The sequence below is a fragment of the Spinacia oleracea genome, chromosome 1, assembly GCF_020520425.1.
Source record: "Spinacia oleracea cultivar Varoflay chromosome 1, BTI_SOV_V1, whole genome shotgun sequence".
Classification (NCBI taxonomy): domain Eukaryota; kingdom Viridiplantae; phylum Streptophyta; class Magnoliopsida; order Caryophyllales; family Amaranthaceae; genus Spinacia; species Spinacia oleracea.
The window spans coordinates 51,494,158-51,566,246 of record NC_079487.1 but is presented as its reverse complement, the minus strand read 5'-3'; the positions used below and the strand labels follow the sequence as shown (position 1 = coordinate 51,566,246).

General features: G+C 37.4%; 2 protein-coding genes and 1 long non-coding RNA gene across 4 annotated transcripts; 2 read left to right on the top strand and 1 right to left on the bottom strand.

Moving 5' to 3' along the window:
* Positions 1–5,289: 5,289 nt before the first annotated feature.
* LOC110791814 (uncharacterized) lies at positions 5,290–6,828 on the bottom strand. The gene is made up of 2 exons (XM_021996571.2): positions 5,781–6,828; positions 5,290–5,675 (listed from the first exon to the last, which is right to left on the bottom strand). The coding sequence occupies exons 1-2, from the start codon at positions 6,826–6,828 to the stop codon at positions 5,290–5,292; spliced, it is 1,434 nt and encodes a 477-aa protein (XP_021852263.2).
* Positions 6,829–14,673: 7,845 nt separating this feature from the next.
* Positions 14,674–15,140, top strand: LOC130465881 (uncharacterized). Its single transcript, XR_008925899.1, has 3 exons — positions 14,674–14,790; positions 14,874–14,933; positions 15,079–15,140. It is a non-coding gene; the product is annotated as an uncharacterized lncRNA (long non-coding RNA).
* A 13,434-nt stretch (positions 15,141–28,574) lies between these two features.
* LOC110791819 (uncharacterized) lies at positions 28,575–55,584 on the top strand. 2 transcript variants are annotated; one of them, XM_056837960.1, is made up of 12 exons: positions 28,575–28,759; positions 28,934–29,141; positions 30,125–30,588; positions 38,124–38,157; positions 43,879–44,456; positions 44,550–44,598; positions 44,711–44,836; positions 51,943–52,044; positions 52,189–52,280; positions 52,354–52,507; positions 54,704–54,774; positions 55,076–55,215. In XM_056837960.1, the coding sequence occupies exons 2-11, from the start codon at positions 29,004–29,006 to the stop codon at positions 54,758–54,760; spliced, it is 1,794 nt and encodes a 597-aa protein (XP_056693938.1). In that variant the 5' UTR covers positions 28,575–28,759; positions 28,934–29,003; the 3' UTR covers positions 54,761–54,774; positions 55,076–55,215. The 2 variants fall into 2 exon arrangements, with proteins under 2 accessions (XP_056693938.1, XP_021852268.1); XM_021996576.2 differs by lacking the exon at positions 54,704–54,774 and having other exon boundaries at positions 28,578–28,759; positions 55,076–55,584.
* The last annotated feature ends 16,505 nt before the right edge of the window (positions 55,585–72,089 follow it).

Here is a 72,089-nt window from a genome sequence, read left to right as displayed (position 1 = left end):
TAGTACGACAAGTTTCAAGTCCAAATTAACAAACCAAGTCACTTAGCAAACAAAACTAAATACAAGCTCTCTAATCCCGATCCCAATGATGCATCATCTTCAAACCAGTAGATGGCAACGCTTATTGATCCTTAGAGACTGCTCACCAAAATGGGTCATCACAGGATCAATAAGGCATAGCCATGATCAACACACACAAACAAAGCACGTAATCAGCAAAGTTGAGTACTACATACTAAATCAATAATAATCCTAACATGATTCTATTAAACGATCAATCCTAACATGATACTAATAAAACATAAATAAGGGCAGACAAAACATGTTAATTTGACAACCACACTTGACTAGACTAGGTTAGACTAGACTAGACTTTTATAATATTATTATTATTTTAATTGAAATAGTCAATGGACCGAATTTCTAGCTAGAGGCTTCACTAAGGAAGACGAGGTACGGGCGCGACTCCGTAACCTCAGTGACCTGCGATATCGAGGAATTTTGAATAAAATAGGACACAGTGATCAATCCGGTCCGAGAAAAGGCCATGGGCTACCACCATGAACCCCAACTCCTGTTTGTCCGTCACTTTAGACGTGCACAGTCTAAAGCTATTGCTACTCAGTTTCACTTTACATGATTTACAAATTGAAACTCTGTTATGACTCAACAATCACATAAGGCATACAATCCACATTATTCACAACTGTTTTTATCTTGGAACTAAGTAAGTGATCACAAAGGTATCAAACAAGACACATTCCAATTAAATCCAACTTTTCCTTTAATACTGATCAACCCCTCTATATGGGCATAAGGTTTCAACTTACTAAACAAGGTCCTCGGCCCTCATAAAGTAGTGAAAAGCTAAAAGGGAACAACAACCAATCGATTTGAATCAATATATATAAAATAATCTAGGGTTCCCAATCAAACATGTTTGCATCAATCATCTACTAACATGTTATAATCCTCATAACGAAATATATATGTTCAACATGTCCATCCAACAATATTAAACATGAAATTCCAACACAATCAAGTTCATCAACAAATTTCAACTTGGTTTCAACAGATAACACGCATTCCAAGCACACAGGTATGTACGTACCTTGTGTAAACAAACTGCAAGACCACTTTAATAATTCAAAAGTCGCCAACAGAGAATTCTCCGCCAAAAAACAACCAACAAGGATTCCCAATCAACTTCTAATCGTTCACATCTATAATAACACATTCTAACTACATCCTAAACATATTTAGAACTTTTCTCCAATAACAAAACTTGAATGTTTGATTTCCTAGCATAACAATTATTGAATTAGAGATTGGAATTTGTTGAAAACTCTTTGCAAACATCGTACTTTAAATTTCAGCAATGTAAACTTATTTAAAAACTTCACCAAGGCCAATCTACGTTCTTAGAACATCGAAACAATAAATTTAATAATCCACAATCATCCTACCATGATTTAAAACTTAAAATTCATGCTATAAATAATTAAAAATCATTATTTCAATGCATTTATATAATCTGAAAATTAAATATATTATTTAAACATAATATAAAATTCTGAAATTCTAATTAAATCATAAAATCATAAATTCAATTTAATTAAATTATAACTTAAATTAATAACATTTAAATTAATATACTTAATTCAATTGCTTAGAGTTCAAGAAATAACCAAGAAAGAGGGAGAGAGAAGGGTTGGCCGGCGGACAGATCACGGCGGCGGCAAGGCGGAGGCTTGCGGAGGTTGGTTGCGCGGCTCGACGGCTGTGGAGAACGACATGTTCGATAAGGGTCGAAGAATCAAGAACGAAGAGCAAGAAAATTAAAAACGAAAAAGAAGGAAAGAAAGAGGACTACCGTGCGGCGGTGGTCTTACCGCCGGCGACTGGTTGTCCGGTGGCTGTACGGTGGCTGGCGGCTGGGGAAAAGAGTGTACCAAGGTTTGAGGGTTTGCTGGTTAACGTAAGATTGAAGGAGAGAGTTTGGTTGATTCTTTTGTTTTTTGTTTTTACGTAATGCTGAAAGAGAAGGGAATAGGGTGGGTTTGGGTTATGGGTTTATAATATTGGGCTTTGCCCAATTGGGCTAGACTTAGGAATTTAGTTTTAGGATTTGAATCCAAAATCGAATAGGATCGTTTTCTAAATTCAATCATTTTTCGTAATTCGAATTCTTTTCCAAAATAAAATTCTAAAATTATTTTAGATTGCATAAATCGTTAAAATATTTCAAATGTAATAAAATAAATATACGTTAATTATATATTTATTTCTAAAATTCGTAACTTCTATTTAAATATTATTAACTATACATTAAAATATATTAATAAAATTTATAAAATTACGGGGGATTACACTATATGTGTCCAAAGTATAATCTATTCAGACAACCAAATTGTTAAATACTCTAGAATAGAGTTTTAAAATTAAAAAATATCTTACCAAAAATTAATGTCAGGTCTAACCTTCTAGGGCTAGGTTTGACACATGTGATGAGTGAGAATGAAAGTAAATTTTGTCTATGTACTTTTATTTGTTTTCTATTTTAAATAAATAACATCGTATGGGGAAATAACAAATTTATCCATCATTAGTTTTAATTATGAAAATATTTGTAAGTTATATGTGTCCAAAGTATAATGTAATCAGACAAACGAATTGTCAAATACTCTTAAAGTTTTAAAAGTCAAAACTCTCTTATCAAAAAATAATGTCGAGTTCAGTTGTCTAGGGCTTGGCTTGAGGCGGGTGTGGATACACGAACGAGTGATGAAGCAAGGTTAACATTATTTTCCGCCCTCGAGGCAGGGGTTAGGACGGGGATGAGTATCATACCTATCATGGTGACGAGCATGGGGATGAAAATTTTAGGCAGGTACAGGTGTTGAGGGACCAACCCACCCCCTTCGAATTTATCTTTAGCTGAATAAGGTATATGGTGGGGTGGGTGTTAAATGATCGGGTAATAATGTAGATGGTAGAGGAGTATTAAGTGGGTATGACTATAGAAGTAAAGAGCGGATGAGAATAAATTTATGTTTGACATGGGTTATGAAGGGGGAAGAACGTAAATTTATCTATGTACCTTATTCAGCTAAAGATAACTTAGAGAGAGAAACAAATAAACGTGAAAAGTGAAGGATGGGCTAGGTATATCTTGAACAAATTCACAAAAAATGCAATTAGTAATCCCTTGATTTTCAGCTGTTAGATTAGAAACAATCCAAAGGTCAAGATTTATTCTCTCATAACACCTCCTTATGTAAGAACACTTTTACACTCTCCATGTTCTAAATTTGTTCAACTATGATCTAAATTTGTTCAACCATGTTCTAAATTTATTCAACCATGTTCTAAATTTATTCAACTATATTCTAAATTTGTTCAACCATGTTCTAAATTTTTTTATTTTTTTTTTGGCAAATAATAAGGGGATATATTAATTACCAAAGAGAGTTAACCACAATACAACTCCACACCAGGAGCAACTGTCAACACACAAAGCAAAGGAAACACAGCTCAACCAATTCTACAGGCTACCCTAAACAATATTCTGTTTACAACTTCTTGAACCTGATCTAACTTGTTTAAGAAGATTTTCTGGTTTCTCTGTAGCCAAAGTGCATAAATCGTTTCCACAAACAGACTTCCACACAACTTGCCTCTTTTCTTACTACTCCTGCACTTCTTCTGAGCCCACTGAATTTCATCAGGCCAGGCAAAAATACTTCTATGAATCCCACTTCTAAGAAACACTTGAGACCAAACATCAGCAGTGTAACTGCAATTGAAAAACAAGTGAGGGAGGTCTTCATCACAACCTTGGCAGAAACTACACAAGCTATCAGTAATCATATTCCACTTGATCAACCTATCCTTTGTTGTAAGTCTATTCTGCAGAGCCAACCAGGTGACAAAGAGACTTTTTGGACTAGCTCTACTATTACAGATTATCCTTTTCCAAGCCACAGAATCACCTTGCTGCCTCAAGTGATTGTACATTTTCTGAATCTTGAATTTTCCAGAACCAATGAACTGCTGAATGTCTCCAGCCTGTCTTAGAATGTCTCTTTGCTGCCATATTTTCCTTAATGACCAAGAGAGACCATTAGGGACTGGCATGCTCCAAAAGTCTCTATGTTGCACATAGTAAGTGTGTATCCATCTTACCCACAATCTGTCCTCCTTCATAGATAAAGCCCAGCAGTGTTTAGTGGTTGCAGCTTTATTCCAAATGATGAGATCTTTTAAATTCCACCCCCCACAGCTCTTAGGTAGACACAAATTCTCCCAAGCTACAGGAGCTTTCCTAGAACCACCCTCAGCACCAGTCCATAAAAAGCATATGCAGATCCTTTGAATCTCTTTCATTACTTTTTTAGGCATCACAAATATTTGACACCAGTACAACTGGATGCCAAAAAGGACTGATCTGATAAGCTGTAATCTACCAGCATAAGATAACAATTTAGCTGCCCATCCTTTCACTCTAGCAACAGTTTTTTCAATGAGTGGCTTACAATCAGTGAAGCTTAATTTTCTGGTGGTGAGAGGCACACCAAGATATTTAAAGGGAAAAGACCCTCTAGACATACCAATTGTAGCAAGGAGATCATTAGCAACTATATCATTGATTCCATCCAAATACACTTCACTTTTCATCAAGTTAGCTTCCAACCCAGAAGCTGCATAAAACTTACTAAATGCATCAAACAGAAGGGATACAGAGGGGATATCACCCCTAGCAAACAACAGCAAATCATCAGCAAACATCATATGTGTAAGCCCAACTCTTTTACACCTAGGGTGGAACCTAAACAGCTGATTAGTAGAGAGAGTACTTAAGCATCTTGAGAGATATTCCATACCTAGTGCAAACAAGAAAGGAGACATAGGATCTCCTTGTCTAAGCCCTTTCTTTGCTGGAATAGGTTGAGAGGGGATTCCATTCACCAAAATAGAGTATGACACAGAAGACAGACAGGCCATCACCCACTTTACAAACTTATCAGGAAAGCCCAATTCATAAAGCATAGCCTGTAAAAAAGGCCATTCCAGAGAATCATAGGCCTTTTTGAGGTCCACTTTGATCATGCATCTGGGGGAAACATGAGTTCTTGAGTAGCACTTGATCAATTCAGTGGCCAAAAGAATGTTGTCAGAGATTGCTCTACTTGGAATAAAGCCAGTTTGAGCTGAATTAACAACATAGCCAATAACAGGTTGCATTCTGTTAGTCAAAATTTTTGAGATTAGCTTGTAAATGACAGTACATCATGCAATTGGCCTAAAGTCTTTCACATGAGTAGCATTCTGAACTTTTGGCACCAAAGTCACCACAGTGTTGTTTACTTGCTGCAGCATGGTCCTAGTAAGAAAAAAATGCTTGATAGCATCATAGACATCCTCCTTTACAATCCCCCATGTCTTTTTGAAGAACAGGCTGTTAAACCCATCAATACCAGGAGCTTTGTTATTATCTATCCCTTTTAAAGCAGCATCAATCTCCATGTTAGTTACAGGCTGAATCAGGTCCTCAGCAGCAGCAGCTGAAAGTTGATTTCCTTTTCTAACTAGGTCAATATCAATGGAGGTTAACAGGGGGGCAGCAGTACCAATAAGATTCACATAAAAGCCTTTGATCTCCTCCTTAATAGCATCTGTGGTATCCAATTTCTCTCATGTAACAGTGTACAGAACATCAATACTATTTCTTGCAATTCTCTCTTTCATAGCACTAAAGAAAAATTTAGTGTTAGCATCACCCTCCTTCAACCACTGGATTCTTGATTTCTGCTTGTAAGCACTTTCTTGCACTTTCAGAAATTTTTTCAACTTCAAACTACATTCTTTCTCTTGATCTTGAAGCTGCTGATCAGTATAAGAGGTAGCAAGCTGAGTTTGAATCCCATCCAACTCTTTTCTAAGAAGCTCAATCCTCTCTTCTAATCTGGAAAAGTCTCTATGGTGGAGATGTTTCAACCCTCCCTTAATTGCTTTCATTTTCTGCCATACAGTAAACATAGGAGTGCCATTAACACTAATATTCCATTTCTCCTGAACAACCTGCATGAACTCATCATGATCAGCCATATAGTTGAAGAATTTAAAGGGTCTACCCCCAGTCTTCACATTAATATTGCAGCTTAACAACAGAGGAGAATGATCTGAGATCCCAGGATTCAGGTAATCCACTACTGCATCAAGAAAGGTACTATGCCAGTCAGTGTTGCCAAAAACTCTATCAATTCTAGAACAAATCCTTGTCTGACCTTGCCCCTTATTACTCCAGGAATAAAAGTGTCCACGACTTTTAATCTCATTTAGGTCAGTAGCATCAATGCACCCTTCAAAATCTCTAGTTTCAGCATGGGTAACAGGGTTACCATTGATTCTATCACCAGAATACAGAACAGAATTAAAATCCCCCATGACAATCCACTCCCCTGTTGTAACTGAACTCAATTGAGTTAAATCATTCCACAATGTTTTCCTTGTTCCAATAGAGTGCAAGCCATACACTGCAGTAAAAGTGGTTCTGAATTTCCCATTTTTTGCTGAAATACACCCATGAATCAACTGGTCTGATTGGAAGATGGGCTGAAAGGTGATAACATCATGCTTCCACCCAACCCAGATTCTCCCCCTTGGAGAATTGGTGTAATTCATTATCCACCTCCAACCACTTCCAAACTTTTTCTGAACTTTCCCAGAATTAGCACATTTAACCTTAGTCTCAACTAAAGCAACAACACTAACATTATTATTCCCTAAGAATTTCTTTATTTCTACTACTTTTGAGGGATCATTCATCCTTCTAACATTCCAATAGCAAGTATTCATGTAGCATAGATAGGAATGATCCCATCTCCCCCTCCTCCACCACCATCAAACTTGCCCCTCTGCAATTCTTCATGAACCTGAGCCAACCCCACTATGGTTGGAGAATTCCTAGGTTCCCTATTCCTTCTTGTAACCACCCTCCACCCTTCATCTACAAGAGCAGAATCAGCAGTGGTAGCCTGATTAGTATCTAGATCGGTAACCTCTCCCTCCATATTGGTTTCAGTTTCATTCTCTTTCTCAACTGGCTGAGACACAATTTTCTTTGGTTGCCACACTTGCACAATCTTCTTCTGTTGCTGTCCTGCAGGCTGGAATCTAGTCATGCTGCCATTGTCTTTTCCACACACATGGCCAACAAGGTTGCATTTAGGGCAAAAGGGAGGCAACCATTCATAGATCACCTTATGAATTATTGCAATTCCTGCAGGGTCTTGTATGGTAACACTTTTAGGTAAATCCTTGGTAACATCAATTTCCACAAGTAATCGAGCAAAAGAGATTCTCATTTGTTTAGATGTACACTCATCTGCATAAAGAGGCACCCCAAGCAGGCTGCCAATTCTACTAAGTGAGTCACTCCCCCAACAGTTCAAAGGTAGATTAGGAAGTTTAATCCAGACAGGAATTACTCTCAACATTTCCTCCTGGAAATTGAAAGTTGTAGACCAAGGTTTTATCATCATGGGTCTCCCATAGAAAGTGTAAGGACCATCAATCATGATAGCATCCCTTTCACTCTTGCTCTTAAAACGAATGACAAAAATACCCCTCATCATGAAGAAAAACCTGTGGTTTGCTAGCCTTACCCCAATCTTTCTCAATAAATCGAATTACAGCCCCTATGGATGGTTTTTCCCCCACCACATACATAATCATAGCACTTTCCCAGTTCTTAGCCATTTTATCAATATCTACTCTATCCAATACAGCTACTGGCTTGCCATCAGAAATTGAAGGTGCAATAAAAGCCAGTGATGTACCTTTCGAGGTGAGGTTTGCCGCTGGAAATAGGCTTGCCCAAGGCTTTACATGTTCCACATTAAGTTGCCTCTGCACTGGCTTTGGGATTCCTGCTTCATCACCCTTATCACCATGGGCAGTTTGATGCTCTGTTTCAGTACCCTCCATGGGTGTTTGCTGCACCCTACCCACACCAGAATTGGTCGTCAAACCAAGCGAGGCATTCACACTCTGCATAATTTCTCTCATCCTAGATAATGCCCCTCCATCCATCGGCTGTCCACCCTGCAACTTCTCCAGTGCATCTTCTATCATCAATGGAGTTTTCGGCAAGTTTACGTGAGAATCTGCATTCTGGGGGATGGGTCGCCTAACAGAATCATGATAGGCCCTAATTGTAATCCCCCGTAAATTTATAAATTTTATTAATATATTTTAACGTATATTATTTATATTTAAATAGAATTTATGAATTTTTAGTAATAAAAATATAATTAACGTACATTTATTTTATTTTAAGTACGTTCTAAATATTTAACGATTTTGAACTTTATTATATTTATATATTAAATGTATATTTAGTTTTATTTAAATATATTCTAAATATTTTAACGGTTTGTACAATCAAAAATAATGTTTGAATTTTAAGTTGAAAAGAATTCGAATTACGAAAATCGATTGAATTTAGAAACCAATCCTAAGCTGTGTCGAATTCAAATACCAAACTTAATTCTAATCCTACCCCAAATTAGCAAAGCCCAAAATAAGTTAAACCCACATCCCTTACCCATATTCCAAATTCATGTAAAACTCTCAATCCTCTCCTCTCCTTCACGTGAAAAAGAAAAAAAACAAGAAACCTCAAAAAACCCTCATTCTCTCATTCAGCAACCACGTGAACCCATCCCTCCCCTGCTTCACGTTGCTGCAGCTGTCCACGCCGCCTCCATCGCCGGCGTTTCCTCCGTCGTAGTCCCTCTCCGTCGCCGCCGGTAACTCTCTCCCCCTCCTCTTCTCTTTCGTTTTTCTCTCTCTCTCTCTCTCCCGTTTCTTGCTCTCCTCCTCACATGTTTCTGTTGTGGCGCAGCCACGCACAACCACCGAGCACCGCCACCCACTCGTCGTTCCCCTTCGCTGCGCCGCCCACCTGCAGCGTCGCTGCCGCGCCTGTCCAGCCGGAAACCCTCCTTCTCCTCTTGGGTTTCGGTTTCTCTCTCTTCTTGCGTTTTTGGTTCGACCAACAACCACCAGCAACCACCCGTGCCGACACCTGACCCGACCAGCGCCACCTCTGCTAGCCGCTGCTGTCCCCGCCGTGCCCTAGTCACCGCCGGCCAGCACTCCTCCTATCCTTTTGGTTGACTTTCTTAAACCCTAAGTTATTTAAATGTTTTAATTAAGTTTATTGATTTTTGTTTATGTTTCTAGAATTAAATTATTAATCTTTATAATTAAATTATAATTTTCAGATTTGGTATTGATATTATAAATTAATTATTTTCAGTTTTGGTTGATTAATACATAAGTTAGGGTTTAAATTAGTTTAGTGATTTAATTCATGATTTGATTTAATAAATTTATGATTTTTAAGATTTAATTACTAATTCTCAGATTATATGTTGTCGAAATTAATTTAATTATTTTCAGATTTGTTAATTACGTTTAAATTAGGGTTTTAATTAAGTTTTATTAATTTAATTCATGTTTCGTGAATATAAATTATAGGTTTTTATGATTAAATTAGATTTTCAGATTATACATTATGCTTAATTGATAATTTAATTTTCAGATTACATAGTTGAATTGAAATAAGGAATTTAATTAGTAAAGCATGGATTTTTAAGGTTTTAATGTTCTAAAATCATAATAGAATGATTATACATTATTAAAGCTATTATTTTTATGATTCTAAAAATGTTAATTATGTTTTGGAGTAGTTTGAAATTAGTTATATTGCTGAAAATTTAAAGTACGATGTTTACAAAGAGTTTTCAACGAATTTCAATCACTAATTCAATAATTATGATGCTAGGAAATCAAAGGTTTAAGTTTTGATATTGGGGAATGTTCTAAATATGTTTAGGATGCATTTAGAATGCTTTGTTATGGTTGCCAATGATTAGGAATTGATTTGGGTACGTTTCTTGATTATTTTAGGCGGAGAATTCTTTGTGGGTGACTTTTGAATTCGTTAAAGTGGCCTATCAGTTTGTTTACACAAGGTACGTACATACCGTGTGCTTGGATGTGTGTTGTATTGAGAATATGATGAATATATTTATGAACTTGTTTATGTTGGAATTTCATGTTCAATGTCGTTGAATTAAGGCGTTGAGCATAGAACTTTATTTATAAGAATTGAATCATGTTAGCATGGAATATTGATGCAAGCATGTTGGTTTTGTGGAACTTTATATTATTTAATATTGGTTTAGATCTTTATTGATCGTTGTTCCTCTTTAGATTTTCACTACTTTATAAGGGCCGAGGACCTTGTTTGGTAGTTAAACCTTATACCTAATAAAGGTTTTTAAATATGGATAAAGGAAGGATTAAAGTAGTTGGAATTGGTTCTTGGTTGAATGTTGTGATCACTGGTTTAATTCAAAGATAAAAGAAGTTGTGTTTACTTGTTGAATATAATATTTATGTTTGATGGGTCATAACCAAGTATTAAAAGTTAAGTCATGTAAAGTGAAAATGAGAAGCAATAGCTTTAGACTGTGCACGTCTAAAGTGACGGACAATCAGGAGTTGGGGTCATGGGTAGCCTATGGCTTTTTCTGGGGCCGGATTGATCACCGGTTCTATTTTTATTTAAAAAGTCCCTCGATATCGCAGGTCATTGGGGTTTACGGAGTCGCGCCCGTACCTCGTCTTCCTTAGTGAAGAAGAAGAAGTTTCTAGTAGACAACTCAGTCCATTGACTATTTCAATTAAAATAATGTTAATGATACAAAGGTCTAGCTCAGTCAAATATAGTCTTCAAGTCAATATATCTTGATTATCATTGCTTATGTTTTATTTAGTGCCATGTTAGGATTGTTCGTCTAATAGATTCATGTTAGGATTATTATTGATTTAGTATGTAGTACTCAGCTTTGCTGATTACGTGCTTTTGCTTGTGCATGTTGATCATGGCTATGCCTTATTGATCCTGTGATGACCCAATCTTTGGTGAACAGTCTCTAAGGATCAATAAGCATTGTCCATTTGCAGGTTTGAAGATGTTGCATCATTGGGATCGGGAATAGAGAGCTTGTATTTAGTTTTGATTTGCTAAGTTAACTTGGGTTTGTTAATTGGGACTTTAAACTTGTCGTACTATTTATATTTCCTTATTTTCGTTGGATGATTTTTGGGATTAAACCTGTAATCGATTATTTATAAACCTAAAGTTAGTTTTATGTTTTCCGCTGCAAAATTCTGAATAAGCCGTTACGTTTTCACACGGGCGATAATGCCTTGATAATTCTCTACGTTTTATATTAAAATGTTATTTTAAAAAAGAGAGAATTGTCGGGGTGTTACACTAATAACCTCCATTAACTCCGGTGACGGTGGTCCATTGCTCGGGGGGGGGGGGGACTGCTGGGCTCAGATCTAGCATTCGAACATCATCCTTGCTGGGTCTCACATTTCTCCGTTGGCTTTGGTTCATAGATCTCATGGTTTGAGCAGGAGGTTGGGGTGAGGATTCCTCACTCGAATCTCGCTGTTCGGGCTTAGTCTGCTTCTTCTTCCTCGCCATAGCTAAGAGAGGTGCACAATAGTAGGAAACCTTACCGTACACCCTAAGTCGCCATTCCTAGAGAGAGAAGAGAGAGTTTTCTATGTTCGCAATAATTACCATGTTCTAAATTTGTTCAACCATGTTCTAAATTTATTCAAGCATGTTTTAAGTTTATTCAACCATGTTCTAAATTTTTAAGCTCATGTTCTAAATTAATTCAAGCATGCATGTTCTAAAATTATTCAACCATGTTCTAAATTTTCAAGCTCATGTTCTAAATTTATTCAAACATGTTCTAAATTTATTCAAGAATGTTCTAAATTTGTTCAAGCATGTTCTAAATTTATTCAAGCATGTTCTAAATGTATTCAACAATGTTCTAAATTTAGTACATGAGAACCTAGTCAACACATATACATATATACATGCTCTAAAAATTCAAGCTCATGTTCTAAATTAATTCAAGCATGTTCTAAAATTATTAAACATGTTATAAATTTATTCAATCATGTTCTAAATTTATTCAAGCATGTTCTAACTTTATTCAACTGTGTTTCAAATTTATTCAAGCATGCACGTCCTAAATTTATTCAAGCATATTCTAACTTTATTCAAGCATGTTCTAACTTTATTCAAATATGTTCTAAATTTATTCAAGCATGTACTAACTTTATTCAACAATGTTCAAATGTTATTCAAGCATGTTCTAAAATATATTCAAGCATGTTCTAAATTTATTAAAGTATGTTCTAATTTTTGCATTTTTCAAGATCTGAGTACATTTCGAACAATCAATTGAGAATGCCACCACCACCACCACAGACTAGTTCATCCACCACACCACAGACCATTTCAGCCAGCACCACCAAAATCAATTCCTCTCGCTCACCGCCACCACCATAGACTTGTTCAACCACGAAATCATAAAAAATTCGAACAATCAATTGAGAATGCCTATTGAAAATTCAATTTCGAACAACCGATTGAAATTTCCACCGCGAGCAGCGATTAGATTGAAAATTTCCTATCGAAATTGATTTCGAATTGAGAAGTGTTGATTGAGGAATTGGAGGAGGAAGGAGGAGGATCGAAGAATATAATCTTAGCGGAATTGCTCGATTGAAATCGAACACCAGCAACTGGAAACAATTCCTGATTCGCGAACCACAACCACAACCACCGGCGAGAGGCGAGCAACGGGGGTGGCGAGAGGCGAGCAGCGGCATCGAGAGGCGAGCGGCGATGAGACATGACCATCGCGAGAAGGAACAACCGCGTGAAGGAGTGGCAGACCAGCAGCGAAACCGATTTCGAAACCGTGAGAGGAACCACCGCGACCGCCGCCACAATCGAGCAACGACCGGCGAGCAGCGACCGACGAGAAGTGATGACTGGCGAGCATCGACCAGCGGAAGTTGGTGGTGGCTACGACCGACCGGAGAGAGAATTGGAGAGAGGGGGAGGAATTGAAGAGAGAGAAACAGATTATGAAATGAAAAAAATGGCGTGAAATAACTTAAAAGTCTATTTATTTACGATTATACTACTCCTTTAATTTATATTATTTTTCACTAACCATTATTGATTTGGAATCAATCGATGTTTTTCATGAGCGATTTTCTTCAATATTGCTTAAAAAACGTTGAATTCCCAGAATATGCCACTTTATAACATATTTCCCACCATATCGTCCATGTCAGCATGGAAGAAAGAAAAGTATTTTTTTTTCCAGTTCAACACAAAATCGCCAACTCAAATGGCGGTTTTGTATGCATCATATCTCAACAGAATCGAGTCTAGAAGAAGTGGAAGAAGTGAACCGCCAAATGAAACGACGGTTTATTTACCCTAAGCCGCTGATTGAAATAGCGGTTTAGTTGGGCCAACCGCTATTTCATTTGGCGGTTTAGTACTGAATGATAAAAAAACGGATTTTTCATGAAATGACCCCGAGGTTTGCGTTAATGCACCAAATACCCCTAATGTTTCCCGAATGCGCCAAATACCCCTGACGTATGCAATAATATCACAAAATACCCTTATGGACCATTTTCTGTCCATTGTGTTAAGTCTCCGTTAGCGTTAATTTACTTGTTTGCCCTTACTCATCCATTTTCTCTACTTACCCTAATATTAACACTTAATTATATTAATTAAACCCAAAAAAAGAAAAGAACACACTATTATTAATTATTTTAAAAAAACATAAAACTTTTGTTTGGGCTTTCTTCCACTGGCTCTTCTTCTTCTTCTTCACTTCACGTTCTTCACCTCACGCCATCAATCATCTCCAGCAGCATCACCATCAACAATCATCATCTTTTTTTTTTTCTGCTTCTTCCACCAACATCATTTCTACAATATTTCTCTTTTCTCAAACCCAGATTATTTCAAACCCAATTTTTTGATACCCAGATTATTTCCTCAAACCCAGATTTATCCCCATCTTCAACAATGATATCTTGGATTATTTTCAGCATGAGCTATCCTTGGTTTAGCCACCAAAGTAATGTGAGACCCTAATGTCAACCCACAGGGCAGCACCATTACCTTCCCCCCTTTCCCAAACTGAGCACCGGAGAGCAAAATCTAGTTCGGACACGACATTTCAGTCCGATTCTCGGCAACCTTTTCAACATCGATTCTAATCTTCCTTGATTTCAGATCATCCCAAACCTTCTCCCCTAACTCAAATTATTGCAAGAAAACCTAGATTGTTGCAATCCCCAAACAAATTGAAAATCCAGATAAATCACAAAGCAAAAACTGTAATCCCCCGTAATTTTGTACATTTTGTTTATATATTTTAACGTATATTAATATATTTAAATATAACTTACGGTTTTTAGAAATGAATATGTAATTAAAATATAATTATTTTATTTCATTCTGAATACTTTTAATGATTTATGAAATCAAAATGTATTTTTGAATTTTACGTTAAAACGAATTAGAATTTCGAAATCACGTTCTATTGAAATTAGAAAGCAAATCCTATTCAGTTTTAGATTCGAATCATAAAAGCTAAATCCTAATTCTAGCCCACTTGGGAAAGCCCAACATTAAAATCCAAAGCTCAAAACCTCACCCAAACTATTTTCACGTAAAACACCAAAGCCCTTTCTTCCTCTCTGTTTCACGTACAGCAAACAAGTTCTCAGCCGTTTCTCTCTCTCCTTCCTTCACGACCACCGCGTCCTGCCCAGCCGCCGGACCACCAGCGTTCGTCGCCGCCGGTAAGTTTCCTCCTCATCTCCTCCGTCATCTCTTCTTCCCTCTCTGTTTTCGTCTTTCCTCTCAGCCCTTCGTTTTTGCGCAGCAACACCGCGATCCAGGCCAGCCGACCACCGCACGCAGCCACCGGCGATCCCTAACGCCGGTAATCCTTGGATCTCCTTCTTCGTTCCTCTTCTTTTGTTTCGTTCTTGATTTTCGTCCTCCCTCAATTTCGTTCTCTTTTTTTATCTGTTTCGTTCATGGCTCATTCGTGTTTTGTTTGTGCCAGCAGCAACCACCGGTCGCAGCCACCTCGCCTAGCCGCCCACCCTGTGCGCCGGCCAGCACTCCCCTCTCCCTCTCGAATTGGTTATTTTCTTAAACCCTAAGTAACTAATTATTTTAATTAATTATAGTTGTTAATTTAAATTATGTTCTTGATATTAAATTTATAATATTTATGGGTTGAACATGATTTTCAGATTTGGTTTGAGATTGTAAACGAATTATTTTCAGTTTTGGTTGATTAAAATATAAGTTAGGGCTTAATCATGATTTATTAATTTGGATTATGTTTTCTTGAATTTAAGTTATGGGTTTTGTGATTTAAATTATAAATTTCAGATTATGCAAATTATATAATAAAGTTATTAATTTTCAGATTATCAAATTACTTTGAAATATTAATTTTGATTGTTTAAAGTAGGAAATTCAAGGTTTTTTATGATTGTAAGTCATTGTAGGACGAGTATGGATTATTAAATTTATTGTTATGATGTACAAGGAACGTAGATTGACCTTGGTGAAGTCTTTAAATGAGTTTATATTGCTGAAAATTTAAAGTACGATGTTTGCAAAATGTTTTCAACGAATTTCAATCACTAGTTCACTAATTATGATGCTAGGAAATCAAATGTTTAAGTTTTGTTATTGGGGAAGGTTCTAAATATGTTTAGGACGCATTTAGAACGCTTTATTATGATCACCAATGATTAGAAATTGATGGGGATTATTTGTTGGTTGTTTTTGTAATCCCCCGTAAATTTATAAATTTTATTAATATATGTTAACGTATATTATTTATATTTAAATAGAATTTATGAATTTTAAGTAATAAATATATAATTAACGTATATTTATTTTATTTTAAGTACGTTCTAAATATTTAACGATTTTTGAACCTTATTATATTTATATATTTAATGTATATTTAATTTTATTTAAATTCTAAATATTTTAACGGTTTGTGCAATCAAAAAATAATTTTAGAATTTTACGTGAAAAGAATTCGAATTACGAAAACGCATTCGATTGAATTTGGATAAACTATCCTAACTATTTTTGGATTCGATTAACCTCGATTCTAGTCCTAGCCCAAGTTGGCAAAGCCCAAATAAGTAAACCCATACCCCAACCCATGTTCTAATCTCACGTAAACAACTCTCCCCTCCTTTCATTCAACTTCACGTGAAAACCCAAAAACAAAGCAAAACCTCCTTCTCTGTTCTTCTCCTTCACGTGAACCACCCTCAAAACCCTACTCCTCTTGGTTTCGCACCACCGTACTCCTTTCCACTGCCCAGCCGCCGCCGCCGCACACCTGCACGCCATCGGCTTCTCTAGCCGCCGCCGGTAACTCTCCTCTCCCCTCTGTTTCTTCTTCGTTCTCCTTCTTTTTCGTTCTTTTTTTCGTCCTCCCTTAACCGTACTCCCATTACTTTAGTGTTGATTTTCGTCCTCCCTTAACCGTACTCCCATTACTTTAGTGTTGATTTTCGTCCTCCCTTAACCGTACTCCCATTACTTTAGTGTTGATTTTCTTTTTTTCGTCCTCCCTTAACCGTACTCCCAATATTGTTGATTTTCGCGCAGCAGAACTCCGCGAGTCTGCCCTACCGCCATCAGCGCAGCCGCCGGCCACCGCACAGTAGCCTCCCCCCTTCTTTCTTTCTTTTTTTTTGGTTAAAGATTTTCTTTTAATCTATTTTCCTGTGGTTTAATTGCCCCTCTCCTCTCGCAGCCAACCACCACCACCTTGCTCCCGCCGCGATTTCACCGCCCAGTCGCGTCGCCGCCAGCCGCGCCTCCCTCGTCGTCGTGCCTGCACCAGCCGCCGGCAGTCTCTCTCTCTCCTCCCTATTTGGTTGATTTTCTTAAATCCTAAGTTATTGAAATCTTTTAATTAAGATTATTAATTTGAAATTATGTTTCTTGAAATTAAATTATTAATCTTTATAGTTAAATTATAATTTTCAGATTTGGAGTTGATGTTATTAATTAATTATTTTCAGATTTGGTTGATTAATATATAAGTTAGGGTTTTAATTAGTTTAGTGATTTAATTCATGTTTATTGAATGTAAATTATAAGTTATTATGATTAAATTATATTTTCAGATTATATACTATGTTTAAATAATAAATTTAATTTTCAGATTATGTAATTGAATTGAAATAAGAGTTTAATTATTAAAGCATGGATTTTTAAGGTTTTAATATTCTAAAATCATAATAGAATGATTATATATTATTAAAGCTATTATTTTTATGATTTTAAGAACGTTGATTATGTTTTGTGGACGTTTGAAATTATTTTATATTGCTGGAAATTTTAAAAGGGATGTTTTATTGGAGTTTAGAACGTTTTGGGATCATTAGTTTTATAGTTATTATGCTTGGAGGTTATTTAGTTAAGTTTCGATATTTGGGATGGTTCAAAATATGTTAAGGATGTATTTAGAGTACTTTAGTGTTGCTGTAAATTGTTGGATATTGATTGGGAATTTTATTGGTTGTTTTTAGGCGGAGAATTCTTTGTAGGCGACTTTTGAATTCGTTAAAGTGGCCTATCAGTTTGTTTACACAAGGTACGTACATACCTGTGTGCTTGAAATGTGTGTGATTTGTTGAAACCATGTTGAAATTGTTGATGAACTTGGTTATGTTGAAAGTGCATGTTTAATATTGTTGGATGGACATGTTGAGCATATATATTTCGTTATGAGAATTATAACATGTTAGTATGGATTATTGATGCAAGCATGTCAGTTGGGAACTTTATTTTATGTACATTGATTCAGATCGATTGATCGTTGTTCCCTTTTAGTTTTTCACTACTTTATGAGGGCCGAGGACCTTGTTTAGTAAGTTAAAACCTTATACCTATATAGAGGGTTGATCAGTATTAAAGGAAAGGTTGAATTAATTGGAATAAGTCTTGATTGACATCTCTGTGATCACTTACTTAATTCCAAGATAAAAACAGTCGTGAATAAATGTTGTTTGTATGCCTTATGTGATTGTTGAGTCACAACATAGTTTAATTTATAAATCATGTAAAGTGAAATTGATTAGCAATAGCTTTAGACTGTGCACGTCTAAAGTGACGGACAATCAGGAGTTGGGGTCATGGGTAGCCTATGGCTTTTTCTGGGGCTGGATTGATCACCGGTTCTATTTTATTCAAAAGTCCCTCGATATCGCAGGTCATTGGGGTTTACGGAGTCACGCCCGTACCTCGTCTTCCTTAGTGAAGAAGAAGAAGTTTCTAGTAGCAACTCGGTCCATTAACTATTTCAATTAAAATAATGTTATTGTTATAAAAGTCTAGTCCAGTCTAGCCTAGTCTAGTCAAGTGTGGTCGTCAAATTAACATGTTTTGTCTGCCCTTACTCGTGTTTTATTAGTACCATGTTAGGTTTGTTCGTTCAATAGTATCATGTTAGGATTATTATTGTTTTAGTATGTAGTACTCAGCTTTGCTGATTACGTGCTTTGTTTGTGTGTGTTGATCATGGCTATGCCTTATTGATCCTGTGATGACCCATTTTTGGTGAGCAGTCTCTAAGGATCAATAAGCATTGCCCATCTACAGGTTTGAAGATGATGCATCATGGGGATCGGGATTAGAGAGCTTGTATTTAGTTTTGTTTTGCTAAGTGACTTGGTTTGTTAATTTTGACCTTAAACTTGTCGTACTATTTATATTTCATTATTTTCGTTGGTTGGTTTTTGGGATTAAACCTGTAATCGATTATTTATAAACCTAAGGTTAGTTTTATGTTTTCCGCTGCAAAATTCTGAATAAGCCATTACGTTTTCACACGGGCGATAATACCTTGATAATTCTCTATAGTTATATTTATAAAAAGGGTTGTTTTAGAAAAAGGAGAATTGTCGGGGTGTTACAAAGTGGTATCTAGTAGCTAAGGTTTTACTTTAATGAAATTTTAGGCGCTTAACTATCTAGTTATTTAAAATAAATTTCTTAAAAATCGAGCTTCTACGTATTATAGTGTTCAAAAATTGGTACTTTTTTTTGGGGGGGGGGGGCGATTTCCTTTTATCTTGTTTGAAAGTATATAATATTTCTTATTTAAGTTCGAAATCAAATTATTATTCAAGTTAAAGTGATACTTTTGACATTTTTATTTTTTCTTGTTATTTATTATTCAAAAAAAAATGAGTACACATTTTGTTTAAAGAAGTTCAATTTTTTTTTTTTGTTTCAATAGTTAGAATTCGTTATTAGAAAATATAAATCTTTTTACGAATTAATAACTTTATTTTCGAATTTATTCGCTACGCATTTTCTTAACTTATTTCACTTTATTTATTTTATATATTTATATATGTTATTATTCTATGTTATAATTTTCTTATATTATCGTCCTTTTACTTTGTTATTTAAATGATTCCAATGCTTTAGTTTATGAGAGATGTGTAGTATAAGAAGGGCGTATAAGATAGAATTATATGTGCATTAGTAGCTAGCCAAGGCTAGCATAAGAAGTTGATTGTTATGTACGTGCGTGTGCTAATTGTTTAATGTTACATTTAAATGTGCATAAAGAATTGTTTGCTTCCACCAAACTTATTGCATTATTGAACTTTGTTTATGATTTGGCTGGAAAATCGTTAGTGAGACCCGGAATTTTTTATTTCAGGAATAAAATGTTTCTTTCCAAGTACACTAATATAGGATCCTTCGAGAAACTTGATATAGAAACCCCTGACATTTACGTGAAGAAAATTGTGTTTGGATGTGAATATCATGCTAAAGTTCAAGGGCAACCTATCTTAATGAGAAAGGATACCATAGCAGCCACTATTATTAATTGCTTACCTAACAAATTTCCATACCTAGAACTCAAGGAAAAGTTTAAAGACATGCATTCTGATAAAGGAACTCCAAACTTGGCTAAGTATGGGACTTGGGATGGTAGATGGAAATATGACTCAGAAATTCTGACCACCATTATTGAGGCGACAGTAAGTGGGTTTAGAGACGGTAAAATCGTAGGGAGTCATGTTGGGGATGCAGTTTCAGAAGAACCTATGGGAGTAAGTGTAAATAATGACCTAGAGGAAAATGATGTAGCTGTGGAGAATGAGAATGTAGGTGTTGAGGCAAAGAATCCTAACCTAGCGGCCCATGAGCCAACCATTGAGATTTCTAGTGATTCAGATGCAGAGCTCGAAAGTGAACAGGAGATGGCAAGTGAGCCTACTCAAGATGAAGACATGGAAGAAGATGCAAACCCGGAGGAAGACCCAGATGAAGACCCTGAGGAAGAGTTCGATGATCTTGAGATCTAAAGTTCACTCTGAAAGCTTTCAGGAGCAATGGATAGGCAAGAGGCCACAAATATTTTGAAGTCATAAATAGTTAATTAGCTCTTTTATGTTTTAAAGAATAAGTAGCAAAGCTACAACAGTTTAAGGTTAAAGTTTATTGAAGTTTGAAATGTTCTTTATTATTTTCAGGTAATTTGGTGAAACACTACCTTTAAGTTTGGTGGTTTTGTGAATTGCTATCTTTTAAAAAGAAAATTATATTTTACTACCTTATAAGTTTGGCTTGTTTGACTAACACTACCATTTGATGTTTTTCGTTAATGTTTTCCGTTTTTAAACTCCACTACAACGGCTATAGTATATGGCAAATGAACAAAATAACAACTGAAGAGAGATATTTTAAAGAATATAAGAAATACACGACGGAAAACATTAACGAAAAACGTCAAATGGTAGTGTTAGTCAAACAAACCAAACTTATAAGGTAGTTAAATTTAAAAAAGTTTTTATAAGGTAGCAATTCACAAAACCACCAAACTTAAAGGTAGTGTTTCACGATATTTCCCTTTTTTTCAAGGATGTAATAAACCTCTATGGATTTAGCAATAAAAGTTAAAGTTTTCAAGGAATTGTTCTTTATTCTATTTTGAGGATTCCATAATACCAAAACCTTTAGGTAACACGTCATGGATTAATTTTTCTATTGGTTGCATACTCAGTGTGAATTGTGGATCAATTTAATTGCCACAAAAATATTAAATGATTTGAGTACATGAAGGAAGTGAGGGCCAATCTAGACCCTCATGACCAATATGATTCAAGATGTTATGCCTTATGTGCAGTGTGTGAATGTCTTTCGTGAATTATTGAGGATGATTACTTTTCAATGATTATTGCATCTTGTGGACGATCGTTGCACCTTTGTAAACGATTATCGTGCCTTCGTAAATGATGTGTATTAATGTGAAGATTGTTGGTTGAGGCGATCTTCATGGTCAATTCAAATATTAAATTGTATGGGATAACGTATAGGTGATGTTTCAAACCTAAAGTAGAGTATACTAATTGCAGGTCGCGTTCTAGCATGGCCAACAACAATGATCTAGCTGTTGCGATTCGCCTCTTGGCGGAAAAGCTAACCCAGGAGAGAACTGAGCGCCCTGATTCTGCAGGGGAAATTTTTGAAAGACTTTCTAAGGTTAAGCCACCGTATTTCAAGGGGCAAGCAGACCCTACCTTCCTGGAAAACTGGATTAGGGAATTTGAGAAACTATTTGAGGCTGTGAGTTGCCCTGAGAGTATGAGAGTAAGTCAAGTTGTCCTTTACCTGAAAGATGAGGCCGACCTTTGGTGGAGGGAAAATGGAAATAGACTAAGTGATGCTGAGGGATTCAATTGGGATTCATTTATTGTTGCCTTGAGGGGGAAGTTTTATCCTCCTTTTATGAGAAAGTAGAAAGCGCAGGAGTTCATCAACCTTAGGATGGGGATTATGACTATTGCTGAATACTATAGCAAGTTTATAGCTTTATCGAGATTTGCACTTGAGGTTGTAGCTACTGGGGAGCTGAAAGCTCAAAGGTTCGAGCAAGGGCTGACTGATGAAATTCAACTAGGATTAGGTGGGGAAACTTTTACATCCTTAGACATAGTGTATGGGAGAGCTGCTCATATTTATGGTATGCAGTCTAGAAGGGACAAGAAAACTGTGGTAATTGGGGAAAAGAGAAAAGATTTTAATACTGGGGGTAACCAAGAAAACTTTAAAAGGAATAGAAACGGAAATGGGAATGGAAATGGAAATTTCCAAGGAGGAAACAATCAGGGGCAACACAACAACTCGAACCAATCTAAGAGAGTGCATCATTGCAAAATGTGCAGTAAAAATCACCCTGGTAAGAACTGCAAAGGAGAATTAGTGACCTGCAACTATTGTCAGAAAAGGGGGCATAGGGAGTATGAGTGCTTTACTAAGCATAGAAAGGAACAAAATAGTAATGGAGATGGAAACCAAGTGAGGTCTAACCAGTCTAGAGGTCAAAATTCAAAGCCTGGAGGGGCACAAAACAATCAAGAGAACTATAATAAGCCTGCAAATGATCACAACAACCCGAATAAGGCTCCAGGAAAGTTGTACATGATGAATCAGAATGAGGATGAACGATCTGCCGATATAGATTCTGGTACTTTTTCTATTAACTCCGCGCAAGTTAAGCATTATTTAATTCATGGTGACTTGTTCTTTTGTTTCGTCACCTGTTGTGAAAAGTCTAAAGTTAGTAGTTTTAGTGAAATAGGAATTTTGAGGATAGAATTCGTCGAAAGAGAATTTTGGTTAGTTATTCCCTGAGGTGAGTTACGAGGGCGTAACTCGTTTTCTTTAAGGGGGGTAGAATGCAATAGAAATTCGCGCTTTTTACCTATTTTATGGCATTTTTATGCATTTTTATGCTCATTTTAGCAAATTTTACAAGTTGATGCAAAGCAAATAGATTCTCCGCATAAGAAAAGGTGTTCATGAGTAACACAAACAGCTTTGAGTTGGAAAAATAGTGCACATAGGTGGCACAAGTACTTCTCTAGTAAGAATAAGTTAAAAGCTTTTGGGGAAAATGTGGGAAATTTCGTGTCAAGTTTCGGGACGAAACTTCTTTTAAGAGGGGTAGATTGTAATCCCCCGTAAATTTATAAATTTTACTAATATATTTTAACGTATATTATTTATATTTAAATAGAATTTATGAATTTTAAGTAATAAATATATAATTAACGTATATTTATTTTATTTTAAGTACGTTCTAAATATTTAACGATTTTTTGAACCTTATTATATTTATATATTTAATGTATATTTAATTTTATTTAAATTCTAAATATTTTAACGGTTTGTGCAATCAAAAAATAATTTTAGAATTTTACGTGAAAAGAATTCGAATTACGAAAACGCGTTCGATTGAATTTGGATAAACAATCCTAACTATTTTTGGATTCGATTAACCTCGATTCTAGTCCTAGCCCAAGTTGGCAAAGCCCAAATAAGTAAACCCATACCCCAACCCATGTTCTAATCTCACGTAAACAACTCTCCCCTCCTCTCATTCAACTTCACGTGAAAACCCAAAAACAAAGCAAAACCTCCTTCTCTGTTCTTCTCCTTCACGTGAACCACCCTCAAAACCCTACTCCTCTTGGTTTCGCACCACCGTACTCCTTGCCACTGCCCAGCCGCCGCCGCCGCACACCTGCACGCCATCGGCTTCTCTAGCCACCGCCGGTAACTCTCCTCTCCCCTCTGTTTCTTCTTCGTTCTCCTTCTTTTTCGTTCTTTTTTTTCGTCCTCCCTTAACCGTACTCCCATTACTTTAGTGTTGATTTTCGCGCAGCAGAACTCCGCGAGTCTGCCCTACCGCCGCCAGCGCAGCCGCCGGCCACCGCACGGTAGCCTCCCCCCTTCTTTCTTTCTTTTTTTGGTTAAAGCTTTTCTTTTAATCTATTTTCCTGTGGTTTAATTGCCCCTCTCCTCTCGCAGCCAACCACCACCACCTTTCTCCCGCCGCGATTTCACCGCCCAGTCGCGTCGCCGCCAGCCGCGCCTCCCTCGTCGCCGTGCCTGCACCAGCTGCCGGCAGTCTCTCTCTCTCCTCCCTATTTGGTTGATTTTCTTAAATCCTAAGTTATTGAAATCTTTTAATTAAGATTATTAATTTGAAATTATGTTTCTTGAAATTAAATTATTAATCTTTATAGTTAAATTATAATTTTCAGATTTGGAGTTGATGTTATTAATTAATTATTTTCAGTTTTGGTTGATTAATATATAAGTTTGGGTTTTAATTAGTTTAGTGATTTAATTCATGTTTATTGAATGTAAATTATAAGTTATTATGATTAAATTATATTTTCAGATTATATACTATGTTTAAATAATAAATTTAATTTTCAAATTATGTAATTGAATTGAAATAAGAGTTTAATTATTAAAGCATGGATTTTTAAGGTTTTAATATTCTAAAATCATAATAGAATGATTATATATTATTAAAGCTATTATTTTTATGATTTTAAGAACGTTGATTATGTTTTGTGGACGTTTGAAATTATTTTATATTGCTGGAAATTTTAAAAGGGATGTTTTATTGGAGTTTAGAACGTTTTGGGATCATTAGTTTAATAGTTATTATGCTTGGAGGTTATTTAGTTAAGTTTCGATATTTGGGATGGTTCAAAATATGTTTAGGATGTATTTAGAGTACTTTAGTGTTGCTGTAAATTGTTGGATATTGATTGGGAATTTTATTGGTTGTTTTTAGGCGGAGAATTCTTTGTAGGCGACTTTTGAATTCGTTAAAGTGGCCTATCAGTTTGTTTACACAAGGTACGTACATACCTGTGTGCTTGAAATGTGTGTGATTTGTTGAAACCATGTTGAAATTGTTGATGAACTTGGTTATGTTGAAAGTGCATGTTTAATATTGTTGGATGGACATGTTGAGCATATATATTTCGTTATGAGAATTATAACATGTTAGTATGGATTATTGATGCAAGCATGTCAGTTGGGAACTTTATTTTATGTACATTGATTCAGATCGATTGATCGTTGTTCCCTTTTAGTTTTTCACTACTTTATGAGGGTCGAGGACCTTGTTTAGTAAGTTGAAACCTTATACCTATATAGAGGGTTGATCAGTATTAAAGGAAAGGTTGAATTAATTGGAATAAGTCTTGATTGACATCTCTGTGATCACTTACTTAATTCCAAGATAAAAACAGTCGTGAATAAATGTTGTTTGTATGCCTTATGTGATTGTTGAGTCACAACATAGTTTAATTTATAAATCATGTAAAGTGAAACTGAGTAGCAATAGCTTTAGACTGTGCACGTCTAAAGTGACGGACAATCAGGAGTTGGGGTCATGGGTAGCCTATGGCTTTTTCTGGGGCCGGATTGATCACCGGTTCTATTTTATTCATAAGTCTCTCGATATCGCAGGTCATTGGGGTTTACGGAGTCGCGCCCGTACCTCGTCTTCCTTAGTGAAGAAGAAGAAGTTTCTAGTAGCAACTCGGTCCATTGACTATTTCAATTAAAATAATGTTATTGCTATAAAAGTCTAGTCCAGTCTAGCCTAGTCTAGTCAAGTGTGGTCTTCAAATTTATATGTTTAGTTTGCCCTTACTTATGTTTCATTAGCATCATGTTAGGATTGTTCGTTTAATAGAATCATGTTAGGATTGTCATTGTTTTAGTATGTAGTACTCAGCTTTGCTGATTACGTGCTTTGTTTGTGTGTGTTGATCATGGCTATGCCTTATTGATCCTGTGATGACCCATTTTTGGTGAGCAGTCTCTAAGGATCAATAAGCATTGCCCATCTACGGGTTTGAAGATGATGCATCATGGGGATCGGGATTAGAGAGCTTGTATTTAGTTTTGTTTTGCTAAGTGACTTGGTTTGTTAATTTTGACCTTAAACTTGTCGTACTATTTATATTTCATTATTTTCGTTGGTTGGTTTTTGGGATTAAACCTGTAATCGATTATTTATAAACCTAAAGTTAGTTTTATGTTTTCCGCTGCAAAATTCTGAATAAGCCGTTACGTTTTCACGCGGGCGATAATACCTTGATAATTCTCTATAGTTATATTTATAAAAAGGGTTGTTTTAGAAAAAGGATAATTGTCGGGGTGTTACAGTTTTAGGCGGAGAATTCTCTTTAGGCGAGTTTTGAAAGTGTTAAAGTGGCCTATCAGTTTGTTTACACAAGGTACGTACATACCTGTGTGCTTGGAATGTGTGTGATTTGTTGAAACTATGTTGAAATTGTTGATGAACTTGGTTATGTTGAAAGTGCATGTTTAATATTGTTGGATGGACATGTTAAACATATATATTTCGTTATGAGAACTATAGCATGTTAGTATGGATGATTGATGCGAACATGTTGGTTGGGAACATTAGATTATTATATATTAATTCAGATTGATTGTTCATTGTTCCCTTTTAGCTTTTCACTACTTTATGAGGGTTGTGGACCTTGTTTAGTAAGTTGAAACCTTATACCCATATACAGGGGTTGATCATGGTTAAAGGAAAGGTTGGATTAATTTGAAATAAGTCTTGATTGACATCTCTGTGATCACGTACTTAATTCCAAGATAAAAATAGTCGTGAATAAATGTTGTTTGTATGCCTTATATGATTGTTGAGTCACAACATAGTTTAATTATAAATCATGTAAAGTGAAACTGAGTAGCAATAGCTTTAGACTGTGCACGTCTAAAGTGACAGACAATCAGGAGTTGGGGTCATGGGTCGCCTATGGCTTTTTCTGGGGCCGGATTGATCACCGGTTCTATTTTATTCAAAAGTCCCTCGATATCGCAGGCCATTGGGGTTTACGGAGTCGCGCCCGTACCTCGTCTTCCTTAGTGAAGAAGAAGAAGTTTCTAGTAGACAACTCAGTCCATTGACTATTTCAATTAGAGTAATGTTATTATTATAAAAGTCTAGTCCAGTCTAGCCTAGTCTAGTCAAGTGTGGTCTTCAAATTTATATGTTTAGTTTGCCCTTACTTATGTTTCATTAGCATCATGTTAGGATTGTTCGTTTAATAGAATCATGTTAGGATTGTCATTGTTTTAGTATGTAGTACTCAGCTTTGCTGATTACGTGCTTTGTTTGTGTGTGTTGATCATGGCTATGCCTTATTGATCCTGTGATGACCCATTTTGGTGAGAAGTCTCTAAGGATCAATAAGCATTGTTCATCTACAGGTTTGAAGATGATGCATCATTGGGATTGGGATTAGAGAGCTTGTATTTATTTTGTTTTGCTAAGTAACTTGGTTTGTTAATTTGGACTTTAAACTTGTCGTACTATTTATATTCCCTTATTTTCGTTGGTTGGTTTTTGGGATTAAACCTGTAACCGATTATTTATAAACCTAAAGTTAGTTTTATGTTTTCCGCTGCAAAATTCTGAATAAGCCGTTACGTTTTCACACTGGCGATAATGCCTTGATAATTCTCTACGTTTTATATTAAAAGGTTATTTTAGAAAAGAGAGAATTGTCGGGGTGTTACAAAAACCATAAAAATAAATCATCAAAGTTGGATCTGGAGTACTAATTCACAAACTCTTATTCATTATCAACCGCCGCAGCTGTCAACGATGTCGTTTCTTTGTCGGTTGAATTATCCAGCGTCGACAAATTCTTACGGCGATTTTTTAGTCGAGAACTTTTCTGCAGATTAATTGGTGTTTTCTACGATTTTTGTGGATGATAGTTCTGGATCTTGTTGCGAATGATTTTAGTGATATAATCGTTGATTTTCTGGGATGTAAAGGTCGATTTTCTGGGTTTAAGAAAGAAAAGGAGAAGAGAAGAGGAATGGTTCCTCGGTGGTTGTGGGTGGCGATGGAATTCACGGGTTTGGAAGAAGCAGTAGGAAGAAAGGAGCAGATATGATGAAATTTGGAGGAGAGAGAATCGAATGATGTTGGTGGTGGAGGATTGAGATGGTAGAGGAGCCATAGAAGAAGAAGAAAATGAAAGAAATGGAGACTGCCATGGAGAGAGATGAACAAAGAAAATAAAAAATAAAGAAAATAAATTAAAAAAAGAAAATAATAGGAAAATAATAATAATTAGAGGCTTTATTAACGGAGACTTAACGGAATGGACGGAAAATGGTCCATAAGGGTATTTTGTGATATTATTGCATACGTCAGGGGTATTTGGTGCATTCGGGAAACATTAGGGGTATTTGGTGCATTAACGCAAACCTCGGGGTCATTTCATGAAAAATCCGTAAAAAAAAAATTAGACCGGTTTTGATGATGAGGTGGACGGTATGGTGGGAAATATGTTATAAAGTGGCGTATTTGGGGAATTTAACGATCTTTAAGCAATATTGAAGGAAAATCGATCGTTTTTCATTCAAATACACATACTCCCGCTGTATTTTGGAAAGAAATACACTTTCTTTAAACGACCGTATTTTAAAAAGAGATTCACTTTTCTTTTTTTACATATTTTGGTCATCACTTCCAATTATATTAATATTTCTCTTTCTTTTTGATTCCTACAGTTACTCACATCATCATCTTAATATAAACAAATAATTCAACCATTACTCCATTTTTATCTTATTTTAATAAATTTAAATCACCTCATAAAATTACATGCCGGTTAAAATGTATATATTTTCAAAATACCGAGGGAGTAATGGCTTTGGGGGAAATAGTGTGGAAAATAGCAACCGGTATTACATAGCCGTATCCGTACTTATTCCGTTCGCTTAAATTTCTATAACCTGGCGCCAAATTTTCTTCTTCATTTGATTCACAACCCTAATCAAGATAAAACCCTTGCGACTTGCGAATTGCGAATTGCGAATTGCGAATTGGTAAGCCCTTATTTTGTTACTTATTTTATGATATTTGTTGTTCAAATTAGATCGTTTTTTCACAAAATTTTATAAATGCCTCAATCTTCCGGTTTAATTGCAAAATTCTCACCTTCCGAATCATTTTCTGTCATGCGAGAACATTTTCTAAATTGATTTGTTTTGATGTCGTAGTATGATTGGCATAAAGCTACCTATTTAGGGGTTTTCAGTGCGTACTGCCGAATTCTGTAATTTTGATGGGATGTCGATCCATTTTGAGGCGCGAGCTTGTGGCGGCGGGTGGTCGGAAAAGTATGATTGCATTCCGTTGCGATTACGACGGAAAATGTTGCATTCTGTTGAACATCCAAAAGAAGATGATGGATACCTTAATGCAAAGGTATTCTACCCTTATATCTTAGTGATATTCAAAAGTTTCTCTTTATATATGCTTTTGCAATTTTTTAAATTTTGTAGAAGCTCATCGTACACTATTTATTGATTTATGCTCATCCGAATTCGAAGATTTTAGAATTTATTATTTATTGGTTGGGTTGTAAATCATGTAATTGGAATTTGGTTCTAGTTTAGGCTTCTTTCCTTTCCACTTGATTCCATTATCTAAACTTGTTAGAATATGTCATTACTTATTGATGGTTATTCGAACTTATCTTTTTTAGTGCTAATTGGAACTTATCAAAACCTTTTAGAACTTGCCGGGATTTATCAGAGCTTACCTGTTATTTGAACTTATTGAGTGGGTCTTTATTACAACTTATTTGAATGGATCTGGAGTTCTGGACTTAGCCGAATTTATTTATAGTTGTGAAGTCATTGAAGTGAACATTGTGGCTTTATCTTTACTTATAATCTGTTATTTTCACTTTAAACAAGGTCTCCTGAAAAGAAGTTCAGATAAGGGTTAATAAGTTTGGATATTCAGATGGAAAAATGAAGCTTTAGCATTTCTTAATGTTCTCCAATATTAGGAGGGCTTCTATTGGTACTTTGTGAAATGTTCGGAGAATGTGGCTGATGTTTGCATCTCTTATGCATAACGTAGGAACTAATGGACTCGCCCTCTACCTTAGAGTGGATAAGTAGAGGTTGGTCTGTGAAAATCAGGCTTGCAGTTGTTAAAAAAATAATTTACTCAATAGGCATAGTTAATGCTGTGTTTCCCCCCTTATTTTTGGATGGATGGGTGTTGGAGGGGGGGGGGGGGGGGGGGGGGAAAGAGGGTAAAATATAGATGCACTGCATGCACATCTTAACCCTACAAATGCAATGAATGTGCTTTTTGTATGACAACATGTATTAATAGGAATAGGTTGTTTAGTCTTTTTGTATTATTATCTCAGTGTATTCTTTCCTTTTCTGTAGACAATATGTGGTTACGTTGCTGGTAATGTAAATGGAAAGCAGCTGATAGCGATAGAAAATTGTTCAAGCACAGCTTTGTGTACAAATGCTTCAGAAGTACCAATTCATCAATCTTCAGATTCTGGTCAGAACATATTATCTTCTGGTAACAGTTCTTCTGATCATTCTGTGGACTGTTCTGGAGATTCTGATCTGGATATAAAGTTTGAAAATTCATCCGTCTGCTCAAATAAGTTGCCAGCCTCTAAAGCAAGAGCTGAAAATGAGCAACTCAATAATCATGTTGGTGTGTTTAGACATCCAACGACATCAGATGTTCTGGACAATGTTTTACAAGACCGCTTAATGGGCTGCAGCAGTGCAAATGGGCAAGTCATTGAGGTAAAGCACGAGAAGTTATATGAGTTTGATGATGCTCTTGACAATGTTCTAATTAAAGAACGACGAAAAATGCTAGCATCAAGGTACTACTTTCTTTTTGCTAATATCTTATTTCCTCTCTCTATGTATTGCAAAGTCATTGGGCACTCAAATTAAGGAAAAAGGAAAAGGGGTTTGGATGGACCACTTTACCCATTTGATTTTGCGAAAGGAATAGAGGATCAACAAGCTAACAAGGGGTAGTAAGGGTAATAATGTCGGGTGTCAAAATTGCCCAAGATGTTGCAAAATTCAAATAAGTCGCCATCCTCTAAGTAAAGCATTGACAATGAGCAGCTCAACAATCTTATTGGTGTGTTTTGACATCCAACGACACCAGATGTGACTGATGGTGTTTTACTAGACCACTGAATGGGTTCAAGTAGTGCAAAACTGCAAATGTGTAAGCCACTGAGGTTAATCATGAAAGTCGTATGATTTTGATGACGCTCTTGACAATGTTCTAATAAAACGATGAAAAATGCTAGTATCAAGGTACTACTGTCTTTTTACTAATACCTTACTTCCTCCTTTCTCTATCTATTGCAACATCGTTGGGCTGACAAATCAAGGAAAAGTGAAAAAGGGTGGAAATGGACCACTTTTCCCATGCGGTTTTGTAAAAGGAATAGATAGAACAACAAGCTAGCAAGAGGTAGTAAGGTTAATAAAGTCATTTTGGGTGTCAAATTGTCCAAAATTAGAGATGTTGCAATAGAAAAAGAACATAAGTAGTGATCTATACTAATACTTAATAACTGGAACTTTTTGTGCCACATGTGTATTCTAACTTTTCTATTTTTTGTATTATTCTTTTTATTTTATTTTTTATTTTTTGAAGAGTTGCATTAATCCTTATAAACTTTTCATTAACTCTTAAAGTGACGTTTGGTTCGCAAAGTGGTATGAGTTTGAAATCAGGAATGAAACTAGGGTGTTACGGGGTTGAAACTTGATTCTTAATATGTGTTTGGTTTTGTTCGGGAATGAATATTTTTCTTTTGTTTGATACCTCGAGGTTGGTATGAGCAATACTCCATACCAAAACCCTGCTAACCAAACACCCCCTAACGTTTTTACTGTTCTTAACTTTCTAAATCCCTAATATTTTAATTTAATTTGTTAACAAATTTTATTCATAAATGCAAAAATGTAGTTTCGTTCGACATCATTTTCACTTTTTAGTTTTTTATGTGATTTTGGTTTTAATTTTTATATTATCGAAACTAGTATAAAACCAAAACTAATACGGACTAATACAAGACTAAAATTAATAAAAAATGAACTAACTAGACAGCTAGTCAGCTACACCAAAAAGAAAAAAATTTATCTTGTTCCTTTCTTTTCGTGACAATTAGAGAGTTTTTTATATCCTTCTCGTGACTTTCTCCCATGAGTCCATGAGGGGCATGACTCTCTTGCATCACCTTCCAAACCTCTTCATCCCAATTATCTTCACTTGTCTATAGTTCATCTAAAAGATAGGGAAGAAGAATGGTTTCACCACAAATTTATTTCCCTTCTGGTGAAATAAAAACTTGCAGAATTATGTTACCGACAATTAGAAATTTTGATACACCTATAGATCAGTTAAAACGATAGAAAGTTGCCAGATTATATATTCTTTTGAGGGAAAAAAAGTCACCAGATTATTTTTTCTATATTTGTTCGTTAATTTTGTGATGAAAGTGATAGCAGATGAATTAGGCTGGAAAGGAGGTTGATGAAGGTGGCAAAAATGGCGCAGATGGGAATTGAGGAGAAAGGCTACAGGCGCCTACGAGGTGTTATAAGATGAACAATAGGTGATTGGGGAAGGAGATGAAGATGTTCCTTTCTCCTTTTGTTAATCGAGGAGAGAGTGTCAAAGTAAAAACGAAAACCAAATGCCCAAAACATATTATTGTGGTTTTCGATTTCCCGTTTAAATTTTGTTAAAAAGATGATTCAAGGGGAGCAACAACTAGAATTCGTGGAAAAGGTGGCACGTGAAGGTATTTGGGCCGGAGATATGGATTGGATTTGGATATAGACTCATTATGGACAAGAATGGAGCACACCATAAAGGAAGTGGCGAAAGAGGTCCTAGGGGAATCTAAAGGAATCATGCCACCAAGTAAGGACACATCTTGGTGGAACGAAGTTGTGCAACAAGCTATAAAGAGCAAACGAGAATGCTATAAGGATTTGGGAAAATGCAGAAGTGATGAGAACTACGAGAATTACAAGGAGGCTAAAAGGGAAGCAAAGAAGGCCGTAAGAGAGGCTAGAGCAAAGGTGAATCGGGATTTTTACGCAAGATTGGATACAAAACAAGGGGAAAAAGACATCTATAGACTTGCTCGAATGAGAGATAGAAAGACGCGAGACATCGGGAGGATTAAATGTGTGAAAGATGTTGATCACAAAGTTTTGGTGGGAGATAAGGAAATCAAGGATAGATGAAGGTTCTACTTTGATAACTTGTTCAACGGGGATCAAGGGCGCGATATTGGGGATACAAATATCCTTCGGGATATGGTTAACCTAGACTTAATACGAAGAATTCAAAAGAGAGAAGTCGAAATGGCACTGAAAAAGATGGGTTGCAAGAGGGCAGTGGGGCCCGATGGTATACCTATCGAAGTTTGGAGATGTTTGGGAGAGAGAGGGGTTGTATGATTAACAACTCTTTTCAACAAGATTTTGGGAAGTAATAGGATGCCAGTAGAGTGGAGCAAAAGTACTATCATCCCCTTATACAAGAATAAGGGTGATGTCCAGGATTGTGCCAACTATCGAGGAATCAAACTAATGAGTCATACTATGAAACTTTGGGAGCGGATTATTGAGCAAAGATTGAGGAGAACTGTGAAAATTTCGGAGAACCAGTTTGGATTTATGCCTGGGAGATCGACTATGGAGGCCATTCATCTTATAAGGCAACTAATGGAGAATTTTTGGGATAAAAAGAAGGATTTACATATGGTTTTCATTGATTTGGAGAAGGTGTATGATAAGGTACCAAGGGAAATTATTTGGTGGGCATTAAGTAGGAAAGGAATTTCGAGGAAGTATATTGATATCATCAAGGACATGTATGAGGGAGTTGGCACGAGTGTGAGAACTAGTGTTGGTAAGACCGAAGAATTCCCCATTACGATTGGAGTGCATCAAGGTTCCGCACTTAGCCCGTTTCTTTTTGCTATAGTCATGGACGAATTGACGAGGTCAATCCAAGATGGTATACCCTGGTGCATGATGTTTGCAGATGATATTGTGTTGATTGATGAAGCAAAAGAAGGAGTGGAAAGTAAGTTGGAGTTATGGAGACAAACTTTAGAATCTCGGGGTTTTAGGCTGAGTAGAAACAAGACGGAATATATGGAGTGTAAGTTTAGTGGAGTCCAAGATAGAGAGATAGGGGGGATTACCTTAGATGGGAAAATTTTCCAAGGCTCTGAAATGTTCCGTTATTTAGGATCAATTATCCAAAAAGATGGAGAATTGGATGGCGATGTGGCCCATATAATCAAAGCAGATTGGTTGAAGTGGAAAGGTGCCACGGGGTTCCTATGTGATTCAGGCATGTCCCAAAGATTGAAGAGAAAATTTTACCGCACGACAATTCGACCGGCTTTGTTATACGGTACGGAATGTTGGGCAGTGAAACATTGTCACGTGCACAAGATGAATGTGGCGGACATGCGCATGTTACGTTGGATGTGTGGGCATACAAGAAAAGATTGTTTGAGGAATGAGATTATTAGGAAGAAAGTAGGGGTTGCACCGATTGAGTTTAAGATGATGGAAAGTCGTTTAAGATGGTTTGGGCATGTAAGCAGAAGATCAAGTGATGCCCCGGTTAGGAGGATAGAAGGGTGGCAAAGTGATAGAATTGCAAGGGGTAGGGGAAGACCTAAGAAAACTTGGAGGAAGTTGATTGAGCACGATATGAGCTTTCTTGGGATCGAGGAAAATATGGCGTTGGATAGGACAGAGTGGAGGGAGAGAATATACATTGATGACTTCATTTGACTTATACAGCTTTCATGTTTCTGTTTCTTTCTATTTTATTTTATTTTATTTTATTTTTATTTTTATTCTTATTTTTTATTCTTATTTTATTTTTAAAATTCTTTAATTTTTTTTTTTAAAATTTTACATGCTATTTTGAAATATACTTATTTTACTTATTCATTTATTTTAAACTTTACTTATTTTTATTATCTCTTACAATATTTCTTCTATAATGTATATACATTTTTCTCTTATCTTACTTTTATTAATTCCACTTTCTCTTCCTTGTTTTTTTTCTTTTTACTTGCTGCTCCTTTCTGATTTGATTGGTGACAATGACGATCTCCTACGACGATTCATGTTAGCCGACCCCAAATCATTTTGGGACTAAGACTTTGTTGTTGTTGTTGTTGAACAGTTTAACGCAACATGGTTCTGTTTTATTTTTGTTTAAAAAGCAGAAAAATAGGAAACGACAATAATACCTAATGTACCGTTCGTTATTTAAAATTTGAGAAATAATGTTTTAAAATTTAATTAGCATTTTAGAAAAATTCTAGAAAAATATAATGTTAACTCATGAAGTTTAGTTTAATAAAAAATTCAACGAGGCATCTTTGCTTAGATTAGCTTACACCAACCACTGTGTTGGAGACTTGGAGACATATAAGACAGACTATGCGCCAACAGCTTGAGCAACACTACGGCATTGGGTTTTGGAGACGCATGTTCTACCTAACTGAACTAACACCGCTTCTTAAGATAAGTGGTAATTTTGTTTTGGAGATGCAAGGGCTTGCTGGAGGTTTTGATACTTCCCTATGCGTAGGATCACTAGGTATTACCCGAGGTATTGTTGATGGTTGGTCTTTATGAAAATAGAAATGAAAAGACATCAATTAACTCGTCTCTTCTGATGGAGTCATTCATTAAGACTTGACCGGTTACATATTTCGTATTAAATGTTTTTGGCATAGGAATTAAAGTGGCCCCCAAAAAGATGAGTGAATTCTTGTTTAGCCAAATACAAAACTTGCTTTTGAGGCAGTTCCCCACTGTAAGGTATTTTCTTTGGTCATTGCAAACCCCATAAAGTTCATTGCATCAACTTTCTGATGGAAAAGGGATGGCCAGATGACTTTCAACATAAGGGAAAAAAACTTCTGTCATTGAGGCACTTGATAATTAAAAAGGACTCTCAAGCAGCAATTGCGGACTTGCTGTTGGCACAGTAGAACAAGTATATTTGTCTAGATAGTCAGCATTTGGAGCTTATCACTAGTATTAATCCTGCTTAACAGCGATCATTCGTATGAAAGCACTCACCTTAACAGGAACTGTAGTCTCCTAAATGAGGAGTCTTGGTGCAGCAATGCAGACATTGTGGTGACAAGGTAATTAACCAAGAAAGGATCCAAAGCACACCGTAGAGTTACTATCCTGATATAACCAAAAGCGCAAAATCTCCATACAACAACTTAGACTTGCATTGGCCAACATTTTTTGATGCAGGTCTTAAGAATTTTAATATGAAACGTGGACTCATAAGAATCACGAAGAACAAAAAGGAGCAGTAGACGTGGGAAGTAGATGCAAATTGACTGCTCTCCCCTTCCCTATATCCTTCTAAATTTTGGTAAACAGACCATTTCCAACTTTTGATTTACTAGAATAATACATAGGCCACTTAAAAAAAAATATTCCATGGATGTGCAAGTGAGGAAGGTGTAGCCACTTAAAAATGATGATTTTTTTTTAAAAATATTTTACCCAAAACCTTGGAAACGTTCTTTTACAGGATAATAATCACCATAACAACTTTTCATAAGATTTATTTCAAAAATTACCATTATGTCTTTCTAATATCAATATGTTATGAAATCGGCTCTAATAATCCAACATGAACTCTTTTATGCGTAAGTGAATTAGTGATGCTTGTAATTTGACATATATAAGAAAACTCTGAACTTAGGTTTTTGTCATTTAATATACTAATATTTTGAGACTATAATTCTTCAACACATATCAATATTGATCTTTGAATTTATATGTTCAAGTATGACTTGAAAATTGCTTTCAAAACTTTTGACTTATGAATTGGAATTTTTCTAATTTGCCAATTCAATTCGTGTTTGAAACATGATGTAAAATTTGTAAGATGTTACTTTTCTGACATCTTAGCTGGCATTGTGGTTGCAACCGCAACCATGCTTTTTCTATGTTGTAGGGTGCGTTTTATTCACCTGATTTTCTTATCTGAACGACTGAACTTATGTGAACTTATCTGATCTTAACTAAACTAATGTGAACTTATCCGAACTTATTTGAACTTATCAAAACTTATTTTAGTTGTAAATTATACTTGGTCCCCTTATTTTTCTTGAACTTATCTTATATGAACTTATCTGAACTCTTCCTTAAATAAGTGGAAATAAGGTGAACGAAATAGAGCCGTACTCAATGATTTAATTGTTGTTACGGATCTTAGAAAGTGAATGCAAAAAGATGAATTTGGCAATTCATGGTCGTGTAGATGAAAGGATGAGCAAAAACATTAGTTCTTTTGTTTAAGTGTGAAGGATAAACCATTAGGACTCTGTTCTGTTCTCTCCACCTATCTAAGGTGTTTTAGTTTTGAAATTTTCATGATGGTATTTTGTTAGAATCTTTGTGGTTTGACACTTTTAAAGATTTATGATAGGTTCTCAAATAGAATCATCTAGCTTGGTTTGGTGTGGTTTGACATGATATTTAACAAAAGAATAAGTAATACAAAAATAAGGTAAAGAGAATATAACATAAAATATGATTTCCCATTAGTAATTGGTGGTCTTTAGTTGTTCTTCATTCCTCTCTATTCCTCCTTTTGTTTTTTCCTCTTTTCTTATTCATTGAAGGGTCCTCCTAGTATTTTTTCCCTTTCCTTACCCTTGTGTGCCTCCATCTCTTTATTTTTCCTTCCATCTATGACCTATCTGTCTATAACTATAATTTTTGCCAATTTGTTTTCGCACATTTTTTTTTACTTTATTTAGTTTTGTTATTATTACACTTATCTATCTATAACTATCATTTTTGCTACGTTATAATGCATATCAAGCCTATGCAATTTAATTGGCATTTTGTTAATTTTGTTATCATTATTATTTTATTGTTTATGATGATTATCGTTTGAACTGAATACCTTATCAATGCTGCTATTTCAATAACCAATCAGTTAAGGTCATATACCAACTATTCCCCCCTAGAATAAACGAAACCCATGTCACTTATCCATATGTTACTCATACTCTTCTTACTTCAAGTACCCAAGTACCCGTGTCGGATCCTCGAAATAACATGGATATGCACATTCCGACTCTTCAGTTTGAACTAAAATCATGGTAAAAGCTTCATAATTTAGCCGAGTCGGACACTTGGTCTGGGTCCGACACTAGAATCCTTGTCCGAGTAACATAATGAAAGTTTCATTTTCTTAAGGTCATAACATAAGTCTGCAAGGGCTTATTATAATAATCTTTTCTTTGCATAGTCAATGTGTATGCTAATTCAATCAATCTCTGTTATCATCTTTTGACAGGAAACTCATGCAATCTCCCAGATCACATGTGGAGGTAATTTTTACGTGATTCATATTCATGGAAAATTTTTAGGCATTTGTTTCTTGTCCATGGTTCTTTTCGGGGAATGGATTTCTCAAACTGCTAGAGAAGTAAGACTTAAAAGTTTATTATATGCAAATATTTGTACTCCGTAACCACAAAAATTTCAAAAGGCCTTTTCTTGTGGAAGTAACATTCAATGATGGCACATTATAGTCTATGGTGATACTCTAGCTTGATCTTATGGTAATCAGTGCAAGCGTTCTCCTTTTTAGAATTAACTATGAGACCTTGATGTTCTATGAATGCTATTGTAGTGGCTTCTGGTGGTTAGACTAGTGACGTCTTTTAAATTGATTATAATCAATGTATTATTACGTATTTACTTCATTGTAGAGCCACTGGCAAAGTGGTTAGTACGGTTGATAGCTAATGTACATATGACATACAATTTCTCTGGAAAATCTATCATGCACTTCACATGCATTGTGTTCTGCTGTCAAACGCTTCTCTCATATGAACATTACAAGGATTGTAACCTCCATCGCCAAACTCAATTTAGATCCGAAAGCACATACAGTTCAAAGTAAAAGAATATGCAATTCAAAATTAAAGAAGATATCTTATCTACATGCATAAAATAACATATCTCGTCTTCATTCCTAAAGAACATTAAGTTCATATGAGTAGAATATACTTCCTCCATTATTTTTTGTTGACAAATGTTCATTTTTGGAATGCTTTCTTTAGTTTGCGTATTTCTCTTTTTGGAATGTTTTGTAAGATGAAATTCCAATTCTACCCTTACTCTCCCCACATTCTTTTTTGAAAGTGGGTACTTTGGGTAGGTATAAGATAGAGCATTATTGTCTTTATATTTTCTCTTTCACTCCTTAATTCTTGTGCCAAAATAAGTGTGATCTAAATAAAAACAGAGGAAGTATATCAATTAGAATATGAAAGTGAAATAAAAGAATGACAATACGCGCATTGGTGTTCATCTAACAATTGATTATAGCACCTCTATATGTATATCTTAAAAAAGTTTGTAGTTATTCAAATCTAAGTCTTATTGTTTTTTATCTCCTTTTAATGCTTGAACGTATGTTTCTCATTGTTACCTGATTAGCTAGTATGAGATTGGGTATGATTTCACAATTCGCTACCTAATTTCCTCAACTAGACCAAAAATGTACCATTTTCATGTTAAACTTCGCTTTTTCAGTTAGCGGTTCATGGGTTGATTAGGGAATTAGGTAACACTTATTACTTCCTGTATTTGTACAAGTGAACTTTTGCACTATTCACAACTCCCTTTTGACCTTTAATGATTTATAGGTAAGCTAAAACATAGTCATGTGAGATTTTGCTAGATCCGTCTCAGTGTACAATATCTACCTTTCTTAATTTTTATTTATGAATAATTAATTTGAGATATTAGTTGTGTGTTGGCAAAGTGAAAATCAAACGGTTGCAACTAAAAAAGAACAAGAAGCGTATGGTTGTGACAATTTATTCTAAGCTGAAAACAATTATTATAGTGGTTAACAATGATTTTCTTGTAGCACATGTTAATTATTCTTATATGAAATTGATTGTGCTCATACTTTTATGTTCAGGTTAGTTTTTAGAAAGCTTGCTTGTGAATCTGCTTAATAGCTTATTCTTGTCCCATATGTTTAAAAATCTAAACAATTATTCCCTCCATTTTATAATGTTAGTCCTGTTTTTCGTATTGAGTGTTTTTTTATTAGTTCCTTTTGGCATCTTTCCTTATTTGTCCAACATTTATCCTCATTATACCCTTATATCACAATTGTAATTTCGATTGCATCCAAAGTAAATATTCAAATGACCCACTTGTTACCCAAATATCCAAGTACCCCTCAATTATTTCTCTCTCCTACCCGCATGGGTTAGGTTCCTTTGAGATTCATGTGACAAGAGTCTTTATGGTGGATTGTCTTAGATTCCAAAAGGGACTAACATATAAAAATGGAGGGAGTACCAACAAAGATCATATCAGTTAATTAGAATGTCCCCTGTGGAGATTGTAGATACAATATTGTAGGCTTAGAAAATTTATTTTACTTTAGGACTAACATTCTCACTTCCTTTATTGATACCATAAAACATTCTATCCTTTGGAACCATTATCTAGCTTTTTAAAGATTTTATCATTTATTAAAATCTTTGTATTCATATTTTTTCATTTAAAAATGAGGGGAAAAAAGCGAAAATGATTCTGTTTCAAGTATGAATATGTTTTAACCAGTATTAGACCATTAAAAAATCAGTTGGGCTTTTTATAAAGATTGTAGGTTAAGTTATTTTGATCATCGTGTAGTTTCTTTTATTTTGGGTCAATAAGATCGAACAAACTGATGAGAACGTGTTTATCCTTTTATTATGAGAGATTATGGGGAAAGTAAGTTGGAATTATGGAGATATACTTTGGAATCTCGTGGCTTTAGGTTGGCCTGCACTATTATATGGCACATAATGTTTTGTTGTGAAATAATATCACATATAAGATGAATGTGGCGGAGATGCGTATGTTGCGTTGGATGTGTGGCCATACCAGAAATGATCCGTTGAGGAATTAGGTGATTAAGATGTAAATGGGGGTTACACTGATTGAGAACAAGATGAGGGAGAATCTATTAAGGTGGTTTGCCTATGTAAGACGGAGGCCAAATGATGCGTGTTAGAAGAATTGAGGATTGACAAACGGATGGAATAGTAAGGGGTAGGAGAAGACCAAAGCAAACATGGAAAATGGTGATTGATAGTGATATGGATTTATTGGGGATAGAGGAACATCTAGTGTTAGAAGGGCAGAGTGGAGGGAGATAACACATCCGACGACTCAACAACAACTACTGTTCAATCTCTTTTTTCTATTTTCTTTTTTGGTTATATATTTTTTCAAAACATATTTTTGCCTCTTCTTTAAACTAGCCTGTCTTGTTTTCGTTTTCCCTTTTTTTCGTGCCTCGTGTCTACTCTCTTTAACATAACCTTTTATTTTCTTTTATTTCTCCAACTTTACGTTCGACAGCCGGTTTCCTTAAAGCGATTAATGTTAGCCGACCTCAATCATTTTGGGACTAAGGCTTGGATGTTGTTGTTGTTGTATGGTGTGAACATCTCTTTACTTGAAATTTAAGGAGGTTTTTGGTTCAAATATTTTTGGAATCAGATATAGGTCTGGATCCTCCCTCCTCTATGTTTGTATATACTCTCTCTGTCCCAAATTAGAGTGCCCATTTATCATGACAGTTTTAAGTGATTTTTTGGAGAGTGGTTATCAAATAATATTTTATTGAAAAAGTAGGTGGAATGAATGAAATTGGAGTATTTTATTTTAATTTCATAAGAGAGGGTCTGGGAGTCTGGGACCTTATGTTTTAGTAGTGGGAAGAGAAGTAATAAAGTAATAGTGGGTCCTTACCAAAAATAGAAACGGGCAAACTACACTGGGACGGATGAAAAAGGAAACGGGGCACTCTAAATTGGGACTGAGGGTGTATTAGAAAAATAGACAGAGAGGGAGAGAGATCACAAGCCCGAAAAGAATGAGAATTCTCTACAACCTTCGCCCCTTTGCGCCCTAAAATGAATAAAAATTGAGATAACCAATATCGTCCCTTAAAGCTAAAAGGTATCATTCATAGGGCTTTGCAACATCAATCTAGCATACTTTTTACTTAAGGAGGTGTTGAATTCCATTTTTCTTCATCTTTTTCACTTGAATTTATCGGTTTGATGGTGGAACTTGGATTATATATTGATTATTAGATTGTGTATGTTGGTGATACTGTGTGGAATGATTGTGAACTTTGTGAATGAAGACTTGATTTTAATGTTGATTTAGAGTATTAAAGGAGTTAAATTCATATTATTTGTTGAACTTTAGTGGTACGTTGTTCCCATCACGAGAACATCACATAGAGCTACCTCCAAGCCTAAACCTATCTACAAGTGGAATGTGCAATCACCACAAAAACTCTTCAAAGATTCACAAAACAGATATTTGGAGCTCAATCACTTCCTCACTCCATGCAAGCAAGCGAGCTTACAGCAAGAACCATTGCATACACCTCTTCACTTTTTACTCCCGAATGTTACATAACATGTGTAGATTGCTTGTTTAAAGGAACATCGAAGGAACGTGGATGGAATAAAGTCTTTCTTTTGAATGGGATATTTGTTTCTAGCTTGTGATTGAATTTCTTACTTCCCTTGAAGTGAGTACAAGGAAAGGTGAGCCATGCAAATCTTGCTAACACCCTACTCCTTATACGATTGAAGGACATAGCGATGCAACATGCGAAGAGCGGGATAACCCACAAAATAAGGCGTTGTTAACACCCGACTCCCTATACAATCTACCTGATATTTTCTTTCAAAAACCCTGGTTGTTGAAGAGATTAGAATTCGTGTCAATTTTTAATTCATTAACTCCTTCAAAGCTTCAGTGCCATTAACAGACCAACCAAATAGAGTATTCACATTGTTCCACCTCATGACCATAAAGAGAGAACACCAAATCAACCTTCCTCGTATTCACTTCAAGGGAAGAAAGAAATTCGACCACAAGCTCCGGACAAATATTCTCTTTCAAACGGAAGACTTTATTCCATACATGTCCTTCGCTATTCCTTCAACAATCAATCTATAGTTTCTGTTCCAAGTTTTGTACCACCAAAGAGTGACATGTAAGAGGTATGTGCAATGGTTGTTTTCGTAAGCTTAACTAGCTTGCCCTTGTCGAGCTTCGGTTAACGAAGGGAGGGGAGGGGAGGGAAGGGCCAAAAGGAGGAGAAGGTAATGGGGCTTGAGAAGGTGCCTTGTAAGTTGGATGTTTGAAGTGGAGGGCATTTATTTTTGTGGTCGTGTTGTGGATTTTTGAGGAGGCTTTTTAGTGTTTTCATGATTGCACATTTGAGTTGTAGATAGGTTTAGGCTCAGAGGTAGCTCTATGTGATGTTCTCATGATGGATACAAAGTAACACTAAGTTGAATAAATAATATTAGTTTAACTTCTCTAATACTCTAAATAAAAATCAAAATCAAGAACTCTTTATCTACAAAATTCGCTATGAATCCACATAAACAATCTTCACAATAATATCACCACAATGATTACATACATAATCCAACAACCAATACAAGAGGCTAGTTTTTATAACCAAAAGTATGAATCAAGTGAGAAGATTGAAATTAAATTTGAATTGAATACCTCTTCACGTGAAAGTAATACTAGATTGTTGTTGGAAAGCCTCTTGAATGCTTCAATTAGTGCTACATCAGTTTGTCAATCCCCCAAAAGAATCCAAAACCCCCAACGAGAGAGAGAGAGAGAGGTTGTGAGGGGGGGAGGTGATTCTTGGCCATAGCCTTTAGCCCTTTTGCAGATCCTTTTGACCACTGAAAGCAGGTAGGATTATTTACCAGGCAAATAAGTTACTTACTGTAGAAGGCTCCGTGTTAGTCCAGTGTCGTTAAACTTCACTGTGCTGAACTCGGGACTCTAGATCCTGTTTAAAACTTGGAGAACAATTTGATATCTATATTCATGGATATAATGTAATAGACTTTTCTTATAGTTTCACTTCTGTATCATTGTTGCCGAAAATGTCTTTAGACTCTTTACTATGAGGAACTTCAGATCATATGCAGGATTGCGGACATTGAATATTTCTGGATTCATTTAACTTATATTTTCAGGTGAAGAATAATGGAGGGCTGTCCAACTTATCTAAAATTTCGCTGCGAAGTGCAAAAAGTAACTCCATTCCGGATGCACTGATTGGCAAACATTTAAACCTTAAAGTAAATAGCAGTAATGATCTGTCTTCAGAATTTGCAACTGATGGAACATCACATACAGCTAACAGGTGTTCACGACCTTTACCTGTGTCTGCTAGTACACAGGAAACTGCTATGATGGATGCCTGTCCCTTGGCAAGTTCAGTGTTACCATCTCTTGCCAAAGTCAAAGATGAGCCTCTTGATATAAACGAGTTATGCAGTGAAGGAAAGAATACTATGCAAAACTCTGGTCAGACTCTAACTGTAAAAAAGGAGCCCGGGTTTTCTGAATTTCTTGTGGATGAGTTAGACCACTTGCCACTCGTGGATCGAGTCAAGTTGCTATCATCTGGAATACCAACCTCAGATTTGTCTGGGAATCCTGAGTTTTTCAAGGAAGATGAGGCCTCAGCTTTGGATTTTGGTAATGCTGTCCTAGAATCTGTCAAACCAATTAGCATCAGTCGGACTAGGAAGAAGAGAAGAACTGCAACGTATTATTTCAATATAGCCTATTTTCAATAACATTGAGTACATGACTAGCTTCCATATAGTAGGTTTCTTATATACTTAACAATGCTGTGCAGTGACTCAGTTGAAACTGCATTGGAGGAAGATGCTCCTGGCCTTCTAAAGGTAGTAAATTTATTCTTCTAATTACCAGATTCCGCTGTAACAGAGCCACAATTCAATTCACGGACAAAGTTCAGAGATAGAACCAATTCTAATATTTATTTTAAAATGCTAGGTTTTGCTTGACAGAGGTGTATCACCTGAAGAAATTAAGTTATATGGAGAAGAAGATACTGATGATATACTTGATGATTCTCTCAGTGAAGATCGTTTCACAGAGCTTGAAGCTGTAATATCACAGGTTTTTTATGCTTCCCTTATCTATGCATGTGCTTTTTCTTAAAATTATTGCATGATGGTGCTCCCAGTTGTGACTATATCACATAATGTGTAATACACTGAGCGTACTGCTAGTCTGCTACCGAAATATTGATGTCGTGGAACTATCTTGTTTTTTTTTTTGTTGTTGTCTTTTGATGATCTACACTGTTTATTAACGCATTGCTTTCATCATTCATCATTCATCATTATCATTTTGACTATCTCATGCTTTCTTAGTTGAGATGGAGAAGGTGGGAGTTATAAAAAAAACTAGTTTTTGGGCCCATTCTACGTACGGGCTAAATATGTTGTAGGTATTTAAAAAAGTATTTTAGTCAAGCTAATTAACAAATCCTTTCTTGTTGCGCTCTAGTAACAATTTATGGATTAGGTTTAACTTGTAATGTTTTTTTGTGCGCAATTTTGTTTGGTATACAAAAGTCCTCGAGGGCTCCTGTGGAACAGAACTAATCGGACTATACATCCACATAAAAAAAACCTTGTTTTAAGGCATTAACAATAGGACTTTTATTAGTTTTAGATTTACACGAAATGCTTATCCTATAATGGTCAGGATTTTAGAAAAAATAATGTGCAGAGAGTCTGAACTCTGAAGCAGTCATTGGTTTCATCCATTGTCTGCATGGTAATATTCTGGTCACAGCTTGTGCCTCTAATTTCTTAATTTTATATCGGTGATCCTTTTCATTGTGGAACTTCTGTTAAGTTTGTCTGCTTTAGTGGTGCAAACAAATACTCAAACACATAGTCAACCCCAGTTGTTTATTTGTAGGACGGAAGCTTAGAAACTTTATCTGATCCGACTTGAACCGTAGGTAGTGTTTACCATTTCACCACTAAAGAACTTCTCTAGATCAACAAACCCAACTTTTGCCTTCTTGCTCAGATGTGTACTCCCACTGTCCTGTCCCGCATAAAAGAGAGCCCGTAATGTTGTGTCAGAAGACAAAGGAACTCGACATTTTTCGGATCACTCACAGATTGTTAGCAAAATAGCAAGATAATTGCAGAAAACTGGTAGCTTATCGATGAAATAACAGAAACAGAACCAACAAAGGTAACAACTTTAAACAGATTCTTAACTTTCCACTTAGCACAATACAATTCTCATTTCTCAATACCCCTTCCTACACACTTCCCTTTCTATTTACTCCGTATTTCATACTACACCTAAATTGCTACGAACTCACCTAGCTGTCGGTCAAATTAAACCGCCAAAATAGTGGCTATCCAATCACTAGCGCACTCTTCTTTCTTTTTTCTTTTAACATTTCATATTTTACCATGGTTAGTATAGATAATATAAGAGCATCTAATTCTCACCTGAAGTTGATACAAACCAATAGTTCGTACAGTGTTTAAAAAAGCGCGCTTAAAGCACGCTTAAGCCCTGAAGCTCGAAGCTCTAGGGAAAAACGCTTAATTAGGTCTGAGCTAAGCTCTTGTGATTAAGCCCGCCGAAGCGCGCTTAAGCGCATGAAGCCCGCGAAGTGCAAAAAGCACGCTTTTGGCGCTTCATTGAAATTCTTTTTTTTATTATTACTATAGGTTGAAAGCTTTTTTATATGTTGTTATTGTGTTTTTGACCACTCCCTATTAATCCTTAACAATAGAAAGTATACCAATAGTCCAAAAAAGAAGAAAAGAGAAGACAAAAGTCACAACAGCCGACCCTAGCTTCTAGCTTCTGGATAAACACTATGTTATATGCTTTATTTTTGTTAAAGCAAGGAGTAATATATTTTTGTTAAAGCAAGGAGTAATATATTTTTGGAAGCAAATCTGATGTTTATATATTTTTGTGGTTATTTTAGTGAGATATATATTCATAATAGTAAAAATCTTTAATTCTTAAAAAGTGCGCTTCACTTGGATGAAGCCCGCGCCTTGCGCTTGCGCTTTGCGCTTAAGCTCTAGGACTCATATCGCTTTAGTGCGCTTTGCGCTTTTTTATACACTGAGTTCGTAAATGATTACTAATTGGAATAGCATCAGCTGCAACAAACCAGAAGTTGGCACAGTTCGAGCAGAATTGTTTGCGCCAAAAAAGCATTCAATCAATTCATAATAAACCAAATTGAGGGAATTGTCATTATTCAGTAAAGAATACATTAGAAAAATTTGCAACAACACATCAATTTTAATCCTAATAAAATGGAAATTATACATATTAGAAAACAATACACCAATTCTAAAATGTAAATTAAACCCGTTAAAAACAGGAACAATAAAAAATGGAATCATAACCTGTCTCTATCCCACAATCATAGCATTACTCTTGTTGACCTAATTGTGTTAAATGGAGTTAGTATTGGATTAAGAGATGAGAGGTGGAATATCAATGACCGTTTGTGCAAACAAAGAGTAACCAACATGATTTATGAAATTATTAATGTATTTGGGGAAATTAATTTGTAAATTGAGATCGAATTGAAGGTGAATTTGGAGTTTGATTCTAGTTCGAGTTTCAATTGAAGGTTTAAGTGAGGTTTTTTTTTGAGGTTAATGCAAAATAAAAATTCTGAAATTCCAATTGTAGCTGAAATTGAAGACTATTTGTATTCAATGATCGTAAATTTGAGGGATTGATTGATCATGAAATTGAATTGAATGATGATTAATGGTGAGGAAGATGAAGTGGAGCTTAATGGGAATGGGGAAGATGAGAGAACGGCTCTGCCCTATTTTTTTTAATGAAAAAGACTGTTGGAGTATGGACACGTGTCTTTGCAATGGTTGTGGTTTTATTTTTTAAATACTATGTATAGATGTATAGATGACTGGCATTTTAAGGGTTGTTCGCTATATTCTCATAACATAGTTTTGTTTTTTTGGTTTGAAAATATTGTTTCTTTTACTAGCCCTCCACCTTTGCTGTTATTAATATTTAACTTATGTCAGTGACCTTTCTAATGATTTTGTTAGGCTCTTGTATTGTGTGAGTTTTAGTTGCGGTCTGAATAATGGTCACTATCCTGCTAATGGTGGTAGCTACAGAGCATGCACTGCTTATAAAGTATGAAATGATACATGGACACAAGTGTGCATGGGTGCATGCTTTTTCGGCCTATTCTGGAATGGGATAGAACGTGGCTATAACATGGCTAACGGACCCATCAGTGGACATCCTTCTCTGCTGCGAAATTATACATTTTAATGCAAAAAAATCAGATTGGAATCCTGGCCATGTTTTTGAAGCCACGGTAGGCATTAAGGGTTGTAGCCATCTTTCTGAGACACCTGGTGGGGTATCATGAGTCCTGGGTGAGGATGATGACCTTGCTGGTTATGGCTACCTGGCCGCTTCAGAATCCTGAGATAGAGAGACAAAGGGAGAGGGGAAGGCAGTTCCCGAGGGGGGGGGGGGGGGGGGTGGCCAATGTATCTAATGAGAAATAAGGTTGCAAATTCCATAGATTTAGTTAAGGTTTTTCATTCATGGGAAATCGTAAGACCTGTCAAAAATCAACCTGAAGTGAAAGCTGATACAAACCGACCTGGAAATACTAGATATTGAACTAAATTTGTGACCCAAACCCCGATTTTATCCGAACCCAGACAAACCGAAAAATAATGGGCCAAACCCAACCAAACTCGTTTTCGACCCGAATTTATCATTGTATTTATAGTATTAAAATTGAGATTGTGAGGATCTTTTAGCACGTAATATAATTTTGTTTGGCTTATGCCATTTTATAGATGAATTTTATAGATGTATGATGCTTTGTTATTTTGTACTGTAATTCTATTGAGATATGGTTATATTTACCACACTAATTAAAGGAAAAAAAATAGGACTTTTAAAATCTCTAAATCCGTTGGGTTACGAAGAAGTTGGTTTATGAGTAAGCAATATTCAACCAAACTCGAAGGTGACCCAAACCCAGAAATAATTTGATGAACATCACGAACCTGATCCAACCCGTTTTACAGGTCTAGACATCTTGGTATTTTATCTGGTTAGGATCTAGATGTTTAAAGTGGAGCACGTTAGGGACGCTTGTATTTAGAGTTCTTTTTCTTTCTATATTTTTCAGTTTGTTCCTTAGAGAATCTATCTTTTACAATTACTATTTCAATTTTTAATTTACGCATTAACTTATTATAATGATACATGATTGCATGTTAATTCAAAATACTATTTTATTCTGTAAAATATCAATATTTCAATTTATTTGCTTTTGTATATGTTTCAATGTTTTAGAAATGTAGACTCTGTTGGTCTGCCCTCATAAATTCAAATAGATAAATAGATTGATGGGTGGATGCATAGATTGATATATCGAATTTTTCATGAAATACTCCCGAGTTTAAGATTATTCACCAAATATCCTCGTAGTTTCGGGTATTCACCAAATACCCCTGAGGTTTCATTTTCTTGCATGAAATACCCTTAATGACCACCGGAGGCTAACGGCGTTAACTAGACGTTAGTGTGCTTTTACTATTATACCCCTATTCTGGCGCAATTTTGAGAAGTTGACAAAGACACCAAGGTGTCCAAAAATTCAAACCCCCAACCTTTCTCCTTCCTTCTTCCTCTGTTCTTCCCTCGAAAAACCTCGCAAACCCTAAAAAAATTTCCTCACCGCTGCTAAAATCAATATACGCATCGCCGGCGTCGAGCCTCCGGTATCAAATTCCATCCTCGCGGGGGGTAACTTGTCGACACCAATCACCGAATTCTATGGGAAAACCACATTCTCAACCACCGCGAGCAGCTGAATTTCCCGGTACTTCCGAAAAAGTTTTGTCCGGTCAAACCTTTGACCACCGTGAGATCATTGTTATCGTCGTTGATCATATCCCCAACCGATTCATGGGGAACCTGGACTGTTCTCTTCGTCGTCTCCGCCTTTGGATTCTGGTTTGTTTACTCACTCTCTCCTTAATTGGTGATTTTGGCACCAAAATTGAGATTTTCCAGTATTTGATTGAACACTCTTTAGCTTTGATTAAAATCAAACTGTTTGGAGAAGTAAGATTACTTGAGTTTGCAAGATTTTGTTTCTGTGAAAATTGAAATTGCTGAAATTAATCTACTATGCGCATCCTCAATTTGGATTATACACCCGGGTGAGCAGACGTTTTATTTGTTAGGGGCTGCATGTTGTACACCAGGTGTATAACCACATATTGATGCGCATCCTAGTCTCAGATGAATCTATAGTTCAGAATAAATGATAATGTCATTCAAAGTTTACGGATTTCTTTTGCTATCATCATCATTGCCATTACCCCATTGCCTCAAAGAGGCTCCCGCAACAAGCGGGGTAAGGGGGGGTCGGACGTACACAACCTTACCCCTCCAATTGACCCAAAGCGATAACGGGACGATAACGGGACGACCATCTTCTACTTCATGGAAAGAAAGCGAAGAGGTTTTAAGAGCCATTTTGATTTAGTCCATTATCTTCTTAAATTTTAAACTAGATAGTTCAGTTTTGCTGTTGAAGTAAAAAAGAACTATTATATTATATATGTTCATAAATTTTGAATGATATGAATTATATGTTCATAATCTTTGAACTATATGAATAATAGGTTCGCAATCGTTGAATCATATGTTCATCAAAGATCAGGATACACATTCTAGTCCCGAGACCAGAATATAATTTTCAGACGTATTGGATAATTGTTAATGATTGATTGCATTGTTGTAAAATGTTGTTATGGTTCCAAAATATAATTTTCATTTGAACTCCCCCTATCATCTTTCCACCACCCATGAAGAGAGCTGCTGGCGAACCTCCTAAACTAAGAAAGAGAAGTAAACATATTTTGTAAAGCTAAACTTACCTTACTTATTGGTATATCCCATGCCTAATGGGAGCAAGTTTTTGTAAAGTTACACTTAAAGACCGTTTGTGGCTATATTTTGCTTGTCGAGGCACACTTTTGTAAAGCTACTTAATGCGGAAATGAAATGTCATACTAATGATGAAATTTTGTTGCTTATTACACATCATTCACTTTCTCATTACAAAAACTAGAATCAGAAACATTAAAATGCCAATTGTAATATAGTCTTTGAGGATTTTTCGTTGTTTCGGAACTTCTTATTGCAATTTTTTTCCACATTTGTTACGTGTTTTGTTTGGAACTACAATGTATGAGGATTCATACATGGAAGAGGAAGATTGAGAATTTGAGCTCATTTGTAAGAAGTGAGTTGGGCAATGATCTCATTTGTGGGAAGAACAGAGATATATGTGTGGTAAGTTGTTGTTGCCGTTCCTCCTTTATATAGAGGAGATAGTACAACGGCTAGTTTTTTGAAAAAATAGCCGTTGGTGGAGCAGGGGCATATGGTGAAATCATCAGAAAACATAGGGGGATATGGTGAAAAATCAGAAGCCATAAGGGTTTTTGGTGAAATAAATTTTCTAAAATACAGGGGTATCTGGTGAAATAAAGTTTCTAACGGCCACTTAACGGCAGGGGTAAATCATGCAAGAAAATGAAACCTAAGGGGTATTTGGTGAAACATGAAACTACGAGGGTATTTGGTGAATAAACTTAAACCTCGAGGGTATTTCATGAGTTAGATAGGATCCGAGTATGAACATGAGGAATCCGAGTTACCTTTTTTCAGATCTGGGGTTTTATTGGAAAACTTTGTATCTGAATCTTGGGCTATCAATCTACTAGGGATTAAACAGGATCTAAGGACCATTAATGCTTGGAGAGAGGCAATATCATTCACAGATAGCTGGAGAAATAGGAGACAGATCTTTTCAAGGACTGGGTAAAAAATGGAGTGGCTGAGAAGCAGGGAAGGATTGATAGCAGAAAGATGATATATCTCTTCTTTTTCTTGACACATTCAAAATATTATTCGATTCGTCACCTTGTTTTTTTTGGAAAAATCCGACTTAAAACACCTAAGTATAAATATTGGGAATTTAATAGAACAATTTTATGTTTAAATGGACAAACCCCAATGTCCACATCCTAAGTTTGTTGACCATGCCTTGATATGTGTATCTAAGCCGGAACATTATGGGTTGAAGTTTGCAAGATACTGACATTTAATTGTGTTTCTGTTTTGAATCTTTGATGCAGTTGTTTTCACAACGTCAAACATTTCTTAAGTTTCCTCTTTTACGCTCAAAGGGTGAGAAAATTAGCTACTGCTTGTCTTGTCTCTTCTCACTTGTGGAGCAGGTAAATTTCTAGCAAATCAGTGGCTTGGTAAAAAATTAAATATTTTCCAATGAAGTCTTGATTGTTTGATAACAGATTTAGCTGATACTTGGTTCTTACAACTTTTCTGTTATTGATCTTGGCTGTTGTTGAGTTGTGTTGCAGACGAGATATTTGCGAAATAGGAAGTGGCCTGTTGAATGGGGTTGGTGTCGGGATCTTCAGTCTTTTATATTTGTCTTCCAACGACATAACAGGTGGAAATTGTTGACGTTTTACTGTTTTGAATCTTGTACTTTTATGTTTATTTAAAGAGGTTGTTGGATGCAGAATTGTGTTGGAACGTCCAGAATATGGCTACGCGACATACTTCTTTGAGCTGCTGAATTCTGTTCCTGTGGCCTGGCAGGTCAAGCGCCTGGTGACTGCAATGAAGCTTACAAACTGTGGCCGGATCACCCTATTAGAGAACAGACCACTAGTGGTAATTTAACTTGAATGATTCTGGACATTCTTAGAATATGGTCATCATGATAAACATAGACATGAAAGGTGCAAGTCCATGTGAATAGTTTTTAACCGGGAGAAGATATCACTACATCAGCCAGATTCTAGGAAAATCAAATAGGAGATTCATCTGATCATATACTTCCTCTGTTCTTTTTTAAATGACACAATTATTTAGGCACGTTTGACAATGCACGATTTCAAACATTAATATCTTTAATTATGGATAAAGAAAAAATTATAAAAAGTTTACATTTAAAAAATATTTATTAAAACGAATCTAATAAGACCCCACACAACTATGTATTTTCTTAAGTATAAGTCACAAAAGGAAGTCAAATGACCTTGTGTGAATGGTGTCCAAAACCCAATTGTGTCATGTAAATAAGAATGGAGGAAGTATGTTTTGGGTAATCAATGAATCGGGCCATAAAGTCTGAATAGATCTTCATTACTAAAATGATGGAATCGTGAGTGCATCCTTTGAATTCTCTTTGTTCATGTGATGTGTAACGTCGGGTTTCTTGATACATCGGTAGTTTTCTTACCATTCATTTACTATTAGATGTTTGTTCCCCCACCAAAGTGATTTGGGGGAAGCCATATTTAGTGCCACCGATATTTTATAAGAGTCCATGGTCTTGAATACGTTCTCTTGGGTGGTCATACATGATATTTTACCTCACTTGGACTTCCCCGTAAGTATAATTTTGAGACGAGTGGCCTTGAGGTGTAGGAAGTTGAAGGGGGAAAAGGGTTTATTAAAGGAAAGTGTAGGACGCATATCTAAAGACGCATATCTTTCCCTCTGAAGCTTTTGATGGTTGTAATTAAATGGTTAGAGAGGATTATAAGATACTTTTTTGTGGTTATGGTGAAGGGGGTGTACTGGTTTAGGCGTGCCTATGCTAGTCAATGGAAGGGGTAAGATCGGGTTTTGATAGTTTGGTGTCTAAGAACATATGTCAGAGTGTGATTAGGAGCACATACACATTTTAGAGGAATGATTGGGAGCAATTTGCAGGGCTTGTATTCCTTTGTTGAGAAAAATGCACCGTTTCTAATTTCCCTTTGTCAAAGGCAACAGGGAAAACCGGAAAACACAATTTTTTGGGGGGTGACCTTAGTCTTTCAGTACCCTTTTTCACACCCTACTGCCCATCACACTCATATCGTTTCCTTTTCTTGGCGGGAATTGGGCACAATTCACTTGAGATTTCACCTAGGAGGAATCCTCATGAATGGGAGTTGAAGCTGGGTGAGTCTTTTACGGCCGCCACCTAACAAACAATCCTGGTTTTGCCTCTAAATTTGTGTTCATATGGACGCTCAAGTGGGTAAAAGCATTTGCGTGAATACTTGGAAGAATCTCGATGTTTCAAAGCCAAACAACACTATCTCCTCATGTGTATTTTGTGTTTTGCTTGGTGACAGATGGGAAACCATTTTCTTTTTGACGTTCTTGGGATTAGCTGGCTTCCCTATATATTGTTTTTCTAGTATATGGGTTTTGGTAGAATTCTATGTATAAGTAATGTTATCTTTAACTTAAAAAAAAGTTTAAGTTGGTTTTTATTTTCTCACCTTTTAGTCAACTGAAGGCAAACTGGTGATGGTTGCCCTTTGTGCTAAATTTCAAGTCATGTAATGATCCGTTAAATCATATTTGAACTTAGAGGTAGTTGTTTGCAAAATGTATTGTAAGGCAGCTTTTATCAAAAGGTGGTAATATGAGATTGTTGTATAAGGTAGCTAAAAAAGTTTTATTTGAGTATTGCAAATTAAAACATTTTCAGCCTTCGCCTGAGTTGGACTTTGCTTCCTTGGAATTGTTGTTGTAGTTTCATGCTTTTTAAAAAAAAAAATTATTACCGTGAACTTATTAGTAGAATGCCAGCAATTATGCTTCTTTATCTTGTCCTTTTTATTGGTTAAATTGGGTATTAATACCTAATTTTAAGTGGTTGTCTTGGCTCTTAGACATAAACATTGTTCTGTGAGAATAATAACATACATGTTTCTCTAGGGCTCATCTGAATGTATTAGACCATGTTTTTCGGGATGGCCTGGCATAAAAATCTTTTATAGAACATTTTAATCTTAGGTTTGATGACTTTGATCCAGCATATTCTGATGTTACTGGCCTGATGTCTGTGACATTATTTGAGTGCAGCAGTCCCTGTGGTCAGCACTATGTTGCTTGTTGCTCCTTGTTCGCAGGTCTTCTTGATTCTGCCTTTCCTGGTTTGTGCTTTGTATCTTATCTGTTGCCTTTGTTCAAAACTCGTATTCAGGCGGTTGAAAGAACATAGAACATGTGATGTCTTGTTAAGGTGACAAGTGGGCTCATATATTCAACTAGTTTCCTCTTCAATTGTCTAATAAATTTGGGGTTCTATACTTATATCCTTAAGCGCATTTTCAATTTGTTATTAATGCTTTTGAAAGACTGTTATTTTGTTTTCTTATTTATCCCTTAATCTTTATTTCTAAGTGCCTATGTATTCCTACTTTGGTTGTGCATGTCTGCGTGATATGGTAAAAGGTTGGAGAAGACTTGAGCGAAGGGGAAGCACGAGTATTGGCCGAATATGGATGGACTCCAAACACTGGCTTGGGAACAATGCTAAATTATAGTGACAGAGTGGTTCATGATAGGAAGCAGGAGTTGGATAGCTCAGAATGGAGGTTGAAGATTGGAAAGCAGCTTATGAATGGGTACAATGGTGGGAATATTGTGGCTAAAAATCTTCCAAAGAGGTTGCTAACGGAGTATCAAGATTCACATAACGTTCAAGTGAAGCTGGAGGAGTGAACTGTATGGATGTACCAAATCTGTGTACAAATAGTATTTAAGCTTGAAGAAATAGTCTTCGTAGCAATAGGGGCTTATAATTCTACTCCGATGATTGTTATGTACAATAAAGTTGTTCCTGTGTATATAGCATTTTAGACGTTAGAGTTGAATATAGGATAGTTTCTAGTTTTTTTTTTTTTGTTTTTCCTTTCTTCTAGCATGTGCTTTTTTATATTCAAAACCACCTTTTTCGTGGCTTTCCTATGCAAGAAATAAGTCTAGTTAAAGGACCTTTCTAAGGTTAATCAACTTAAGTAAGGCCCTGTTCTTCTGAACTTTATTTGGCTGAACTGAATTGAACTGAACTAAACTGAACTTAATGGAGCTGAACTTAATGGAGCTGAACTGAACTGAACTGAACTGAACTTAATGGAGCTGAACTGAATTGAACTGAACTTAATGGGCTGAATTGATCTGAACTAAAGTAAACTTAATGGAGCTGAGCTGAATGGAACTGAATGGAACTTAATGAATAGTAAATAACTAGTATAGTACCCGTGCGATGCACGATTTATGATATGAATATAAATTTGCATATCTAAACTATAGCTATGGACAATTATCATCAAAAATAGAGCTTATGGATAATCTTCTTAATAAACTAATGATGGATAGATCTGTTACTGCCCCATTCTGTGTCTTATATATTTAACAAACTGAAAAAAAAAACATAAGGGTACATAGATAAATTTACGTTCTTCTCCTTTCATAACTGTTGTGGGGTTTTTCCGGTGAGATACCTTGGAGGTTTTCCGGTAACTTCTGAGGATTTCACAAGAATGTATTTTTATAGAGAGAGAAAGTAGAGAGAAGGCAGAGCAACAATTGCTCTTGATTGTGACCCATTTTTCTAGGGAAGTGGGACTATTTATAGTACTAGTTTTTTGTGGGAATGAACTAATATTCCCTTTACATGATTGGCTGGGGTATGGGAGGAGGACACGTGTCCTTTCTCCTTACAATTCTCTGGCCCCTTTTGGCAATAGTGGGCTATTTGGGCCTTTTGTGCTTATTCATTCACTTGGGATACTTACTAATTAAGCCCCTTTTTCAGGTATAGGCATAATACATACATTTATACATACTTAAGTACAAATACACATACATTGTAGATACATATATTAATACTCATGCTCCGGAGTAGACTTCGTACGGTTTCTGCTTAGGGGGCGTAATACGTGCCATGTGTCGCATCCTCATTGGTACACGAAGGCATGGTAATTTTGCCCACAACATTTGCCCCTTAAGAAGGGCATTTCTGGAAACACTTTCCGGGTATCGCTTCTTGACCTTTGATTTGCATCTTCATCTTTGGGACAGGTGTTGAGGTGGTGACACGTGTCACTTTTCTCCATTTTGCCCCTCCCTATATATAGAGGGGGGGTAAATTTCATTTATTACATTTCGTTTTCACAGAGCTATACACAGGAGATTTCCGGCGTACTTCCACCACTAGCAGGCGATTTCCGGCCACCTCGAGACTCAACTTGTTCTTCACCAAACTCAACCTGTTCTTCATCAAACTCAACCTGTTCTTCACCAAGTACTTCACAGATCTTTCAAGGTTAGTTTTCGACTTTCTTTCTTGTTTTTGTTATCCCCTCATCATTTTTCTCCTTGTTAGCGGCCGGCCTCCTAGTACTAGGTAAGGGTTTGAATGTTTTAATTGAGATTTTTCCGCCGTTCGTCTTTTGTCGGGGCGGACGTCCAATCGCGTCTTTTTCTTCATTGTTGGTCACTCCTAAGCCGTGCTTCGTTCACTATGCAGAAGGCATGGCTAGAACCAAGCAAACGGCAGATCCTACGCGCCTGCGCTTGCGGGAGGAAACATTCACACCCCCTAGGGAGAGATATTCTTCCACCGCCCCGGCAGCCGACGAAGAATATGCCGAACTCTTTCAAGAGATCGACGAATATGTCGAGGTGGAGGAACAAACGGCAAGTTCGTCAGGGGGTACAGCGAGCCAGGCAGTGGGGGAGTCAAGCGTCGCTCCATTGCCATCGGCTGCCGAAGAGCAAGAGGTTGCTCCCCAGCCTATTAGGCCCAGAGGACGAGAGGAGGCCCAGCTGCTTCCGTCGGAGATCCATCCAGACATAGGGTGGATGCGGTGGCTAGACAGGCATGGGGCCAAGATGAGGGACGACCTCTGCGTGGGGGAAGGGTACCAGATGCGCGTGCCGGCCGGTCTGGACTCAACCGTCAGCCTGCTTGCTGAGGGAGAATTCCCAGTGTATGCCGCATCCATCAAGCTCGGCATGAGATTCCCTCCACACCCCTTCGTTGTGGAAGTGTTAGATGGTTTTAACATTGGGGTGGCCCAGCCGACCCCCAACTCGTGGGCTGATATCTTTGGCTATATTGCCAAATGTGCGTTGAACGACGTGGAGCCGTCGTTCAACGCCTTTCTGCATCTGGTCTCCCTCTCTCGTTCCCCCAGTGCCGCCAAAGGGTGGTTTAATCTGAGCAGCCGTGGTACATACCAGACAGTGGTCGGCAAGCTCAGCAAATGGCACATGTGGAGGAAAAGGTGGGTCGTGTTTTACACGGACGACCAGGAGATGTATGACAGAATGAGCCGCTGGAATCGCAACGCCAACTATATGGACCGTGACGAACCCCTTCCACCCCTTACTGCCGAGGAGTGGGATCAAATAATGGTCCTGTTCAAGGCCAACACTTACCACTTAACCGTTGACAAGACTTTCCATGTGCCGGCCGAGTGGTTGCCGCACATTAGCCAGTTTCGTGCCTTTCTAGCGGCCGTAGGCCTAGGATATTCTATGACTCGAGGTTGTATGCCAAATTGTGTGCCGTTCCGCGTTGGTCTGTTCAAATTTTCTAACTTTGGGTTTCTTTTTGTTCACAGAGGAAGGGATGAGCAAATTGTCGGCGGCGGATATTGGGAAGGGCGACATGACCGATTGGATGACCGACATCTATGAGGCCAAGATGCAGAAAGCCAAGGCCGAGTTGGAGGAGAAGGTGAGTATTCTCTTAGGTCGTTGTCTTTGCAAGTTAAGCTTTTCCCGTCCAGTGTTTACAGTGGACGTCTTTTTTAGTGACGAGCCGTTATCTTGACATGTGACTCGTGTTTGCTAAGGTAGGCCTCGTCACTTTTTAATGACGTGCCCTTAGGTAGTGTTTTTCTTGTGGTTGCCAAGGTACGCCTCGTCACTTTTTAAGACGGGCGTCCCTTTGGTGACGAGCCACTTTTCCACAAGTGACTTGTGATTGATAGGGTACGCCTCGTCATTTTCAAGACGGGCGTCCTTTTTAATGACGAGCCACTATTTTGTGAGTGACTTGAGATTGATAAGGTATGCCTCGTCATTTTTGAGAGGGGCGTCCTTTTTAATGACGAGCCACTATTCTGTGAGTGACTTGAGATTGATAAGGTACGCCTCGTCATTTTTGAGACGGGCGTCCTTTTTAATGACGAGCCACTATTCTGTGAGTGACTTGAGATTGATAAGGTACGCCTCGTCATTTTTGAGACGGGCGTCCTTTTTAATGACGAGCCACTAATCTGTGAGTGACTTGAGATTGATAAGGTACGCCTCGTCATTTTTGAGACGGGCGTCCTTTTTAATGACGAGCCACTAATCTGTGAGTGACTTGTACTTGATAAGGTACACCTCGTCATTTTCAAGACGGGCGTCCTTTTTAATGACGAGCCACTATTCAGTGAGTGACTTGTAATTGATAAGGTACGCCTCGTCATTTTCGAGACGGGCGTCCTTTTTAATGACGAGCCACTAATCTGTGAGTGACTTGAGATTGATAAGGTACGCCTCGTCATTTCAAGACGGGCGTCCTTTTTAATGACGAGCCACTATTCAGTGAGTGACTTGTGATTCATCACGAGGCCAAATATCTGACTTTCCTTTACGTTCTTTTTTAGCAAGCTAAGGACGCGGCTAAGGCGTCAGGGAAGAAAAAGGGGACGACTCTGTCCCAACTGAAGAAGAGAGCCGTGCCAGCTGGCTCGGAGACTCCGAGTACCTTCAAAAAGCCCAAGCCTATACCCCGACGTCTTGTGAAGAAGGACGAGTCACAGGCTGCTGAGGGGGGTCGCCCTGATGACGATGAGCTTGGCGTGGACAAGCCGTCTTTGGTTGTGGACTTGGTGTCCAAATCAAAGTCTGGTGGGCATCCTGACGAGTTGGAGGACCCTCTTTCTGGAATTCCGGCCGACGTCCGTTCCCAGATACCTGCGGAGGTGGCCCGCCGAGCTTGGTCATCGGGCGGTAAGTATTATTCGAACGTCGTTCAGACGTATCGAGCCTCCTCTGGCAGTTCTTCTTACTCTCCGCGTCATCCTAAGGCCGTTGTTTTTCCTATAGCTAAAGACAAAGGGAAGGAGGCAGCTGCTGCAGAGGACGAGAATGTACCCGCTACTCCTCACTATTCGTCAAAGGATAGGGTGGCTATATGCCGTAAGGTATTTAAGGCCGTCCCCACGGAGTATGTTGCTTCTCTTCCTGGCCGCAAGACTGACGCCCAGTTTGGTGCAATCCAGGCCACTCTACTCGACGTGAGTCTATTTCCCATTTTTGCTTGTACTCGTTTTCCTTTTCAAGTCATTTACTAACATGTAGCCCCTTTTGCAGTTGTTCTGCCGCATGGAATTCTGCAAGGGTTGGAAGACCCGCACTGCTGAGGAGCTCAAAGCTCAGGTGGCTGAGTCCACCCACCATGGTGACTATGCGTTCAAATCTATTGAAGAGGTCCGCCTGCAGATGCAGACGACCATAGACCTTCAAGCAAAGGAGGTAGCTTCATTGAGGTCTGACAAGGCCGAGCTGCTAAAGAAAATCTTGGCGTAGGACAAGGATATGGTGGCGATGGTCGAGGAGGCCAAGACAGCGGCGACGGAAATACGGACGCTTCAGGACCAGTTGCGGGAGTACCCTCAAGTCAAAGAGGCGGCTGAGGAAGCCGAGCATCTTCGGGGGGAACTGGAGACGGCCAGGTCGCAAGTTCGCACCTTGCGCGAGCGTCTTCTGGAGTCCTATGATCAGGGGGAGCAAGCGGCCAAGGACGCCGTTAAGCATGCCTGGGAAAACCACATGCCGGAGTATGATCTTGCGTGGTTCCAGCGGCGATTGGAGCACAGTGCCGCTGTGTTGGCTGCTGAGCGTCTCGGTCAGCCGCCCCCAGAGTTTGTACCTTCTGACGATGAAGACGATGCGGCTGCTCCCTGACTTGCTTCCCTCTCAGTTTTTCACAATTTGATTCAAGTGTTCTCATGCCTAAGGGCAAAAACAATTATTTTGTCAAGCTTTGGCGCCGCTGGCGTCTGTATTATTGTGCCTGCTGAGCACACAACAATTTCTTTTTTTGTTTTTGAATTCTGGTCTACTTTTGCACGCCTTTCTACGGGCGTTGTTTTATAAGTAAATAGGTTATTTTTGTTGCTTCTTTTATCCGGCATTTATTTGTTCTTCGTAATTTGATTATTCCTTAATCAATAGGTATGATTGCCAAGGTGCAACTGAGTATACACTAGGCACGTTGGTGCCGCAGGCAACTGAGTATGCGCTAGGCACTACTGTGGTCGTCGCTTTCTTTGGCGAGCGTGTCTATAACGATATTGATTGACGCAAGTCAATCAATAAGTATGATTGCCGCTAGACATGCTCGTCAAATGGAATGAACGGCCAAACATTCTGCACAACCAACCTTTTTTAAGGACGTTCGTACCGCCGAACTTTTGAGCAACAATCTTTGTTTCTAAGTTATTGGTGCCGCAGGCAGCTGAGCATGCGCTAGGCACTACTGTGGTGGTCGCTTTCTTTGGCGAGCGTGTCTATAACGATATTGATTGACGCAAGTCAATCAATAGGTATGATTGCCGCTAGACATGCTCGTCAAATGGAATGGACGGCCAAACATTCTGCACGACCAACCTTTTTTAAGGACGTTCGTGCCGCCGAACTTTTGAGCAACAATCTTTGTTTCAAAGTTATTCGTGCCGCTGATCTTTTGAGCATACAACCTTTGTTTCAAGGTTATTCGTGCCGCTGAGCTTTTGAACAAGCAACCTATGTTTCAAAGTTGTTAGTGCCGTTGAGCTTTTGAACAAGCAACCTATGTTTCAAAGTTGTTAGTGCCGCTGAGCTTTTGTACAAACAACCTATGATTTAAGGTTATTTGTGCCGCTGGATTTTGTACAAACAACCTATGATTTAAGGTTATTTGTGCCGCTGGCTTTTACCATGCCGTACTGGTTGGCCAGCGGCTTGCTATGTTTCAAAGTTGGATAGGTGATCAGCCTACAACTTGGTGCTAATCTGGGCCACTTCTTAGGCTTCAAACAATTAGTCTTGCTGAGAGTTTTTGCTAATCTGGGCCACTTCTCAGGCCGTCATACAATTAGGCTTTGATTATGCATTTGAGTACATTTTTATATTCATTGTGCGAGAAATAAATATTACGAGACAAATAGAGTAGTATTATTTATAACTTTGCAAGGCGAATTTAGCCGGTTACAAAAGTGATTACTACCCAACTATGACCAATAGAGGCCGCCCCTTGGCCAATGGATCGTGGTAAGTAAGACAAAGCTTAACACATATCTAGAAGAAATATTTCTTGAGATTGTCGGCATTCCAAGTGCGCAAAATAGGCCGGCCCTGCATGTCTTGAATGCGGTAGGTTCCATCTCTAACCTCATCATAGATCTCATAAGGTCCCTCCCAGGTGGGCGTCAGCTTACCCTGTTCGTTTGCTCGGCCTGTGGATTCCATTTTCCTGAGGACAAAATCTCCGACTTTGAGCACTCTATTAGAGACTTTCTTGTTGTATTCTCTTGCCATTCTTATCTTGTACAGATGTTGGCTGAGCGCTGCATTTCCTCTAACCTCGGGCAGGAAGTCCAGGGCTGCTTTCATTGTCTCCCAGTTAGCATTTTCGTCATACAGCATGACTCTCAAAGTTGGTTCACACATTTCTATGGGTAGGACAGCCTCGGCGCCATAGGCTAGCAAGAAGGGTGTTTCACCGGTTGAATTCTTAGCCGTGGTGCGGATGGACCATAAGACATTTGGCAGCTCATCAGCCCATAGACCTTTGGCTTCGTCGAGCTTCTTTTTCATTCCTTCGGAGATAATTTTGTTGAACGCCTCAACCTGGCCATTGGCTTGGGGACGTCCGACTGATGCAAAGCAAGTGTGTATGCCGTGATCTGCCAGCCACTCTTTCAGCTTAGGCGTCTCAAACTGAGGCCCATTATCGAAGACGATAGCCTGTGGGATCCCAAAGCGAGTCATGATATTCTTCCAAATGAATGCTCTCACATCAGTAGTTTTTATGTTCTTGAGCGCTTATGCCTCGACCCATTTGGTGAAGTAATCTACAGCAACGATGACATAACGCCTCCCTCCTGGTGCGGCCGTAAATGGGCCTAGAAGATCCATCCCCCACTTAGAAAATGGAATTGGGCTCGTGATGGGCGTCAGAACTCGTGCCGGTCGGTGTATTAGGTGAGAAAAACGCTGGCATTTGTCACACCTCTTGACCAGTGAGATTGCGTCCTCTTTAAGAGTCGGCCAGTAATTGCCGGTTCGAAGTGCCTTTTCAGCCAAAGCCCTTCCACCAATATGCGAGCTGCACAACCCCTGATGAAGGTCTTCTAGAATTTCCTACCCCTTCTCAGGCGTTACACATCTTAACAAAGGACGGGAGTAGGCCTTTTTGTAGAGGGTGCCGTTCCACATTTCAAACCAAGAGCACTTCTTCTGAAGTTTTGCCGCTTTCCTTGAGTCTTCTGGCAAGACTCCATTCATTTTGAAGTTTACTATGTCATCCATCCATGTGGACGTCCTGTCAAGAGTTTCCACCTCCATTTGCTCAACACTTTTGTGCTGTTTTACCTCCCAAAACACGTGCCGAGGGGTATCACAAGACGCGGAACTTGCCAATTTTGACAGGGCATCAGCTTGGTTATTTTCCGAGCGAGGGACTTGCCTTACTTCAAAACTTTTCAGTGGTTCTACTTCCTGATGGACGGCCTGCATGTATTTGACCATAGTCGGATCCCTAGCTTCGTAGGTTCCATTAACTTGGCTCACAATCAGTTGGGAGTCAGATAGTGCTACAATCTCCTCGGCACCTGCCGCCTTACACATTTTTATGCCACAAAGCAGGGCTTCATATTCGGCTTCATTATTTGACGCCTGAAAGTTAAATCGCATAGCATACTCAAAAGTATCTCCTTCTGGGGAGTGACAGATTATCCCAGCTCCACATCCATTCTGTGTGGATGAGCCGTCTACATACACTGTCCACACCGTTTTTGTATTCTTGGCAAAGTCTGGCCTCGTCATTTCAACAATAAAGTCGGCACATGCCTGCCCCTTGACAGCTTTCCTCGGCTCATAGGTGATATCAAAGGCATTCAGCTCTATTGCCCAATTTAGCATTCGTCCTGACGCCTCCAGCTTCGTAAAGGGCAGTTTGAGCGGTTGATCTGTGTAGACCACTATTTTGTGAGCTAAGAAGTAAGGACGGAGCTTTTTGCTGGCCATGAACAGGGCTAAGCCAAACTTTTCCACTGTGGGGTATCTAACTTCAGCATTTTGAAGAACATGACTGACAAAGTACACTGGTATCTGTATTCCCTCCCTCTCTGTCAGTAGAACAGCACTCAACGAGTGCTCGGACACGGCAAGATACATGTACAAAGTCTCTCCTAGCAAGGGGCTAACAAGACGAGGCAAGGTATGCAAGTGTTCCTTTAATCTGACCAACGCCGCCTCGGCTTCGTCCGACTATTCAAACTTGGCCTTCTTTCTGACTGCCCTAAAAAAGTAGTGGCACTTGTCTCTAGCCCTGGAAAGGAATCTGCCCAGGGCGGCCAAGCAACCTGTGAGCCGCTGGACCTCTTTTACTGTCTTTGATGAGCTCATATCAATTACTTCCTGGATTTTGTCTGGGTTGGCTTCAATTCCCCTTTCATCAATCAAGAAACCTAAGAATTTGCCTGCCGTCACCCCAAACACACACTTCTTAGGGTTCAATCTCATATTGTAAGCTCGAATAGTCTCAAATGTCTCCCTAAGATCAGTTATATGTGCCGCCCGCAGCTTACTTTTCACGATCATATCATCAATATAAGCTTCAATATTTTTGCCGAGCTTCTTTATGAACACAGTGTTAATAAGACGCTGAAAGGTGGCCGGCGCATTCTTTAATCCAAACGGCATCACTTTGTAGCAGTAAAGGCCTTGTTCAGTAACAAATGACGTTTTTTCCTGGTCGTCAGGCCACAACGGGATCTGATGAAACCCTGAGTATGCATCCATGAAGCTCATCATAGCATGCCCTGCTGTAGAGTCGACAAGCCGGTCAATCTTAGGTAATGGGAAACTGTCCTTGGGACATGCCTTATTGAGGTTGGTGTAGTCAACACACATTCTCCAGGTGCCATTGGGTTTCTTGACGAGGACCACATTAGCAACCCAGTCGGGGTACTGACTAGGCCTGACGAACTCTGCCTCAATCAACTTTTGTATTTCCGCTACTGCCGCCTGATTTCTATCTTCCCCATGGTTCCTTTTCTTCTGACGAACCGGCTTAAAGTTTGGGTCCACATTCAGCTTATGGACGGCCACAGCAGGATTAATACTCGGCATTTCGTCCACTGTGAATGCAAAGATATCTTGAAATTCTCTCAGTAGGTGGACCAACTCTGCCGCCAGCGGGTCGTCAGGAGGAATTCCGATGGGCACTACTCTGTCAGGTTTGTCTGTGTTTAATACCACATCGAAATGAGCCCCAACAGGCTCTGGGCGTCTCTCTTCCATGTGCCCTGCTTTGATAGTTAATGTTTCTTTGACGATTTTGGGTTGTGTGTCGCCACATTTTCGTTTGTTTCCCGATGTCTCTTTCTCTTCACCCGTCCCCCATGCTTCTGGACTCAAGGTGGTTAGATAGCAATCTCTAGCTTGTTGCTGATCACCATGTATAGTGCTGACACTCCCATCGTCACAGATAAACTTAAGGAGCATCAGTTGAGTCACAATGACAGCCTTTTCCCTATTCAAGGTAGGACGCCCCAAGATGATGTTATACGCCGTCAGGTCTTTCACTATGAGAAAACGGACGTCCATTTGTCGAGATTCCTTTTTATTTCCCATCCTCAGAGGAAGCGCAATGATGCCGACTGGATGGATGATACTACCTCCGAAGCCTATAATGGGATAGTGGATTTTCTCAATCTTCGAGGAATCATGTTGCAGCCGGTTCAAGCACTCTAGACTAATTATGTCCGACGAACTTCCTGTATCAACCAAAATACGCCTAACCCTCAGATTAGCAACCTTTAACTCAATTACCAAAGGATCGTCATGCGAGGTGGAGATTTTCCCACGGTCGGCCTTGCCGATTTCAACTTTTGGAAACGGGTCAGCTGTGGCCTTGCCGGACAGCATCACTTGCCCCAATCGCTTGGCATAATCCTTCTGGCCCCTCATGGTCGGCCCGCCGGCGGCCAATCCTCCGGAGATGACTGCCACGCACTCTGGGTCAGTACGATTCCCATCTTCCTCCGAGGGAGGGGATGTGTTCTTCTTGTAGAAGGGTTTGCCAGAACCTCCCGTGTTCCTGCTGATACAACTCTTTAAGAATCCCTTAGCGGCTAGGCCGTCCAATGCCCTTTTCAAGCTCTTACATTCTTTGGTGTCATGCCCAATGTCACTGTGAAAGTGACAGTACAGTTTGGGGTCCCTACTTTCTGGTGGCGACTTCATGGGAAATGGACGATCAATGTCATATTTGGACCCGACGTCCATCAGAATTGTGTACATGTCTGTGTTATACTCAAATCGCTCCCAATCATACGTTCTGGAACGTTTCTGGCCTGCCGCCCCGGGAGCCCTGTATGACTCTTTTGCAATAGCCCACGTCCCGTTAGGCCGGCTCTTCTTTTCGAATTTCTCCCTTTTTGCCGCCGGCTCGGCGGTATCACTTCCTCTAGGATCTTTAGGGACGCTGCAAATCTCTGTTGCATGGATGAAGGCCTCGGCCTCATCCAGCACTGCTGGCATTGTTCGGACGCTTTTCTTTACCAGATCAAACTTGAAAGAGCCCTTTTTAAGCCCTCGAATGAAGTTATCGAATGCAACACCATCTGGCAAATCCGGAATTTGCCCTGCCTCTAGATTGAATATCTTCACATAGCTCCTCAGAGACTCGTCTTTCCCTTGCTGAATCCTACTCAGATGCATGCTCGTCTTCTTTTCTTCCTTGTGAGCCATGAACCGAGTAAAGAACAATAACTCGAGCTCCGAAAAAGAGCGAATAGTTCCAGCTGGAAGTCTCTCGAACCACTTAGATGCTACTCCTTTGAGTGTGCCCGGAAAATACTTACACCAGGTTGAGTCAGTTGTTCCTTGGACATACATGTGATGCCGGTAAACCAAGAGGTGCATGTCTGGATCTGTGGTCCCATCGTAAGCATCAATGTTGGGCGGCTTGACTTTGGGTTCCCTCGGGGCTCTCATGATGGAGTCTGCAAAAGGGGTGGTGTGTCCTAGGGCCATGTTGGACACCCCCTCCTGAATGTGATACACAGGATCTTGACGCCTTGAGTAGGGTACCCGCTGGGAGGACTCGCGTCTGCGAGTTTGACGGGTTGGACGGGTGACCCCTGGGCGCGCCTGGCTCAGGTGCGTATAAGTTGGATGAGGGAGAGGTCTATCCGGCATGACGGGGGTTGACCCAGTGTCAGAAAGTTCAGACTCAGAGTCAGGCAATTGCTCGGCGCGTGGCTGCTCACATCCTCGGGACGTTTCTCCGATCAGCCGCTGTGGCAGTCGGCGTGGTAGGTAAGACATTGCCTGATTGGGCTGACTCGCTGGCGGCTGCCTCCTCAGGTCCTCGCCTGTCTGCCTGGTCCAGACGTTTGGGGGGCGCAAGGAAAGTGTTGGCCTATTGGTTGCCGGTCCCTCATGATTTGCAGCCGCAGCAGTGGTGTAAATCAGCATACTCTTCTGTACCTCAGCATTAACTGTCTTTCCCATATCGGCTTGGAACTCAGCCAAAATAGCCCGAAGAGCACCCACAGAGACAGGCATATCAGGGTTCTCCTCTATTACTGTTTCCGCCCGAGGATCCAGGTGTCCTCCAGGAGGGGTGCGATTGGCCTGGTCGTCCTCCTCGCTGAGTACCTCTACCTCGGCAGCATGACGCTGGGTGTGCCCGGCCGCAAATATTCGCGCGGCATCTCCAGTGATTCTCATGGCCGGCGTCTGATGCTCAGTCGGCATTTCTCTTTTGAGGGGTGGCCGCTCTACTCGCGTAGGCCGCCCAGTATCATTGTCCTGTCGTTGATCTTCCATGTTACCGTACCTCCCCACAGACGGCGCCAAATGTTGTGGGGTTTTTCCGGTGAGATACCTTGGAGGTTTTCCGGTAACTTCTGAGGATTTCACAAGAATGTATTTTTATAGAGAGAGAAAGTAGAGAGAAGGCAGAGCAGCAATTGCTCTTGATTGTATTGATTGTGACCCCTTTTTCTAGGGAAGTGGGACTATTTATAGTACTAGGTTTTTGTGGGAATGACCTAATATTCCCTTTACATGATTGGCTGGGGTATGGGAGGAGGACACGTGTCCTTTCTCCTTACAATTCTCTGGCCCCTTTTGGCAATAGTGGGCTATTTGGGCCTTTTGTGCTTATTCATTCACTTGGGATACTTACTAATTAAGCCCCTTTTTCAGGTATAGGTATAATATATACATTTATACATACTTAAGTACAAATACACATACATTGTAGATACATATATTAATACTCATGCTCCGGAGTAGACTTCGTATGGTTTCTGCTTAGGGGGCGTAATACGTGCCATGTGTCGCATCCTCATTGGTACACGAAGGCATGGTAATTTTGCCCACAACAATAACCAACGTCAAACATCCGTTCTTTACTTCGGTAGTCATACCTACTTAATACTCCCCTATCATCTACATCATTACCTAATCAGTGGCGGATGCAATGTAGAAATAGAGGGGGTCAATTAACCCCACTTGAATTGTGAAATTTGATAATTTTCTTTATAATTTTTAGGATTTTCTTCAAATTTTGTTATAAAAGTAGTTATTTGACGTACTCCACTAAAATTTGTATTTTTTATTTTGCACCCACTAAACATTTTCTAGATTCTCCACTGTACCTAATCATTTAACACCTACCTCCACCATATAATTTATTCAGCTAGAGATAACTTCGAATATGGGTGGGGCTAGTCCCTCAACACTTGTACCTGCATAAAATTATCATCCTCATGCCTGTCACCATGATAGGTACTATACTCCATCCCCGCCTCGCTGGCAGAAAACAAAACTAACCCCGCTTCATCACCCATTCGTGTACCCACACCCGCCTCAAACCCAGCCCTAGATGGTTGGACACTTGGACCCAATTATTTGTTATTTTCCCATTCGGTGTCTTATTATTAAAAGAAGGATAAAAAATTAGGGTATATAAACAAAATTATTTTCATCCTATCACATGTGTCAATTATAGTGGTATTCTCATCTACCCTTCACTTCGATAGTCATATGTTGTGTCAACCCACCCATTGACTCAACATTTTTTTGGGAGAGTTTTGAATTTTAAAATTCTACTATAAAGTCTTCTACAATTCCGAGTTTTATTAGAATAATTGAGTAAATAAACAAAACTTTGTAATATGTACTCTCTCCGTCCGAACTTAATCGTGGCAAAAGACTTCTCGCAGAGTTTTATGCGATAAGTTGTTGTAAGCTTAACTATTATGAAGTATAATTTAATAGAAAAATAGGTATACTGGGAGATAGTGAGATTTTTTTTAATATATAAAATCAAGTATAAGAGAGGCAAATAAGAGAGCGACATAGCTCCACATCGATTTCCATTATCTGAAATTGCGCGCAATGATTTGGAAATTCACAATATTTTGGAAATCTATTTCATGATGTATACAAAGTATATAACAAAGTAGTAGTATATTTGAATTAAGAAATATGTTTCAATAAATAAATAAGAATTTCGTAGTATAATTAATTATTACCATAAGTAGTTAGAAGGTTCTAGGTAAAAAAAAATATCAAATTATATTATTATAGGTTAATTATTTATATTATAAGAGAGACAAATGAGAGAGAGCCATTTGTTAGCTCCACGCCAATTTGCCTCTCTTTTAGGGTGCTTTCTATTCAACTGTTTGTCACTTATTTTTTTCTAAACTTATTAAACTTTATCAAAAAATTATTTTACTTATAAATTGTACTTGAGCTCCGTTCTATTGGTCTTACTTTTTCTGAACTTATACTATCTAAACTTAACTGAAATTATCTCAACTTATATGAACTTATTTTTTCTAAAATAAACTTATTTCTGTGTGAAAACATCTGAAAAAAACTTATTTTAATTTTTCTTATTTTATATTATCTGAAGTTATCTAAACTTAACTGAAGTTATCTGAACTAAAATAAACTTATATGAACTTATTTTGTCTTAAATAAGTGAAAATAAGTCTAATAGAACTGAGCCTTAGTCAACCTTTATTATTCCTAAACTTATCTGAACTTTCCTTATATAAGTGGAAATAAGGTAAATAAAACAAAGCCTTAGTGTAGTATATGGGTATGGATTTGCTGAAACATTTATCCGTTTTCTCTGGTTTTCAATTCCATGTAATAAGTATATTTTATTTTCATTAATTATGCCAATTGATATCTTACTTGATATTACAATGTTGTTTCTTTTTAAGTTTCAAAGGTAAATGGATATTTGGATAGATTATGAAGTAGACGATTAGAAGGATTATCAGTACTCTAGACAATATCATGTCCAGCAATGTTATGATTCTATATGGTTCTTTAAATAATATTATTTCCAATTATGTAGGATTTTATTAGTCGGAGTTATGAAATATTGACATTTTATTAATATTTAAATCTCACATTAAACGAATGTAATAAAATATCACTCAGTTACATTTTTCTTATTCATGGTGTGTGAATAATTTTTTACCTTTAATTCTTTAGAAGATGTTAACATATTTATATTTTTATTTTATAAAAATCATTGTCATATTGATTGTGAATATTATAATATATATTAAAGTATATTTGTGGTATATATTGAAGTATATTCTCAGTATAATATCCATATACTCTATAAAATGTAAAGATTTTCATGATATACAAAAATAAAATCAATAGTATATTAATATAATTCGTATATGCATAGTTTACTTTAATTTAGAAAATCTAATTATATTATGTAGTCCATTATAGATTTTTATTTAATAGAGATAATTAGAAGAAAAAAAATATCTAAGTATTTATATTAAAAGAGAGGTCAGTCAATCAGTGACATTTGTTATCACCACATTGATTTCATCTCTTTTAGTATATTATATAGATCTTGATGTATATTCCGTATATATCAAAGCATTTTAAATTTAGTAGTATGTTTAATTTAAGAAATTTATTGCTATAACTAAATAAGTATTTCATAGTGTAATCGATTATTACCAAAAATAATTAGAAGGTTTTAGGTAAAAAAATATATATGAATTATATATTAATTATATTATTATAGAATAATTATTTATATTAAAAGAGAGGCAAATCAGATGGTGACATTGTCAGCTCCACATTGATTTACTCTCTTTTAATATATTACGATATAATTTTTGTATATAAAATCTATTGCATTATACTAAAACAGACATCAATTAAGAATGACACGTGTCACTTCCTGCTGAAAAATTTTCCGCCAAACTTTTTTTCTTTTTTTATTCATTTGTTTATTTCAACATTTTTTTATGGAAAAGATTATATGGGAAAATATATTTGACTAAAACTTTATTAATATTTTGAAAAGATTCAGTATATTGGACTAATTATTTTTCCTTTTTTATTCTTTTATTTATTTCCATAATTTTTTATGGAAAAGATTCAGTTTATTTGACTAAAACTTTATTATGTTTTGAAATTCTGTTAAAATATTTTGTACTCCATACAACTTTATTTTCGAACAATTCTTTATTACTCAAATATTTTATTAAAAAAAGTTCAAATTATAATTTTATAATATTTGTGCACACACAAGACCTAATCTAGTATATTAATATCCATATATAAAAATAGTACAATTGCACGGGTTATTCGCGATAGATGTTAAATATCATCGTAATTTAAATATTGATGTTGTAGATGATACGGATGTTATATACTTCACATACATATTTAAACAGTGCGTTCACAATTATTTATGAAGATATATATTTGTAAAACCATGTCGTTAATATAGCTAAAAAGTAAATTAATTTAATGTCATCAATCGTAGGGGTACTATAGTCATAAATTATATTAATATAATTAGTTGTTAATGATTATATGCTTATATGTATAATATACAAAGTATATAATTATCTATTTAGTAAACTTGTTCGCTTAAATCATGAAATGTATAGGCTTGTTAGGTGGTCCTCTATAATCGTGGTAATGTAAAGATATTCATGATATACATAAAATCAATAGTATATTTAGATAATCCGTATATGCATAATTTACTTTAATTGAGAAATCTAATTATATTCTGTAGTTTATAATAGATCTTTATTTAATAGAGATAATTAGAAGAAAAAAAATAATTTAAGTATTTATTTATATTAAAAAAGAGGCCAATCAATGAGTGACATTT

What these genes read in the sequence shown, in the direction of transcription:
- LOC110791814 (XM_021996571.2), bottom strand. Translation starts at nt 6,828, where the DNA reads ATGAATGATCCCTCAAAAGTAGTAGAAATAAAGAAATTCTTAGGGAAT. An exon ending in AATCCAGTGGTTGAAGGAGG is followed by an intron (nt 5,676 to 5,780) that starts GTGATGCTAACA and finishes TGGATACCACAG; the next exon opens with ATGCTATTAAGGAGGAGATC.
- LOC110791819 (XM_021996576.2), top strand. Translation starts at nt 29,004, where the DNA reads ATGTCGATCCATTTTGAGGCGCGAGCTTGTGGCGGCGGGTGGTCGGAA. An exon ending in TTGAAGCTGTAATATCACAG is followed by an intron (nt 44,837 to 51,942) that starts GTTTTTTATGCT and finishes TCTTTGATGCAG; the next exon opens with TTGTTTTCACAACGTCAAAC. An exon ending in GTCTTCCAACGACATAACAG is followed by an intron (nt 52,281 to 52,353) that starts GTGGAAATTGTT and finishes TGTTGGATGCAG; the next exon opens with AATTGTGTTGGAACGTCCAG.